The 70939-nt window shown below is 45.7% G+C and overlaps 3 protein-coding genes and 1 pseudogene across 6 annotated transcripts; 2 read left to right on the top strand and 2 right to left on the bottom strand.

Annotated features, from left to right (window-relative positions):
- Positions 1-10682: 10682 nt before the first annotated feature.
- On the top strand, positions 10683-21917 carry LOC125510454 (uncharacterized). Of its 3 annotated transcripts, XM_048675632.2 has the most exons (26): positions 10683-11011; positions 11838-12117; positions 12190-12442; positions 12600-12825; positions 12909-13032; positions 13842-14015; positions 15202-15636; positions 15879-15899; positions 16074-16138; positions 16517-16571; positions 16983-17019; positions 17123-17451; positions 17547-17678; positions 17762-17910; positions 17996-18124; positions 18555-18669; positions 18838-19281; positions 19427-19509; positions 19609-19663; positions 19864-19912; positions 20003-20352; positions 20462-20593; positions 20677-20828; positions 20924-20989; positions 21244-21457; positions 21657-21917. In XM_048675632.2, exons 2-26 carry the CDS (start codon positions 11956-11958, stop codon positions 21672-21674), a joined length of 3969 nt encoding a protein of 1322 aa, XP_048531589.2. In that variant the 5' UTR covers positions 10683-11011; positions 11838-11955; the 3' UTR covers positions 21675-21917. The 3 variants fall into 3 exon arrangements, with proteins under 3 accessions (XP_048531589.2, XP_048531590.2, XP_048531591.2); XM_048675633.2 differs by lacking the exon at positions 15879-15899; XM_048675634.2 differs by lacking the exons at positions 16983-17019; positions 17123-17451.
- A 1513-nt stretch (positions 21918-23430) lies between these two features.
- On the bottom strand, positions 23431-26511 carry LOC125510455 (putative UDP-3-O-acylglucosamine N-acyltransferase 2, mitochondrial). 2 transcript variants are annotated; one of them, XM_048675636.2, is made up of 10 exons: positions 26175-26511; positions 25863-26061; positions 25699-25775; positions 25264-25313; positions 24884-24948; positions 24605-24656; positions 24459-24529; positions 24288-24354; positions 23790-23861; positions 23431-23696 (listed from the first exon to the last, which is right to left on the bottom strand). In XM_048675636.2, exons 1-10 carry the CDS (start codon positions 26494-26496, stop codon positions 23622-23624), a joined length of 1050 nt encoding a protein of 349 aa, XP_048531593.2. In that variant the 5' UTR covers positions 26497-26511; the 3' UTR covers positions 23431-23621. The 2 variants fall into 2 exon arrangements, with proteins under 2 accessions (XP_048531593.2, XP_048531592.2); XM_048675635.2 differs by having other exon boundaries at positions 24459-24656.
- A 4629-nt stretch (positions 26512-31140) lies between these two features.
- LOC125556623 (putative UPF0481 protein At3g02645 pseudogene) lies at positions 31141-33222 on the bottom strand (annotated as a pseudogene).
- Positions 33223-45582: 12360 nt separating this feature from the next.
- Positions 45583-52478, top strand: LOC147972754 (uncharacterized). The gene is made up of 8 exons (XM_087524445.1): positions 45583-47907; positions 48141-48271; positions 48522-48613; positions 48788-48877; positions 49721-49853; positions 51767-51883; positions 52099-52168; positions 52250-52478. The coding sequence occupies exons 1-8, from the start codon at positions 46067-46069 to the stop codon at positions 52476-52478; spliced, it is 2703 nt and encodes a 900-aa protein (XP_087380571.1). The 5' UTR covers positions 45583-46066.
- Positions 52479-70939: the final 18461 nt, after the last annotated feature.

Below are 70939 nucleotides of genomic sequence, written 5' to 3'. Positions count from 1 at the left end.
AGCCATGCAGAGACCGGCGTGACAATGACAACTACTCCCTCCGTTCTTAAATATTTGTCTTTCTAGACATTTCAAATGACTACTACATATGTATGTATATAGACATATTTTAAAGTGTAGATTCATTTATTTTGCTTCGTATGTAGTCATTTGTTGAAATGACTAGAAAGACAAGTATTTAGGAACGAAGGGAGTAGTAACCTGCATCACTTTAGTGTATCTATTTCGGACCAGTGTTGAGTGATATTTTTATGCTCATCACACTGTTGTTTAAACAGGATAATCTTAGAAATTCTTAGAAAATCACTCTGAAATCGTCACTAATGACTAATGAATGTGAGAGATCATGAAATATTTTTTACTTTGCAAACATTTTCTTCAAGCGATAAGACATTGGTACCAATGCATGTTTCCTCTAACGTCGAGAAGAAGGCAAGTCCAATCGCATCAATTGCTTTGAGCACTTTCTTGGGGATCCAAAAACAGTAATAAAATAAACTAGGCAAGAATATAAGACGGATGAGACTAGTGTGTTCCTACTGCCCTTGTTTAGAATTTTTGCACACCAAGTGGATCGCATGGTTGAGGAATCTGAAGTCTCGATGACCCTCAAGTCGGATATCCTACAACAAATAGGTCAACGCAGCCAGCTCCAACGAAGCAACATGGTTTAGGCGATTTCACCGGTTAGCTAGTAAACCATTTTGCAAGACACTAGCAAACCTAAAACTGACTGGTTTGTGGAGTGAGAGAAAAGGTTAGCAAATTGTATGTCCAGGCGAGGTGGGTGAGTTAGGTGTCGGAGCAGAAGAATGTGTTGTGGCCATCTTCAATTAGGATGAATGAATTTTTATTTTTTTTGTAACATGGATCGGAGGGTGTTTGTGTTGTGAGGAAAACTAGTGGACCCAAGGTGTATATGGAGACCCTCGCAAAGAAAAGGTGTATATGGCGAAGAGGGCAATTTAAAGACAAATTTCCTAAGCTGGACTGCTGGAGCAAGAGGCTTGAAGCGTTTTCTCTCCTGAGGGGCGACTCCCAGGGCGACTTAGGGTTCCGCTGGTCCGCCGCCAGCCGCCTCCCCGGCGGCGGCGCGGGGGCCGGTGTTCTCTGTCCCAGGGCGGCGCCGGAAGGTGTCGTGGCTGGTTTCTTGTCCCAGGATGCTGCCGTGAGGTGCCGTCGTTGGTTTTGTCTCTCTACTACGAGTTTTGCCGCCTTGCTGCTGGAATCCGTGATAGATCAATCCGTCTGTTCAATCGACTGGATCGGATGAACATCTCAAGCATGAGATTTTGAAGGTCTCGTGAAGAAAGTTGTGCTCCAATCTATTCAGATTGGTTGCGTTTCTAGTGGTGGTGTTTTGGTACCTGGCCGCTGGGCGTGATTGTTTCAATTACCGAGGACGGAGCTCCGTGCTGGGGCTCGACCGGTTGCAATCAAAATATTATGTTGGAACTGCCGTGGGATGAGGAAGCCCGCGGCAGTTCGTGCACTCTTGGGGGTCCAAGGGCGGGTGAGGCCGGATGTGCTTTTTTTGTCTGAAGCTCATCTGTGTAAAGCTAAGGCAGAAAGGTTGAGGAGGAGACTCGGTTTTGATAGCTTGGCGGTAGCGGAAAGTGATGGAAGAAGCGGTGGTCTAGTGATGTTCTGGTACACAGGATTGGGAATCACATCTTTCGAAGTTCAGGCTAATTACATTGACATCCGAATTAATGAAGCAAGTGTTAATGGGTGGCGCTTCACAGGTTTCTACGGAGAGCCGAGTGGAGAAAGGAAGCACTTGTCCTGGGATTACTTGCGGGAGTTACATGCAATGATAAATTTGTCGTGGCTAGTGGCAGGCGATTTCAACGAAATACTACATGCACACGAGAAGGACGGTGGAGTCGCAAGACCACAAAGAAGTATGCAAATGTTCAGTGATGCTTTGTCTGATTGTGGACTAGATGACCTTGGTTATACAGGCGACATGTTCTCATGGCGTCGAGGCCACCTACGTGAGCGCTTGGATCGAGCAGTGGGGAATATGCAATGGGCAGACTTGTTCCCTGGTTTCGCTGTTTCAAATGAGGAGTTTGATAAATCTGATCACCGGCCGGTTCTTATTGATACCGATTTTAATCCGGGGGTGCAGCCTAGGGGGCCGTCAGGAACCCGCAAATTCGAGGCGCGGTGGCTAGTGGAGGAAGATATTGAAACAATCGTTCAAACTGCGTGGGACAGGCGCAAGGAGTTGGGCTCTGTGCCACTAGCGATCAGCACTGCAGATGTTCATGTGGCTCTTCATCGCTGGGATAGAGAGGTTCTTAAGGGACCTCGTAACAAACTCCTGGAGTTGCAGAAAGAATTGAACGTAGTACTCTCGGGACCACTATCAGATGAAGCAGTGGTTAAGCAACATATACACTTGCAGATTGAAAAACTTCTAGAACAAGAAGAAATCTACTGGCTCCAACGGGGCCGGGCGGACTGGCTTACTAGGGGAGACAGGAATTCAGAGTTCTTCCATAGGGCAGCTAATGGCCGGCGGAAAAGAAATTTTATCAAGCGTCTCCAACGAGAAAATGGTGACTGGATACAGGACCAGGATGATATTCGTACTCATGGTGCAGATTACTTCTCCTCTTTATTTACTACAGGTCAGCAAGCCCCGGACATGAATGTAATTGACAAAGTCAAACCAAGAGTAACAGATGCAATGAATGATGAACTAAACAAAGCATACACCCGAGAGGAGGTGAAGAAGGCCATGTTCAACATAGGCGACCTAAAAGCCCCAGGTCCGGACGGTCTCCGTGCATATCATTGGTGAGGATTTGATTGATGAAGTGCTCATTGTTGTTAACTCGAAGAAGATCCCTGAAGGATGGAATAACACCACTATTGTTCTTATCCCAAAGGTTGAAAATCCTACGGTTATAACCCAATTTCGGCCTATAAGTTTATGTAACGTCGTATACAAGGTGATTTCCAAACTTCTGGCTAACCGACTGAAATATATTTTGTCTGAGATCATCTCACCAAACCAAAGTGCATTTGTTTCTGGACGCCTCATTACGGATAATTTTCTGGTGGCCTTTGAATCTTACCATGCGATAAAGAAGAAAACTACGGCCAAATATGGCACATGTGCAGTGAAGCTTGACATGCATAAGGCGTATGATAGGGTGGAATGGAGTTTCTTGCAAATGATTCTTCTACGCTTGGGCTTCACAGCAAATTGGGTGGACCTGATCATGGAGTGTGTCAGGTCGGTGACATACCAGGTACGGGTGAATAACGTGCTTACTGATTATGTTATTCCTTCCAGGGGCATTGTTTTGGAGTTTGCTCCAGCTGAACGGACCAGTGACGCCGGCGCACGTCTGGTGGAGCAACTGCGGATGAAAATCGCGCCGACTACGGTCATGGCGGACGATGGCAACGTCTTAGATGTCGTTCCCTTGTCGAGGCATCGTCGTTGCAGTCTGCGTCATCAGGCTCGGGATGCTCCGGGGGAAACCCTAGATCTGGGTCTTCCGGATCGGACGATGATGGTGTTTTATCGCTTTCCCTCCTGGGGGCATCGTTTTGGAGTAAGTGCTGGCTGGGGGGATGGTGGAGCGGTGCTTCATCTCACACATCGATGGCGGCGGATATCGGCGGCATTGGCGCTGTGGAGGCTCGGCGTCCGATGCACGGAGATGGACTCACGCAGGAGGAGGTTGTTGTCTGGTGTCATGGTGACGTCGATGGCAGAGTGGCCAGACAAGGTAGAAGCCTCAATACGATCTGAAGACGGACCTGTGGAAGATGGCGGCGACGACACACGAGTGCGTCTGACCGGATTGTGCCCCAAACCCGGTATGTGGCTCGGTTGGGGCTTCCGAATATGTTTCGGCTTCCGGCTTTTGATGTTAGGCTTAGGTGAGTGGTTTGGGTAGTGGCCCAGCTAGCACCCCTTCATCATTTTGGATAGGAGTAGCGGCATGCGTTGCCAAGATGGTGAATTCAGACACATTGTTGTAATACTTTGTAAGGTCCTCGAGAATAATCAATAAAGTGGCCGTATGCATCTCCCAGATGCAGAGGCCGGGGGTCATCCTCCTTTTCTAAAAAAACTGATTATGTTATTCCTTCCAGGGGGCTCAGACAAGGGGACCCCCTCTCCCCTTACTTGTTTTTGCTCTGTGCGGAGGGCCTTTCAAGTCCGTTCTCGCATGAGGAGGAGTCCGGGAATTTATTGGGAGTTAAGGTGTGCAGAGACGCCCCCTCGGTGTCACACCTTCTTTTTGCTGATGATTCATTAATCTTGATGCGAGCAGATGCTACAAATGCAACTAGTCTTCGAAGAGCTCTAGATGATTATTGTACAGCTTCAGGTCAGATGGTGAGTGAGGCCAAGTCTACCATCTTTTTCAGTCCATGTACACCCGTTGAGACTAGGGTGGAGGTTTGTACCACCCTAAACATAATGGCAGAGGCGATTACAGACAAATACTTGGGGCTACCCCTGATTGTGGTTGTGGACCATTCTGATTGCTTCCAACATCTCATTGATAGAGTACTTAGCAGAATTAGAGGGTGGAAAGAGAAGTTACTATCTTATGGAGGAAGAGAGGTTTTATTAAAGTCAATCATCCAGGCAATTCCATCTTACGCTATGTCAGTGTTTATAAATTACCTAAACAGATATGCAGTGCTATAACTTCTGCCATGTCTAAATGCTGGTGGGATAATGATGACTTGAAAAATCATATGCATTGGTTTGCCTGGTGAAAGATGTGTGTACCGAAGGAGAGAGGTGGTATGGGATTCAGAGATTTACACTGCTTTAATTTGGCTCTCCTTGCAAAACAGTGTTGGAGGCTTCTGTGTGAACCAGACTCTTTATGTGCTACAGTCTTGGGAGCAAAATATTTTCCTGAGGGTGATCTACTTAAATGCAGTCTTAAGAAGGGTAGCTCTTACACTTGGCAAAGTCTTTGGTATGACATTCAAACTTTCAAGAGAGTGAATATATGGCGAGTAGGAGATGGGTCACAGATAAATATATGGGAGGACACATGGATACCAAGCAGCCCCAATCGAAAGGTTATGACACCTAGAGCTAACATTGTGATCACCAAGGTGTCTGAATTAATTGATGCGGATAACAGAGTGTGGGATGCACAGTTGATTCATGAGTTGTTTTGGTCAATTGATGCGCAACGTATTCTGAATATCCCATTGGCTGTAGGGATGATGGAGGACTTTGTTTCTTGGCATTTACATAGGAGTGGATCATTTACGGTGAACTCGGCCTATCATGAAGAATGGGAGCACCAACATGGACGAAAGTTGAGGATGACTAACTCAATATAAGCCTCAAGTACTAGCCCAGTTTGGAGGACCGTTTGGAAATTGAATGTGCCATCAAAAGTAAAAATCCACGTGTGGAAAACTTTACTCGGAGCGATCCCATGTTAAGGAGTTCTTGCAAATAGACACATAATAACTAGTTCTCAATGCCCTTTGTGTAACTCAGATTGTGAGAGCATTCGACATGCTCTCTTCCTATGCCCGTGTGTTCAACAAGTTTGGCGCCTCCTTGGTTTGGCACCAGTGGTTAACGAGGTTTGCATGATGGAAAGGGAGGGCAGCTCAGTTATGGTTGATCTGCTTATGTCAAAGAACCCAACGAAGGCGTTGGTCAGTGATGTCCAGCGCAATGACCTTGTTGCCACAGCGGTGTGGTATTTATGGTGGGAGCGACGTAGCTATACCCATGGTGAGCAACTATATGAACCCACTAGATCGGCGCAAGAAATTTCAGCACTTGCGAAAAATTTCTCAAGAGCAAATTCAAAGAAGGGCAGAATAAAGAGACATGGCTGGGAGAAGCCATTGGAGGGCATGCTTAAACTGAATTTTGATGCTGGTTTTGATAGTGACAGCGACACCGGGGCGACAGGTGCGATTCTGCGGGACCATATGGGCTTCTTTGTGGCAGCATCATGCAGCAACATCCCATTCGTACAAGATGCGGCAACGGCAGAAGCACGGGGATTACAAGATGGACTCCTCCTTGCCAATGAAATGGGATGTAACAAAATTTGCGTAGAAGGTGATTGCATGGAAGTTATTGAGATCATGCAAAACAGAGGAAACTCACTTGGTCCGGCAGCGGCAATTTATGAAGAATGCTCGTTTTTAGCTCGTAATTTTATTTCAATAGAATTTTCTCATTGTCCTAGGAAGGCCAATATGGCGGCGGATTTGTTGGCTAGAAATTCGGAGGTCTCTAGAACCATTGTCTGGAAATCGGAGCCTTCGGATTTTCTAGTAGATGTATTGACAAATGATGTATCGATGTTTGCACATGAAATATAAATCGCCATAATGGCATTTTCCTCAAAAAAAGACAAATTTCCTAAGGAGGAAATTATTCTACACATGCAAGTTTTTGATGTCTAAACCAACTGCTACCTCCGTATTGCAAAAGAAGGCGTGCATGTTGTTGCACACATATCAAGGCCCTTTCAGGCCCACCAGTCCATGTAAGTGCTACCCACTCAACTCGGCTTCTTTTTTTTGAATGTTGGCAGAAGAATTGCCAAATTCATTGATCAAAAGAATGTGTTACAAAAGTTCTTAGAGAAGGAAAGCACCGCAAAGGCAGCGCAAAAAGAAAAAAAAGAAAAGGACTCGTGGCATCATCACAAACTCAATCTCTACCATCAAACGCGAACACCATCAAAACCCCTCGGCGGGATCACCAAGGTGACGCCTCCAAGGAGGAAAACGAAGCTAAGGACTCCATCGTCACCCGATCTGGCACTGCCCAGTCTTAGGTTTTCACCCAGAGATCTCACGCTATTGGGAAGGAAGGGAACGGCTCCACAACGATACCTCCAAGGAGGAAGACGACATCCGTGAATGCCGTTACCGCCGGCAACGACAGAGTCGTTGCATGATTTTCATCCGGAGCCGAGTCTTCTACCAACAATCCAAGGATCCGAGGCCACCAGCGCCACAGTGCAACATGAGCCCAAAGCAAACACTACTAGAGACGAATTAGTCAAGCCGCACGCAGGAACTCGGCGAGCACACGCCAACCCGACCGGTCCGCACCGCCGCTCGCCGGCCCTCGGCGATCCAAGCCAGATCTGGCCATCCTCTACATCCACGCGCAGACCTGGGCGATCCTCCGCACCGCAGCGTACAGGAAAGGTCGAGGGAGAAACCAAACATAGCCGATCTGCACCACTGTGCGCAGGACTTGGCAGGATCCAGGCCAAACTGTGCGGCTCGCACCGCCGCGCGCAAGAACAGGACTATCCATGCTAGATCTGGCCTGCCCGAACCTTCTGTAGCACATGACAAACTGAACGGCGCCACAGCTCCAGGAGCCGGGCGTGGACGCGCTTGAAGGAGAGACAACCACCAGCCATCCTCGACACCACCGCTGCAGCCACTACACGTCGCCGGACTAGGCGTGAAACGCAGCCACTCTCCAACAACGCCTAGTGCCTCCTCGAGCCAGCCCTCCAGCCACGGTTGCCAGAGGCCAGATCTGGCCAAAGCCGACCGCAGCGCCCCCGCACCCCCACGGTGCCCGAGCGGGCAGTACTGGCCTGCCGCGCCCGCCGCGCCTGCCTGGCGCCCCGACGCCCGCTCGCCGCGCCCGCCGCGCGGCGCCGCCGCCTGCACTCCACGCCCGCCGCGCGCATCGCCAGCCCGCTCGCCGCGCCTACCTGGCATCCCGACGCCCGCGCGCCGCGTCGACCACGCCTGCTCCTCACGTGCGCCGCGCCCCCGCGCCTCTCCTTGGCCGAGCGGCCCCGCACCGCCATGGCCTCGCGAGAGGGAAGAAAAGGAAGGCCCCGCCGCCGCCGACGTCGCGGGGGCTTTGCCCGGCGGCGCTTGCCGACGGCGGAGAGGGGAGGTGGGCGGATCTGGAGGAGGCTGGTGCGGCGGCTAGGTTTCGCCCGGGTCGCCCGCGGGGTGGGGCAACACGAGCGACTAGACAGGATGGGGCACGGCAAGGTCCGCAGGAACAGTGCGCCTGCACGCGCGAATGACCATATACCTTGCTTTTGGAGAAAAGAGAGAACAAGTTATAGGGAAATGCATTGGAGCATCCGGTGTCACACACCCCTATATGAAAATAGCATTAAAAATATCAGGAAATTAAAAAAAATCTAAAATTTTAGGATATGAAACCTGAGTGCCCATTGTACACCTGTGTTCATTTTCGTAGGCAATGGATGCCCGTAGTATCCACGGCGCAGGAATTACGGTCCGACATACTTCCTCCACCTCACAATATAAGAGTCTTTTGCAAGCTATGTTAACTTGCAAAACGCTCTTATATTATGAGACGAAGGGAGTACATTACATTTTTTTGTTCTACACATACGAATTCTTTGTCCTTTTTACTGACATTACCTTGAACACGGTGTACAACGGGTATCCAGATTTCATATCCTAAAATTTCAGAATTTTTTGAAATTTTCCAATATGTCTTTTAATGCTATATTCATATAGGGATATTTAGCACCCGAGAGCCACAAATACTCTTCCACAAGTTATGCCTCTTGTTTGTTCAAACGGAGGGAGTCGTTGGTTATCTTTCTTGTTGGAAGTCTTGTACTACTCTTGTTAGTGTTCATCGCCCTTCGCCCCTTCCTGTGCAGTGTCGATTGTTGAATTTCTGTGCACAAGGACCTCCAAGGGGTTGTTTATCATTTTTCTTATCACGGGTGGTGTCTCTGTATTGTTAGGGTATCTCCAGCCGTGCCCTCAGGAAAGCCTTCTCAGACGTTTTTTTTGCGCCGGCGCCGAAAAATCGGCTCAGTCGCGCCCCCAGGAGCCTGATTTTCGCCGGCTTGGGCCGAAAACAGCGCCGACGGACCCAGGCCGAACCCGGCGCGCTGCGGGGCGCCCGGGGGCTCCGGGGCGAACTGTTTTGGCGCGAAACAGCCGCGGGCCCGCCGCGTCAGCGACTCTACCCTCTTCTTGGCCCTTGGTCGTCCTCATCGCCTCGTTTCCCACGGCGAATTAATGCCAAAGCTGCCGCGCCGGTCAGCCTGCGCCATTGATGCCTCACGGGCGGCGCAATGAAGACCGGATGATGCGCGTCCCTCGCCCTCCCTCGCCCGCCACGCGTACTCACGGCGGCTCGCGCACGGGCGGCGCCTCGGCCTATATAAGACACGCCCCAGAGCACTCGGCGACTCGTACTCTCTCGCCGTCGTCGTTCCTCCCTCGCCTCTCTCTCGCCGTCGTCGTTCCTCCTTCTCCTCTCTCTCGCCGTCTCCAGCACCCATGGCCGAGCACTTCCCAGGCGACGGCGCGGCGGCGAACGGCTTCGGCCGCCGCCATCTTCACGAGAGCGAGGCTCGCCTCCTTTTCGAGGCCGAGTACCCGGTCCCGCCGGACATGCGGGTACCCGGGGCATGGAGGATCAGCGCCGGCGGCGTGCCGGTGCCCTTGATACCCACCGGCGCGGCGCGGCGTGCGGAGATCGCACGCATCCGCTCGTCCCTGCCGCGTGCGGCGAGGGAGGGGCCACGGTACGTCCCCGACAGCCCGCTCTGGGAGCCCTACTTCCTCCGCCGTCACGCCGAGCAGCTCGAGGCCACCAATGGCGTCGAGCCCTCCGGCAGGCTCAACGCCGTCGGCCGGCGTCGGTGGTGGGGCGTGCCCGGGCGCATGTTGGAGGCCGTCCTCGAGTACATCGAGGGCGGCAACATGCCGCGCCTCGAGTACCCCGCTCCCCCGTCCTTCACGCGCCGCCGAGGAAGCTCCTGGACCCCGAGGCGCATGGAGACCGGGGGTCCTCCTCCTCGTCCGACGGCTCCCCCTGCCTCCACCTCCGCCCCGTCAAGCTGGAGCCCCAGGGCGCGCCTGTCAGCGCGCGCACCCGCAGCTCCGGCGTCCGCATCGGCGACAACGCCTCCCCCACCGGCCGCTTCATCCTCGTCGAGCCCAAGCCGGAGCCCGGCCTCCCCGTGGAGTACGAGGAGATAGCCCGGTGTGGCTTCTCCGACGAGGACGCCCTGCGGTGGGCGCGGGACGACTACCTCCGCGACGAGATGGTCCGGCAGCGCCGGGCCCTGGAGGAGATCGCCGCCCGCAAGCGTGGGCGCGAGGACGAGCACGGCGTCGTGGTCCTCAGCGACGACGACGACGCCCCCGGACCGTCCAACTCGCCGCGCCAACCGGGGGAGGGATGCAGCAGGGACGGCGGAGGCGTCGGCGGGGGCGACGACGACGACGACGACAACGGCGGTGACTACACGCGGTTCTACCGCCTCCTCGGCATGTAGAACCGCGTGGGCGGGCGGCGAGGGAGACGGCGGGGGTAGCCCGCGGTAGTTTTTCCTTTTTTTATAAAGTATGTTTAAATTTGAACGAACTCGCCGAAGTTTGCGTTAAATTTGAGTCGTGTTTGCGCCGTATTTGACTTTTTTAAAATCCCGTGGGGGGCCGCGACTGGGGGGCATCACGCCGCCAGTGCGTGGTTTAGCACCGGTGTGCCCTCAGGGGATGATTTTTTGCCCCTCCTAAGGCCAACGGCAGGAGATGCTCCTGGATTCCTTTCAAGAGAAAAAGAAAAAGGAAAGAAAATACAAAGTAGAAAACAAGTAGTAGTAAAAGAAAAAGGAAAGAAAATACAAAGTAGAAAACAAGTAGTAGTGCGTTCCACGTGCTGCCAATCATTCAGAGGAAGAATAGTCTTTTCCTTTCTTGAGCTACACTGGAAGAAGCGTTGATTAGCACTCTAGAGCTCAATCAATCCCCAGCCGCCACCTTCCATCCCCATCTCCGGCGAGGTCTCCCGCTCATCCATCCATCCCCGCCTCCGGCCGGCCGGCCAGCGATTCTCATCCGTCCCCATCTCAATCGCCATATGTGGTGCCCGATTTGCGGACAAGCAGTGGCGAGAGGGCAGAGGCAAGGGGAACTGTTCTGTTCGCCGTTGCAAGAGGGACGGGGAGCCGGCCGGGCGGCGCAGCGACACCACGTCCACGCTCGTCTCCACGAGGTACTGAATCCATTTTCTCTTCTGCAAACTGAACCCGTTTCTTCCATTGCTGCTGCTCTGCTCTGCATAGTTCGATGCCACGTGCTTAGGAGCAGCAATGAGATGTTGTTCTGTAGACTAAAATGAAGCAGGTGATGGAACATTCATGTGCATATCTTGAACATTCACGCCAAGCTAACGCATGAAAGCTGGGAAGAGTAGATTTGTGAACGCAGCAATGCAAAAGAGATGAATAGCAAGAAACAGAGGAAGTTGGCCATGAATCAAGTTTGGTGTCCTGTCATTGTCTTATCCACTTTTTTTTCTTTGAAGAGGACTTATCGACTTAGTATTTTATACACTGACATAGCTATTGGTTTGGTCCATCAAATTAATCAAGTAAACCATTTTGGTTGTGCCATAATCAGCACACATTAGTTTTGGAAAGCTTGAAGGCTGGGAAGAGTAGATTTGTCAGATCAGTTTGATGTTGCCCTTTGGATGTCTAATTGTATTACTGATACTACTGTTGTTTAACACAGCTTTTTTTCAAGGAAGATCATGAATAGATGTATACTCGCAGGGCAGGTAGCGTGGTCAAGCTGCCTGCAGTGAATGTATTGAATGAACTACAAAATCTGTAAATCATGCATTTCTAATCCCTACCTAGTTGAAGGTGACGCAATAAAATGTACAAGCACAAGTTGTAGGAATTGCACCTAATGGATCATATCGTGGATGACTGTCCAGCAGCTGACTGTCCAGTAGTTTTCTCTTGTGCTTAGTTCTGCACTCAGCTTTATAAGTATATTTATTTACCATAATGTTGGCCTATTATGAAATGTAGGAGACTAGTTACTGAAGTCCCTCTGTTGGATCAAAGTCTCCCTCTGCAGTTAGTCTATCCTGTGGTTACTGAGTAATTGGAAAGCTGGATCTAGTGGTGCTCTGCTATAAAATCGCTAATGGGTTGCCGAGATACTGCAGCACTAAATGACCTTGAGCTCATGCTACTAGATGAAACGGCTGACCCAAAGGCCTTACCACTATCACTTCTGAAAGACATCACAAACGATTTCTCTAACGATCGACAAATCGGTAGGGGTGGCTTTGCATTGGTATATCAGGTAACACAACTTTGAAATGCCTAGTTGATTTGTGAACTCACATGGTGCTGAAAAGGCATGCTTCTATCGCAGGGAGTACTTGAGAGTGGTACAGTCGCTGTGAAGAGATTGAGCGATATGTGTATGGATGAGAAGAAATTCCATGGAGAGGTTCAATGTTTGATGAAGGCAAGGCACAAAAACATAGTACGGTTTTTGGGATATTGTGCTGACACACAAGGGAATATGTTGAGCTACAACGGAAAATTAGTCATGGCAGATGTACGGCAAAGATTGCTTTGCTTCGAATACATGTCCAAAGGGAGTCTACGTGATTATATTAGTGGTAGGGACATGATTTTCTACACTATATTATTATTTTGGTCAAGTATCCCCAACATATGTTATAAATCATGTACCATGCCATGTACTACCTACCATTGAAATATTAAAAAACCCAAGTGTCTTGAATTCTAAACTCACTTTCTCATGACCCCATATAGATGAGTCTTGCGGACTTGAATGGAGAAAGCGCTACCAAATTATCAACGGAATTTGCCAAGGTTTAAATTATCTCCATGAGAATCGTATTGTTCACTTAGATCTGAAACCAGAAAATGTACTCCTAGATGACAATATGGTACCAAAGATTACTGACTTTGGTCTCTCAAGGTATTTTGAGGAAAGGCAAACTAGCCAATCTATTACTTCAAATATTTCTGGTACACTGTAAGTTGTCTAAGTCTCTTCTAGTCTCATTTTTCTTTTGTCCTGAATGAATATATTTCATCCACCTTTTCTTTATGATGCAGGGGATATATTGCACCAGAACTCTACGATGGGGAAAAAATCACAATCCAGTCAGATATATATAGTCTTGGTATTATAATCATAGAGATACTAACAGGAAGAAAAGGGTGTCCCGACGTTGAAGTTGTAAGAATAGCTATTCCCGATATTTAATTAGAAAAGATTACTGTTAGTCACTTAGCTATTCTCATATGTAGACACGGAATTCACAGTAAACCAATAACTAAGCCAAAAAAATACGGTTACTCTCCACTTTCAATGTAGAACAAGACAACCTTAACCACTAAAGTGTAGCCCCTCACATGTACATATTAATTCGCAACGAAATGTGCACCCAAGGATTCATTTTATCTCTAGGCTAGTTTTGTGAATATAGTTTAAGGGTTGAAAACTGTCATTCTTCTTTGGACATTATCTACTAGTATTAGTGATAACACAGTTAGTAATCAGGTAAAAAAAACACAGTTAGTAATGTAAGAAATTATAGAAAAAAATTAGAACAACACTTCTTGGAGCACATATCAAACCAGGTATAAATGTGTTTTACCGAAAAAGGCTTTCGCCCCGCTTTATATATAAAGCAAAGGTATAAATGTGTTTTAAGGTAAAAATAACAATGAGCTTAGCCATATAAATGATTAATGGAGACAAACGTACACAATAACCAAGTATTTTTTACTGTACAAAATCAGATCTGTCTTTGGAGAAACCATTCACTTAAAGAACTATATGGAAAAACTGGACTAAAATAAAGGCAAAGAAGTACATATGCATCTTGATTATTACTTACATGAAGTACTTCACCTTATATTACCATTTTTTGTTATTGACCATGAAAGTGCAATTTAAATGCTGATAGATGTGACTAGAAACCATTGGTCCAAACTTCACTTTTTGAAGGACTTTTGTCATTAGTTGATGGTTGAATATTGCAGGTACTTGAGAGATGGTGTGAAAGGTTGGGAAAATCACTAGAAGACACACATGTGGAACAAGTACGAGTTTGCACTGAAATAGGGATAGAGTGCAGTGACTTCAATCCAGCAAAGAGGCCTGTTAGTACACACAAGATAATCGAAAGGCTCAAGGAAACAGAAACTACAGATGAGGTGAGGTATTTTAATACAAAAAGGTCTAACAGCTCCCGGGTGCCTAGGCACCCTCTTTGAACAGTAAATTCAAAAAAAATCTGAAACTTTGTGACATCAAAGATGGTCAAACTTTGTAGGTTCTTGCAAGTTTTCATGCCAAAATATCATGTACAGAAAGGTGTACAAACGAGTTTTCAGATTTCAGTGCTAAAAGTGCTCAAAACTTCAAACACTGAAATCTTTTTCGCATGTAGAGCTCCTCTAAAGGTTTTCTGGCATGAAATTTTCCAAGCACCTACAAAATTTAATCATCTTTGATGTTGCAAAGTTTCAGTTCATGTAGAGCTCCTCTAAAGGTTTTCTGTTCATATAGGGTGCCTAGGCACCCGGGAGCTGAAAAGGCACTCTCATTTTAAAATAGAATCGGCTGCCTGAATATGGTGTGTGAGGTGAAGTGGACATGGTTGTTGGTACATGTTATTATGCGTCCAAATTTTGGTGGAGCTGTGATACTATGCAACATCTAAACACAATGACAGCTTAGGATTTATTTATATCATTGACAGGAGATGCATCCATGCATCTTACCACAAAATCAGAAATTAAATTGTTAAGAACAAAGGGAAATGGGGAAATGTACAGTGATTAGTTTATAGAGTTACTAATTATAATATAGTTTGTCAATTTAGATATTGTTCACATCGAGCAAAATGAAACATTACTGACTTTTTGTTTCATCATAGTTTTAGTTCCCCTTTTGTCCTATTTTAGCCAAAAAGAATTGTCTTTGAAATTCAGCAACAATTCTGATGATGTAAAGTTTTAGTTAAATTCTTTGCTAATCTTGTTGCATGTTTCAACATCTAACACAAATGTGTAGTGGACAAAATTCTAGTGATAGTATATTAAATTATTGATTTGCTTGATGGGATATTTCAACAATTATATCCTTGTAAATATGCTTATATGATGAACCTGAGAACAATAGCTAGGGTAAGAATAGCTTAGGGCTCTAGGTCAAATTAAATATCGCCTCCATTGTTCTGAGGGACAAGTGCAATATCGTTGTTCTAGGAAACTCACTGAACTGCATGTATATTTAAAACTGATCAGGTAAGTTAGATGTCCCGCAATTAATTCAATAAAAAAGGACTTCAGTTAGAAATTCACCATGACATTAACAGCACAGGCTCTTCTTTTGCAGGTATCCAGTGTCTTATCCAGCACTGTACCCACCAAGCTATTTGTCCATCCGCATCTCCTCTGCTTTCCCTGCGTACCGAACAAGCTGATCCCAAGTTCGCTGAACCTTAGAAACTTCACAGATGAACATTTTGCATTTAGGCTTGTGGAATCCTATGCAGAAGAAACTGAGCGACGCTTTGCCAAATTGCCACTGTACGGAGTCGTGTCGCCGAGGTCAACACACACTCTTAGTTTGACACTCCAGGAACGGGACGAAAAATCCATTCATTTGGTCCTAGAGAGCAGTACATTTAAGGATGCACATATGCCAATGTACTGTAGCGAATTTAGAGGGGACAAATTTTTAGAAGAAACCAAAGAGAAAGGTAATATGGTGCAGCAAGTGATAGTGAAAGCTGTTGCTACTACTGCACAGCGAGAGATAACGTCTGAGGTGAGTTCGTCTTTGACAGAAAAGTCCCAGTACGTACATTGGCCAGCATACACCCCTTGCTAAATCAATACAATGGCATATGCCTTAGTTTACCAGCATTTATTAAACATATCCTTTAATCTTTTTGGGGGCAAATATTGGCCAGTATAACTTTCTTGCTAAGTTTTGTCATTTTTGTCTTTTCTATTCACTTGCATGATCGATATGGTCATGATCGCATTCCACTGGCCATCATTTGGCAGCTAATCCCAAATAAAACGAAGGTATGCATCTGTTTTGCACATCTCTCTGATTTGTATATTTATATTGTCCTAGACATTGCCATAACCTCATATTTAACAAACTTACTACTTTGCTTGCATGCTTTCTAGACATATATTTTATAAACACAACTTTGAGGTTGTCCCTGAATATTAATCACGGAATTGTTCAATCAGATATTATTCAAGAAGAGCCCATTCACGTCTCTGGACTGCCAAGATGTTAACCTAACCAAGCAATGGTGGGTCTATTATTTATTGAAAAACTATGTTACGCGAGTGGTCTTTTTACTACATCTTCGTTTTTGGATATTATTAAATGAAAATCTGTGTCACGCAACACGGATTATATATTATATTTTTCGTTGCCAAATATTCTTGAATACCAAATTAACAAATACATATAATTGGGATGAAAAAACTATACATAATTTAGGTAATCGACAAAAAATGTTTCTTTTTGAGAAGGATAAATAATAAAAAGGATTGAGAGTTGAACTCAAGACCTCCCGCTTACTAAACGGGTGCTCTAACCAACTGAGCTATGAAAGCTTCTCGTGCTATGCATATATAAGGGATGTTACTTGTGGGTGTCTTCTGATTTCATTCGAGTGTTGCAGGATAATAACAGGCCATACACGGGGATATGTTTGCATTTGGGACGGTCAAACACAGGCAAGTGATACGTACTTACAGTGCAAAAATATAAGGACTAAAAGCACTATATTTCTTATCAACAGACTTATGCTACATCTATACTAAAGTACCATATGTAGGGCTAATGACAATACATACCATGTAAGGCTATTACCCAATTTGGGGGCTCAAATTGTCTACATCAGCAGTGTCGTCGGAGTAGTGAATTCACTTTGGCTTTAGGATTCCCCGAAACAAATAAATCTAATAATACAGAAACATACTACGTAAGATCGTGATTACCGAATCAATAACAACTGCTGCGTTACATAGGGAACTCGCATCAAGGTCATCGGGATTCAACTGCACCATCCCCATCCCAAATCTCATAATACCCACATAGGTTTTTCTTCTGCATTGACTAACAAAGTACTTTGCCTTTGCTCGCAGAGGAAAGTAGATTCGTTTAAAGTCTCCACCGACAAAGGCATGCAATTTGAGTTCTATTTTTTTAATTCTTTCTTGTTAAGTTCTTCAGCCGCGCCATATATACTGTATTACAAATAAAAAGATGATGACTCTGTCTGCAGTTGTTTTGGTTAAATTTATCGTACGAAAACAATGGTTTGTGGCTGGAGCCGAAGATGGCTTTATTCACATCTACAATTACGAAACTAAACGGCAGCAAGTCCCAAGTTTCACAGCTCATGCTGGAAAAATGACATCACTGGCCGTTCATCCAAGCAAACCGTACTTGATGTCATGGAGTTCTGATGAAATGAAGCTTTGGGATTGGGACAAAGCCTGGGAGTGCACACAAACATTCAAGTGCAAACACTTGGGTTATATTTGCCAAGTCATGTTTGACCCAAAAAACACCAACAGTTTTGTCACTGCCTCAGCCAATCACATGATAGATGTATGAGTTTCCTATTTTATTTCAACTAAAGTTTGACATTACATAAATATGTGTTTTTACTAGACCTTCATTGCGAAATCCAATGTTTGGTCCAGGTTTGGGATTTTGATTCTCCTCAATGTAAATACACACTCTCTGGGCACTGGGACAGAGTTAACTGCCTTGATTTCTTCACACATGACAATCAGCAGTATTTGATTACTGGCTCTAGTGATTGTAGCGCGAAGGTTTGCCATTTCTATTGATTTTTTTGCTAATACAGTATGCGTATAACATTTCTTATGATCCACCCTTTGTTTTGGCAAATCAGATATGGGACATGCACAGCAATATGTGTACTCATACACTACACGCTTCCATGTCTCCGGTTATGTCTGTCATGTTTCATCCCAATCTTCAGGTTCTAATTACAGGTTTAGAAGATGGCACTGTTTATTTGTGGAGTTCAACTAATTTCAGGTAATTGGTTCTTGTGCAACATGTGCACATGTTTTTAATTGCTGTTATTTTCATGGATTGCAGTACTAAATTTCTACAATCCCAGGCTTGAGAGGATCATTAACCCTCCTGTAATTGAACCCCCTGCTTGGGGTTTTGGATGGATATACAATATTTTTAGCAGCCCCGTAAGTGAACATGTTTGGGGTCTCGCATGTTCGATGAAGTCAAAAGGGTAATGAATACTTTTCCGGCTATTATTCTTATTATTACCGTCATGGAGAAATGCTTAGAAAGATTATTTGTTTTGGAGCGTTTACTGTGTATATTTTTAAAAGAGTGTAAAATGGACATACAAATGTTATCCTCCACAAATGTGAGTGTTAATTCCGATAAATACTAGGAAAATTCGGGTGCACAACAGCACGACTCGGTGAGGGAACAAGCTGTCTTTAATTCATTTGCTTATACTCAGCTTGCCATGTTGATCTTTGGTATTGTATATCTACATGGTTCCAAAAAAAAATTAGAACCATCCTCACTCTCAGCATTAAACCATGAGCCTATCCCTTGACCTTTTTTATATTTTTCCTGCTTCTTATATTATTTTCACTTCCTAATTCCATTATGATAAACTTGGGAAACATGGCAACTTTATCTGTTAGGTTTGTGTTTGGAAGAGGAGAGACGGTAGCAATGGTGGATGTCGGCAATGTAAATAATCAGGAAGAATCAAGTCATCACAGTGTACCACAGATAAGAGCTGACAAATCTACTCAGGTGAGCACATTAATGAAACAGACAATGTCATCTCTATATGCTTCATTTTAATCTGGAAACACTTAATAGCACATAGTTTTTATCCAACTTGTTTTGTCAATAAATTCTTTAAAAAATGCTGATCTGTCATTGATTCGTTAACCACATAAATAAATTATTCTTGTCCAGTTGATCGACAACAGTGGGCTACTTGAAGTGCACCCGTCTGACCTCCGCTTCCCCTTGCAACCACACAAGTCAACCACGTGCTCACTGGACCTAACAAACCACACATATGAGCGCGTGGCATTTAGGCTTGTACAGAAGAATAAGAGCCACTCGTTCGGGGAAGAAGAAGATTCACTTTTATCAAATGTGCCGATTTATGGATTTATAGCTTCCAGGTCCACGTACACTCTAGTCGTGACAACAAAAGAGTGGCCAGATCAAGGAGATGACACAAGCTTGGATCTGCTTCTGCAGAGCAGTATATCGGGGGACAAGTTCATCGTCCCATTCGAAAACGAGACTGAGTGTGTTGATCTATTTGAGGAATTAAAAGAGATGGGGAATGTGGTGCATGAATTGACACTGAAAGCTGTTTTTTATGCACAAGAAGAGGTGACACGCGAGGTTAGTTCCCAGATGTTCTTTTCCTAACATGTACGTTTCGAAACAAAGTGGTTGGGCCAAAAGAATAAAGTAAGACAGTCTTGCCTATCCAATGCAATCAGTTTGTCATTGGTTTTACATGGAACTACATACGATGTATGATCAGATCATATCAGCCACGAAGAAAGTTGATGCACTTGGATTCGGCAATAGGCTGGTGTGCCTAGATGCACATCCAACAGAGACATGGTGAGTGCATATATACCACATAACACAATCTGGGCATTGAAATAATCTTTTGATCAGGTGAATTTGTTACCGTACGATAAATTTCTTATGGCCTTGCAGGATCTTAACATGCAAGTTTTTTGGAGATGTTCACATGTGGGATCTTGTCTCTCAGGCAAGTTCTGTTGGTATAGTTACTAGCATGTGCTTCTATTTATATTTGACCATGGCCGTCATTTATGACCGTCTTTTTCTCCTTGTATATGTGTATCTTTTCTTTCCTCCTGAAAGTGAACATGAAAATGTGTGTAGGCCTGTTTTGGATTGCGTCGGACTAACACAATCGTTTGTATTGTATTGTACATGTATCGACAGGAAAAGAAGGCCCTCTATTCTTTTCATGTCTACCAGAATGGAACAAGAGGCATGTTTCCAGCTTACTTACTCCTCTGTTAACCATATTTTTTTCTTCATGCACTGCCATGGTAATAGTGGCACATTAATCAAATTTCAGGGCTATCAGCGACAGTTAGATTCCTTAAATTTATCGCACGGAAGCAATGGTTTCTGGCTGGTGCAGACGATGGCTTCATCCATGTGTGCACCTACGGAACAGAGATAGTACAACAGATCACGAGTTTCAGAGCTGGTTCTTCCAGTGTCACAGCAATGACCATCCATCCAACCCAGCCATATGTGCTGTCCTCAGCTTATGAAAGCCCGATTAGGCTTTGGAACTGGGAAGAGGGCTGGCAGTGCACACGAACTTTCGACGATGAACACTCTGGAACTGTCCGACAGATCACCTTCAACCCAAAGGATGCCAACTGTTTTGCTAGCGCGTCCGAAGATCAGACAGTAAAGGCATGCTTCCTTTTCCTTTGCACTAACCAAAACATAATACGCAATGAAACACTAGTTTTAATATTAGGCCTTGATTGCGAACTTGATATTATGCACGCTTGGTGTCCAGGTTTGGAACCTTGACTCCCCAAAATCTAGCTACACTCTGTTTGGGCATTTGGCTCAAGTGAACTGCCTTGATTTCTTCGCACATGCTGATCAACAGTATCTGATTTCTGGCTCAGATGACTTGACCGCCAGGGTATGATACTTGCATTCTAAAAGATGTATTCTGTTTTATATATCTGATATGCATAACATTGCTGCTTGATTTTGTCAATTCAGATATGGGACCTAGAGAACAGGGTGTGTGTCTATACAATAAGAGCTCTCATGGCTCCGGTTCTTTCAGTTCTATGTCTTCTTCCTGATCATCCATATCTAACTATAGGCTTAAAAGATGGCACTCTTCATTTGTTCAGCTCCGCTAATTTTAGGTAACTTAGCACCAAAGTTCATGCCATCGTTGTTGCTCTAGTAGTTACCGTTTGCTTCTCCTTTCTCTTTTAAGTGACCGCTTCATATTCTCCAGGCTTGTGAGGATCATTGACTTAGGCTGTAGCAAAGTTCGCAGTGTCAATCTGATGGGATCAGTAAGGTAACAATTCACCTGCCATTCTCTTCATCTTCTTCAATCTTGTTGTCTGCCTTGGACTTGGAGTATTGCTATCATGCTTTACTTTTCTGAAAATTAACATATGTGTATGCCTTTGCTTGAATGTAAATATATAGAGTTTGTTCAGCATGCTCCAAACTTTATATCTGTTCGGCCGTGCATATCACATTTATAGCATTAGTTATCATTACCTATGATGCGAAAACATGCGAGTAAGACCCTAATTTTAATGATAGGGTTGTGATTGAACAAGAGGGGGCAGTGTCAATCATGGATATAGACCCTGAACAACAAGGTGGGATTATCAGTGAAGTGGGGGCTAACATGTTTGATGCAGTGGGATTGGATGTTGCTTCGGAAGCACAACTAGACATCTTCCAAGAACACAAAGAGGATTTGTCAGGTGCAGTGTCAGGGACAGGAAATACGAATTCCACACAGGCGTCCGAGGTGAGCACCTATCTTAGTTTTCTAAAGAAAGGCCATTTCGCCAAATGTTACTGTATTCCAGTATATCAGACTTCTTTCTTGGTTGCACGAATTCTTGCCTTTACTGTCATTGTTTATCTGTTTTCCACTCTGCTTGTTCATTACAGTGCCAAACTTAATTACGTTGTAACGCACAACTGATATGTCTATTTTTCTGTAGGAACGTGATGGGATATAACAATAGATTAGTGCTTACAGAATTTCGCCCACAGAGAAAAGCAATTAGAAAGTGATTACACCAGCATGAGTAACAGAATGAAAGCTAAATCTATTTGTGCGAAAACAGATGGACGAAGAGCAGAAAATAAAAACTGTGGGTGGATGTTGGAGAATCCTCTCCACTGATTTTTTGTTGTTGTGAAACTGAGTCTCTGCACTGATATATACATTGCATATATTGCTTGGTAAAATTTTGGACAGATGGAGAACTTGTGTGCTTTTCATCAATTTCTTACAAGAATAAGAAATTACAGGCAAGACACTGAAACCGCAGTTTTGTCTAGTGGACACGTGCTTATGCCAACTCAAGCTCTATCTATGTTGTGAAATTTGGTTGGCAAGGTCGTTTGCTTACTACTACTTCTGTAAACAAATACTTAGTGACCTAAAATGTCTTATATTTGTTTACAGAGGGAGTACTAATGTTTGCATTGCTTTATGATAGACACAAACATTACATGCATCACTACATGGAACAACTCACCATTCTAGCAAATGACGAGTAGCTAAACTGTGGTCACCGCTGAAAATAGATACCGGCAAGAACTCAGCTTAGCTGGCCCAGCAGGGCTGATGGCATTCAAGCAAAGGCATACACAAGTGGGAATTTCCATTATAGAACTTGGCTTGTATATTCCGATGATGGGCTTCCTCAAATGCCTGAGGTCTTCATGAGCAAGCAAGTTGGATGCACACCCACTTAGTTTCAGTTTGAGCTTTCATACACTTATAGCTCTAGTGCATCCGTTGCATGGCAATCCCTACTCATATGTTAATTTTCATCATTTATCGTAGTCACACGGCAAGGGCATGTTTAGTTTCCCTGCACACTTGTGACAAAAGTTAACTAGCAACTAAGACTATGACAAGTGGGGTATGTGATTAATGAAATGTGGCAAGCTACAACTGTGGCTACAACCAAACGCTTGCCACAATTATGGCAGAAAAGTGTGGCCAACTATGGATGCCAACCAGACATGCCCTAAATAATTCAACGATAGTTTGTTGCACTATATATTGAAGTTCATTGTTGCAGCTTCACAAAATCAAATAGCCTCCATAGTAGAATGCTGAAAACTGTAACAAAAAAAAATCCATCTCTCATACCACTCTTATGGCTGGTTGGATGCAGAAGCTTGGTTTTAGTTAGCTTCATGTACAGGAGGATAGTGAGTGGCATTGATTTTGTAGAAATGTGATGCATTGGAAACATGAGTTCAAGTCAAAACAGACTAACTTGAGTTCAACTTAAAAACATGATGAGAATTTCCAGCCATTTATCTCGGGAACTCAAAGATGGATAAGCTAAAGCAGTGTGAATATCTACAAGATGATCATGTCCGGGAAGAATGTCATCCCGAGTAAAATATTGTGATTGTCATGCAAGAACAAATTTTGGTTTGTACAAGAATTGCACCGTGTGTCCCAAATTTGTCTTACTGAAGGAATGTATTCCAAAACGGTTTCTTACATAAGACTTTTTTCAGTGCAAGGATTGAGACTTTTTCTTTTATTGATTCTTACACTTTTTACACTAAAAACTAATCTTGTGCGACTGATAAGATTGTCCAAAATCAAATAACTTCTCCACACTGAATAATTAGCTACATGGTGTAATATAATCGACTCATATGACAGCTAAAAATATGTGTGTACGTGAAGTAGCCTGACAATTTCACAAACGTCCTCTTAGCAGGAATGCATGTGTAAATGTGTACTGCAGCACTATGACAGTCTTTAATAGTAAGTAGATACATTCAAGTTTAAACAATAAAGAATCCAACTTCCATGGTGAAGATTGTTTCGGATACCAATTTCAATGCTAGTTCTCTAGTGAGATATTGCAAATTCACTTCAAGAGAATCAAATTACAAACATATTTGATGTCACTGGGATTGTAGAGTTACTATCTTCTGTCATGGTGTTTCTTTGAAAATAAGCGCAAGTTCACAGTTTGTCGACGCCATTCGTTTATTGGGACCTAATTCAAGATGAATATTGAGTACTTAGTAAGCCGAGGGGTAAAAACGAGGAACACAAGCTGAAGTAATATGGTCAATACTGAAATGCTTACAGCTGGAAATCCGCCATAGTCACCGGGCTCCTGAATGTCCTTTGTCGCTAAACTATTTGCAGCGAGTCTAACCTGCAATTAGACCAAGGAAAATAAATTAACGAGGGTGGTGGAAAAAATTGTGGGCAATCAAATATAATGTTGTCATCTAGGTCTTGGTCAAATGTTTGGACCAGTGTTATCTGGATGCTTGCCATGACTACCAACAGGAAAGAAATGCATGTTTTGCCTGAACATTTGTTTGCTATCACCACTGGATATGAACATGAAGTCGTACATGGATTTGCTATATCACGGTCAGTTGCTCAACAAGAAGAGAAAAGGTAGACATGTTCTCCCTGCAACCTGCATTACTTGTGAAGCGCTATCGGGCACTAGAGTACGCTGAGCAATGCAGATAGGTTGTAGCACACGACAACACAGAGTTGCATGGAAATTACAAACATTGTGGAGTAAAAATAAAGCAAGGTCAAAAGATCAGAGCTGAGAAAACAGCACCTTTGAAGCAATGGAGACATGATCCCGGATGGCCACCCTACCACCTAATACTACGTAGTCACCCAACCTGTGTGTACAGAATAGGACAAATCTCAAAAGACACACATGACGAATTATATGACACAACTAAAAGGAATGAACACTTCATCCATGAGATGAAGGTATACGCACGTTGCAGAACCTGCGATCCCTACTTGTCCACAAATCATGCAGCACTTTCCTATCACCACATTGTGACCTATCTGCAAGAGGAATGTCAATTCACAAAAAAGGAGAGAAGAGCCTGAATCTGATAAATAAAGCAAGGGAGAGAATACCTGAACCAGATTATCAATCTTGGTGTCATCTCCAATCATTGTGTCTCTCCAACTGCAGTTAACAAATATTGATCGAAGTTGTCAGCAAGAATCAGCTGCAGTCAAATGTATAATGATGGGTACATAGTTCGTTAGATATATTCAGATCAATTATGGACTAGCCAACAGAGGCCTTTAAGCCAAGCTAAGCATTCTCTGGACATTACCACGCTGACTCTGCGAGCTTTGAACTACCGAACATTGACAAATTTAGAAAGGAATAGAAAGGTGACAAGTTACCTGCCTCTGTCAATGCATGTATTTGCACCAATTTCCACATTGTCTCCAATTCTTGCATAAAGCTCCTAACAAATACAAAGTTTTTTTTTTCTATGAGGGCTTCTATTTTGATTTGATATGCATAAAAAATGTCAAATTACGAAATACAGTCAGTCGGTCAGTAGGTGCTACTTAGCGAAAGATAGTATTTCTTCCATGTCACATTGTAACAGTATTGAACATTTGTTTTAACATATGTTAACAGAGAATTTCTTCACCACTCAACCCAATAATTATGTCACAACCGTTCAACCTTAGTAATACTGAGTAGTTATTTATAATCTTCACCAACAGTTCACCATGAATTTAATCTCCAGCGAGTGATAGTGGTGAGGACTAACCTGTGGTTTCTTCTTGACCTGTCCATCCTGGTCCACAAAGAAACCAAAACCTGAAAGAAATACATCAGTAATTGGCACCCACATATCATCAGAAACCCAGTCCTATTGTTTGACAGCTATTTATAAACCAATATTTGCCATTCAGCTACCATAGCAGAAAAAGAAAGGAAATTCAAAAATTTGATAATAAACAGCTCAGAATAAGCTTTGATACCCAAGAGGCTTAATACAACTGGAATGCTGCAATCAGCTCACAAGCTTCCACAGTTAGTATTCCTAGTACACCATATCATGTGCAAGTAATACAACCGGCATGGTGCGATCACGTGCAAGTATCTGAAATAATGTAACATGTTCTTCCCAGTGTTGGAGAACATACAACATATCATGTCCACTGCATGACGTATTTGCGATACTCGGTGAATAAATGCTCACCATCTTGACCGATGCAGGCGCCATTGTGGATAGTGCAGAACTCGCCCACCGAGCAGTTGCTCAAGACAACATTGTACCTGGAACATAATGATACCAAAATCATTTCCATAACCAAACAGAGTTTGCTCTGTTTCAACACTGATGACGCCGGAGAAACACCGTACCCGATCCTGGTGGACTGCCCCACGGACACCGAAGGCCCGACCACGGTCCCAGACCCGACGACGACCTCCTTGCCAATCACAGCGCCGGAGTGCACGACGGCGCCGGCCTCCACCACCGCGGAGGGGTCAACGGACGCCGCCCGGTGCAGAACGCCCCCGCCGTTACGCCACGGCATGAACTCCGCCGCCGTCTCAGCATCTGGTTCAGGCCATTCAGTAAGCCAACAGGGTCATACATACACACCACACATCTCTAGAAGCATTTCTGGGAGAAACTGAACCAAGCGTCTGGATCCGGTGGTCGGTTATTACCGGATGATGAAGCTGCGGGCACGCCGGCCCCGAGGAACCGCGCGAGCCGGCCGGCGCCGCGCGGCGTCCGCAGCAGCAGCGCGGTTCTTGGCAGGATGGCTGCCATCAGTAATCCCCTCTTGCTGTTGAACCTTGCAGAGGTTCTGTGCAAGACCAGGATGGTGAACTTGCAGTGTGGCAGAACGCGAAACCGAGCTCCTACGACCTCGGCGGCAGAGGAGAGGAGGCGGCGGCGGCGGTGGCGGAAAATGCAGCGACGACCGGACGGAGGAGGAGGAGGTGGCGACTGGGCCCGGGCCTTCTCATTCTGACGCGCTCGCATACCTAAGGTCTCTAGAGCCCATGAGCGACCAAGCGGGCCCGCCCATTCCGCTCTCGCAGTGTAACGACTCGGTTCAAAGATAGAGAGCGGTTCCATTTTCTTTTCAATATTCTGTTTTAACTTATTTTTTTCAGGAGTTTTTACATTTGGTCTTTTAAAAAGAAAAACAAAATTCTACCTTGGTCAGCATATTTAATTTCCTGACAACATTTTACGAAAAAAGATGAAGATTTTTTAAAACGTTCTGTGTACATTCCCTTGGAAAAGGCTAACTTTTTTTACAACTTTTGTGAATATTTTATAAAAAGAATCAGAATATTATTTATACCTTTTGATCACTTTCTAAAAACCCAGAAATTAATTGATGATGTGAATTGTTTTAAAAAAAATTGAACATTTTAAAACTGCATCTCATGTCGAGCTCTTCAAAATTAGATCCCATGTTAATAAGTTTTGATGAACTGTTTTTCTCTCAAAAAAAAAGGAAAACAAGAAATACAAAAACCAAAAGAGAAAAAGAGAAAACCAACAACCGAAAAAAAATACCCGAAAAAACCAGCACCCCGAAGCATGGTTGCGGTCACTTATTTTTGAAAGCACAAGCTGTGCTTTTTGAGAAAATTCTTTATTTGACACTGTCTTAAAATCCGATTCCTTATTTGACACTGGAAAAGTTTTTCTTCCCTATTTCACACTAGTCTAAATTTTATTCCCCGTACGACACTTCCGTCCATTTTAAGCCTAAATGGCACCTGAAAAGACGATTTTGCTCCTCATGCGGTATATGTGTGCGCGTTTTGTGTGCTGTTGCGTGTGTGGGTGCACGCACACATGTGTGTTGCCGCTGCATGTGGGTGTGCATGCGTGCCACTGCGTGTGTACGTGCGCGCGTGTGTGTGCTGTTGCGTGCCTATGTGTTGCCTGCGTGTGTGCTGCTGCGTGTGTGTGTTGCGTGTGTGCGCGTGTGCGTGTTGTTGCGTGTGTGTGCGCGCGCGTGTGTGTGTGTGCTGTTGCGTACCTATGTGCTGCCTACGTGTGTGCTGCTGTTGTGTGCGTGTGTGTTGCTGCGTGTGTGTGCACGTGCGCATGTATGTTGTTGTGTGTGTGTGCGTGTGCGTGTGTGTTGGAGCATGTGTATGTGTTGCTGCGTGTGTGCTCCTGCCCTCGCACCGGTGTTGCGTGTGTGCGCTATTGCCCCCCACACACATACCACATGAGGGACAAAAGAGTCTTTTCAGGTGTTATTTAGGCTCAAAATGAACGAAAATGTTATATAGGGAATAAAATTAAGAACTTGTGTCAAATAGAAAAGAATTTTTTTTTCATTGTCAAATAAGAAAGCAGATTTTAAAACAGTATCAAATAAGGAATTTTCTCGTGCTTTTTTCCTTTTTTCGCGCTCACGAAAGCACGGATTGTGCTTCTCGCGAAAGCACATAATATGCTTTTCTTTTTTTCAAAAAAGCACAACTGTGCCTCTTTTCCCTTATAGATGTGCTTCTCTCTGACGAAAGCATAGGGTATGCTTTTCGCACAAGCAAATATGTGATTTCTGTGAAAACACGGCTATGTTTTTAATAGAAGCATAGGCTATGCTTCTTAAGAAGCAAATATGTGCTTCCACGAGAAACACATGGACTGTTTTTTTTTTTCTTGGAACATAGCTGTGCTTCGCCAAACAAAACTATTTTTTTCAAAGAACACAGAGAAAGCTAGGCAAAAGACAAACCCCCAAAAAACCAAAAACACATGCAGAAACGAAAAAAACGTGCTCCCACGGATGCACCAAAGCATGCAACAGGTGGCAGCAACTGGAGCGCCCTGCGCAAGGGGATACCCATCAACTAGTTTTTCTCATCAAGTAGGAATAGCCAACAACCATTCAAAAGAAGGAGATATATCACTAGAGGCTGAATCAAGAACACCCTATTTCACACTGCATGGCGTCCGCGGCCACCATGGGGAGGTGTTCTTCGCAGGATGGCTGCATCCCTACAGTGGTTTTGGGCAAGACCGGCATGGTGAAGTTGCGGCACAGCAGAACGCGAAGGCGAGGTCCTACGATTTCGGTGGCAGAGGAGAGGAGGTGGCTATGGCAGAGAATGTAGCGGCGACAAGGTCGGAGGCAGAGGTACCGATTGGGCCTGGGCCTTCCCATCCTGGCGCCAAGCATAGACTACTTCCCGTTGAGACTGAGAGAGGTCGGAATGGGGCCTCTACAGCCCATGACCACATGTACAAACCACACCATTTTGGTTTATCTCTCGGCCCAACCCTATCTTAAACTGAAAGCATATAAGTTGTTGCCTTCATAATGTCAAACCACGTGGTCTGTGCCTTGCCCTAAAACCAGAACGTGGATTACCAAAGCTTGTTCCTAACTCTCATATATCATGTACAAGTTCTCAAACTTCTCACCCATCAATCAAGCAACCCAGGAGCTTCATTAAGACAAAACAAGGACCATTCATTTTTTGTACTATTTTGAATGAATATAATAGGAACCCATGGCTGCTGCAATATATTCCCCTCCGCTCCATGCCCACGACCCACGGCGTCTTCCAATAGTAATGCGGAATGTGGCTTTACAGGGATTCTAAGAGACTTGGGGTTCTTCTTGTCCAAATTGGCTTGAATCGGAAGGGGTTCCAGCCGACAAATAAGCCTTCCATAGAACCAAGATAGCAGTATTTCTCGGCTTCTCTCTTTAGCAGAAGCAAAGAAAACAGATTTAACAATTCATTTCAGATTCCACTTACTTTCTACTAGGTAACCGGAATTTGCTACTCCAATAAGTAACCACAAACTCCATCTAAATTTTGCATAGCCACACTTGAGTTACACAGATTCCAAATTGTATTCGGGCTGGCTACACTCATGTTTAGATGTATCTCTCCTCCAAAAAATCCGGATTTTGGAATAATGAGATATTCAAATAAATGGTTATTGTGATTTGCCCTATTCTTCCACTACAGTCACCTGTGCTTCTCGTTGGCTATGACTTGGACTCATTACCATCGTTTCTGATCAAATCACCTAGCAAAAGCATAACGAGCTGTTAAGATGATAGAAAAAATATGGACAAAGTCTTGGCTAAAATAGAAATTGAATACAGTTCGATCAGTACGTGCTTCCTCACTTAACATAACTTGAACCAAAAAGAGACATGTGAAAATAATTCAAGTGCATGATGGATGCTAACTTTTTTGTATTAATTAATTTGGGTGCTGAGATCATTGGACTAATTACTACTTAAACTTGCAAAACAAATGCCCTGCTGATCGTACTGGCCCTCCCGGGCCAAGATGGGAAGAGCTTGGCATGCCGCTTGGCCCTCCCGGGTCTCGCACGCGTGCGAGTCGGCCATGCGGGTGGTTCGTTTTTCCCACCCGGGTACGTCCCTATTTCTTTTTGCCCAATAAACAACAATACATAGTGCTAAACCGGCATGGTCGAGCAGGACGTGGCTGGGTAGAAAGGATGGTTATGTCTTAGTCTGAACAGAAAGGCCAGATATTTGGGAGACAACCGGGCGAAACGGCTATCGGGTTCTTCTAGCGAGCCAAAGAAGGACATGAAAAATGATCACGTTAACTGTCGTTGGTAATACATGGCATATACAAATGCATTATGAAACATAATCACTTGGAGACCATTTGCAGGAAACATCCTTGAAATAGTTCACATAACTTCCTTTTCATGTTTCAAATAGTTCGATTAGCTTCTGCATTGTTGGTTGTCTCTGTGCCAATTGGCGTAATGAGCCATCTAGTATCATAAATGCAAGCGAGTCTTGATGGACACAGACAACCTCGTCGAAGCTGTTATCAAGAGATGCTTGCAAATTAAGTTACGTCACAATGCAGAAAGTGAACCATCCACGGTTCATCTTGATTGCAGCTTGAACTGCAAGTCAAGCCAAACTCCCATTCCTAATGCATCCCACTCTCAACCCAAACAAGTTAAAATTGTCTATGCATTCGCCAGAACTGTTGCACCCACACGAGAGATAGCAAGCTATAATTTTACTCAAACTACAACTTTTCATGTTGATCGGCTATGAAGGCCCAATGTGGTTATATAGGTTGGAGTGTAGTTGCAAATAGCCACAGGTCAACATCGTGGCATCAACGACCTTATTTATAGTGTTAATATGACAAATCTTGTAGAAAGATGGTATGTAATGAATGCACAGATGCGTAACTGATACACATATACGCAATGGATGCACAGTTATTTCCTTCGATCTTTGAAGTTAGAAAAAAATGAACATGGCTTCTAGTAAGAATGAATTGCGCACGCTCATTTTCATTTCACGAATTGCTCTTTTTTAGTGGTAGCGTACATAAAATTTAGAGTCAATTCCATTTTATCACCCCTTCTTTTTGTCATTTTTGATGGAGATTACCACATTTAAGAAAGTTTCATCCACTTTAGCCCATTTAACCAAACTTATGCCACACTTTATGTTTTTATTTATTTTTGAACACGTTCTATCCACTTGATTTTAGATTGATCTCAAGCAAGCCTTTTGTTTTCAAATATTAGTTGGAGCCATGTCGATTTTCTAGAGCTGAAGGATCAAGTTGCACAAGCACGCCGTTTGCTCCATATAACGGCACCCCTGAGACATGCCTACACAAGTGAAAACCAGAACCGAAGAACTAGATCGGGAGACACACCATCCTCTACATGCCTCTAGACGACACACATCCGAAACTAGGACAAGGCGAGGATGACTTATTCGACGCCGGCATAAGGCAACATCATCGTCTCGCCATCGACGACCGGACACCAAACCTTAAACTTTATTCCTACTCCTACAACCGAGATTGAAGCATTAGGTCTCGCCGGCAAGGAACTGAAAACCTTAGGTGCAAATAAACAAGCCATAAGCATGATCACGCTATGTCGTCGCATACACCGGGTGGCTGAGGAACGCAGGCGTATACCGATCTACTCTCTTGATGTCGGCGTGACCGCGACAACAACGTCACCGAACCACCGAGAGCACGTGTAGACGGAGCAGAAGGCCTGCATGGTGGTGAGCAGCAGCATGCTGATGGTGGCGAGGAAGGTGAGCATCTTCCATGAGCTGAGCACGTACTTGCGCATGAACCGCTTCGCCTTGACGCTCCACCGCCGGCCGTAGTAGCGGTTCACGTCGTCGATGACCGCGTCCAGGTCCGGCACCTTGGAGTGCTGCACCGAGCGGCTCATGCCGTTCCACAGCTTGGCGGCCTCGCCGTCGCTCTTCTTCATGCGGTTGATCACCACGCCGCGCTTGCGGAGCAGAGTGACGTCGTCGTCGGTGTCGATGATGCCGTTCATCAGCTCCGTGTACCGGGTGAACACCAGCGGGCCCGATGCGGCGGACGACTCGTAGGCGACCAGGTTCCGGAGCACCACCTCGGTGTTGCAGTCGAGGGTCACCGCGGGGAGGTGGAGCGTCGCCGTCTTGCGGTTGAAGGCGATGGTGGACAGGTTGCCGTTGGTCGGCGCAAACCGGACGCCGCTGCTGGCCAGTTCGGTGACCGATGGGATCTCGATCTCCTCGTCCTGGCTCATGGTGGACGCCTGCTCGCCGGTGTCCGCGGGCATGGACAAGGCCGAGATGCCAGGTATGCCAGTGAGCATCTTCCACGGCGCCTTGGCAGCAAACTCGATCGGCTTCATCACGTGGCTGAGGCGGCCGCCCTTGAGCCTCGACGCGACTCTCCGCATGGTGGCGAGCACTTGCATCACGTGCTCGCTGCCGCTGCCGGAGGAAGGTCCTTGGCCTTCTTCGCCGCCGTCCGTTCTCTGCTCCTCGATATCCTCGTCGACGTGGCCAGACCACGCCGGTGCAGAATTTTCACAGGGCTTGGGCACGAGCAGGTAGTAAAGCAGCTCGAGCAGGTGCGCATGCTTGCCGATGTCCCTCTCAATTTCCTTGTCCGGGAAGTTGCCCTCCATCTTAAACGGGCAGAGCTCCTTCATGAGGCCCGTCACCATGCACGTGAGCCGCGTGGTGGACTCGTCGACGGACTGAGACTGGGAGTGACATGTCGCCTGGAGGATCTGACGGAGGAGGAAGAGCGGAATCTGGTTCTCGAGCATGAGCATGTCGCGGAGGATGAGGCCGTGAGCGGACTTCCGCCCGCTCCCGCCCAGGTCGATGAGGTGCGCCATCCTCGACGTCCAGCTAGAGACGGAGACCCTCTCTGGCTTGGCCTTGGCGGCGGCGTGGTGGTGGTGGATGGCGAGGAACTCGAGCAGGAATGCGCCGTCCACGAGCATCATGAGGGATAGCGTCCCGTCTTGGAAGTCGAGGTGGCGGTGGTAGTGTGCGCGGACCCGGCGCTCGTGGCACGCGAGCTTGGAGACGATGTCCTCCAGGCTGCTGCCGGCCGCGCGGAGCGCGCGGCGGGCGGCGTCGATCTTGTAGCGCTCCATGTCGTACAGGTGAGGGTGCCAGTGGTGGTAGGGGCCCAGGGCTATGAACTGCGGCCTGTAGGCATCGGGCCTGTGCACCTGCAGCTGCTTCGGCACGTCGAACACGGACACGTGGATGCCGTCGTCCTCCTCCTCCCCGGGAACCTCCCGGAGGGACTGCCGGATCAGCTCCACCCACCGGGACTCGTCCACAAAGCCTTGCCGGTTGCTGCGGGCCTGCTGTTGTTGATCGGAGGCGGCCATTTCTCGCTCAGTCGCTCAACCTCTACCGTGTGTGTGTGCGCGCGCGCGCGGTGCACTAGGTATGGTTGCCGTGGCTACCTGGTCAATATGGCAGTGGTATTACTATATATAAGAAGGAATGGAGAATAGATGCGACTGTAACTCAAGTACAGTATCAACTAAGGCTCTGTTTGGTTCATAAGTCCTAAGACTTTTCATAAGTTTTAGGACTTTTTTTAATCCCAATTTATAAGTCTCAAGTCCCTAAAAAGTTCCTACATGTTTGGTTCCTGAGACTTATAAGTCTTTATAAGATCATATTATAACTATAAGTCCCTATAAGTCCCTCCTTGAGAGTCTTATTTCATAAATCCCAAATGCCCACTTTAAGTCCGTCCCTCCTGTTTGGTTTAAATGGGACTTATAGGGACTTATTTAAGTCCCTAGACCAATGAGTCCCTGAAAACAAATACTCTCTAAGAGCATCTCCAACAGGCGCCTAAAAAGAGCACCGCGCACTAAAATTTTGTTTTTTTAGGCGCCGCACAGTTCCAGCAGATGCTGCAGCGCTAAAATTTTTTGGGCGCGCGCTGAAAAACACTATCGTGCGCAGCATATTTTGGGCTCCGAATTGCGCGCGCTTCACAATTTGCACTGTGCGCTTTTTGTGCGCGCGTTTTCGGGCGTCTGCAAAAGCGATGTTGGTCCCTGCACACTAAAAGTGCTAAAGTGATGCACTATAACTTTTATTGGACGCTAAATTTTTGTGCGGCCGTTGGAGATGCTCTAATCCTACCAAATATCTAGCAGTTAAGATGTATCCTAAAACCCTAATTGTGCGCACGCCCTATCTCATCTAATCGGGCACTCACCTAAACAACAACAAGCCTTAATCGCGCGCCCTAGCTCGCCAAATCGAGCGCTCACACTAAACGACAAGCAACTAGCAAGAGGAGGGATGGGGGCGCATGTGAAACGACAAAGGATCGAAGTTGCATGTAACCTGGAACCGGATTCTCTAACATTGTGAAGGAAAGTTAGAGAAGTTATAATACCATAACTTTCCTTCTTTCTATCCATATGGTTATGACTAAAATAACTTAAATTAATTTGCAAAATGATGATCTACTGTGTTCATTTATAGTAATTACATACAAATAAATTGATGATGAAATAAAATTAATTTTAAATTATTTATATCTACATTAAATACTAACAGTAAATAACCGACTAATTACCTACTAAGAGTTTCCTTATTCATTTTACACTAGGCAAATACTGTAGCACCGTGACTTTCCTTCATAATGTTAGAGGATCCGGTTCCATGCAACCTGGGTCTACGTATATGATGGAGGACACCGAAGCACGACATGTCATGCATTTAACTGGATTTTTAAATTTTCAAAAAGGCATAACTCCACAATCGAATGTCAGAATCCGGATCCGTTTTCATGGTTGGAATTCGCTCTTTGAAACTAGATCTTATTTATATATGTTTTGACAAAAAAAACAATGCCAACTCTAGTGCTATATGGTGCAACTCTGTTACTACATGGTGTAACTTTAGTATTGTATTGTTCAACTTTTTTCGAAACCAATTTTTTTTACCCCATGATCCAATTTTCTATGAGGATTAGCCATGACAAAGCAACTTTTTGTCATGTGTGACTAGTCTGTTGTCTAGTCAACTACCTAGTAGTCGATGTGCACTCCGCCCTACTAATGGTTTTCACCGGCACACCCTGCCCCACCTATTCCTACCGAAGATATGTGCAACTTAGTTTGGTGTTCCAGCCAGCTGCCTAGTAGTTGATGTGCTACTCCTCCTCCTTCCTACTTATGGACGTTAAGTTTTAGTTGGCAGGGGCGACAGACGAAGTTCTACATGGTCAGTTAGGCAGTTGGCCGGGGCAATAGACGAAGTTGCACATCACATTGGTAAGAATTGTTGGTGAAAATCTGCATATCCATGAGGGTAGAGAAAAGTTGTTGATACGTCTCCGTCGTATCTATATTTTCTTATTGTTTCATGCAAATATTCTACAACTTATATATATATATATATTTGGTAATATTTTATATTATTTTTGGTATTAACATAATGATCCAGTGTTCGTTCCTGTTTTTTGCATTTTTTTCACAAAAAATCCATATCAAACGAAGTCCAAATGCGATAAAATTTTATAGAGATTTATTTTGGAATATATGTGATTTTTGGGAGGAAGAATCAACGCAAACGGAGTCCCACATCCTTCACAAGGTATCAGGACGCCACCACCCCCAGGTCGTGCGGGGTTGCCTTGTGGCCACCTCGTAAATTGGTTGGAGTCCTTCTTCGGCCGCAAGGAAGCTTATATCGAGAAATAAAAATCGTGTTAAAATTTCAGCCTGATTGAAGTTACGGATCTCCGGATATCTAAGGAACGGTTTTTGGACAGAAATAGAGACACGAAACAGAAGAGAAACAGAAAGAGATCCAATCTCGGAGGGGCTCCTGCCCTCCGGGAGCCATGGCAGCCATGGACCAGAGGGGAAACTCTCCTCCCATCTATGGGGGGAGGCCAACCAAGAAGGAGGAGGCGAGCCTTCTTCGCCTCTCTTCCGGTGGCGCCGAAGTGCCGCCGGAGGAACCATCGTGACGGCGATCTACACCAACAATTTTGCCGCCGTCATCACCAACCCTCCCCCCCTCTATGCAGTGGTGTAACCTCTATATTCCCACTATAGGCCTCCTTTGGTTTGGAGGAATTTCATAGGAATTTTAGAGGATAGGATTCTTATAGGATTTTTTTCCTTTAGAGCCCTTTGGTTCATAGGAATAGATTCCTATTCCTACATAGGATTGGTTCCTATCCTCCACATTTCATAGGAAAATAAAAATGAGCCTAGACTCAATGAAAAAATTCCTTTGATGTCAACCAAATGACATCTCATTTCCTATTCCTACTCGTAGGATTTGAGATACATGTCATCTCATTTCCTACAAAATTCCTATTCCTATGATAATCCTATCCTATGAACCAAAAGAGGCCTATAATTCTCTACTTGAACATGGTGCTTAATGCTATATATTATTATCCAATGATGTATAGCCATCCTATGATGTTTAAGTAGATTCTTTTTGGTCCTACGCGTTAATTGTCGCATGGTGTGATTGATATGGGTTTTATGTTGATATGGTGATGTCCCATGGTGCCCTTTGTGTTGCCCAAGCATGTGGGGTTTCCGCTGTAAGGTGTTGCAATATGTTTATGATTTTCTTATAATGGGTTGCGAGAGTGATAGAAGATTAAACCTGAGTAAGGGGGTTGTTGCGTATGAGAGTAAAGAGGACTTGTTGCTTAATGCTATGGTTAGTTTTACCTTAGTGATCTTTAATACTAGTTGTGGATGCTTACTAGAGTTCCAATTATAAGTGCATATATATGATCCAAGTACGGAAAGTGTGTTAGCGTATGCATCTCCCTCATTGCATATGATAAGTATTTATCGTGTTATATTCAATTGCCTATGGACAATCTTTCTCTTATGGTACAAAAAGCTCTCTATTAAAACAAACTAACTTTTATTATCTAGCAAAGTACTCCTAGTTTTATTTTTGTAAAGTAGTTCTAGTTTTATCCCTACAAAATATTTTTATTCTTGTTCTAGGTAAAGCAAACATTAAGTGTGCGTAGAGTTATATCGGTGGTCGATAGAATTTGAAGGGAATATTAATTCTACCTTTAGCTTCTCGTTGGGTTCGACACTCTTACTTATTAAAAGAGACTACAATTGATCCCCTATATTTGTGGGTTATCAGTTGTCTATAGGCCCCCTTTAAGTTGGGATGGGGTGCTAGCAGTGAAAACTACATATCCATGGGGTACGGGACGAAGTTGCACACCGACAGTGAAGTAGTTGGCCGGTGTAGCATCTAAAGTTGCACGTCCACTGCTAAGAACTTGGCGGAGGAAGGAAATAGTGAAAACTGACATCTAAGGACATGAGAAAAGTTGCACATTGACTACTAGGCATGACAGAGCCAGCAAATGAAGTTGCACATCTCACTGATAGGGGTTAGTTTGGGTTGGAGGTGCCATAAGTAAAAACTGCACATTCACGCGTAAGGAAAAAGTCACACATCGACTATCATGTAGTTGCACATCGACAGCTAGCCAGTTGCACCAAACGGGACTAAATTGCACACAAAAAAGTTCATCGAAACATACCCTTGAGGAATCTAGTTTTGAAGAGCACGCCGCGAGAATTTCAATAGTGAAAGTGTATCTTAATTTTGACGCGCAGTTTGAAAGATATAGGTTTCAAAAAAATCCAAAAATGAATTAAATGCGTTAATGTTCATGTCGATGTTTTTTCTGTTTATATGATACCGTTCCTAATGTATGGAATATATTTTTTCTTATTTGAATTAAGGTATCAATTAGGGGGACACATTGTTTCCCTTTATAGATTAGGGGACAAAAAAATCCTTGTTGGGACGGCTGTTCCGGATGGCTAGGGAGAAACCGGCCGTTCCCTAGACATGTCCAAGATATATTACATGGCTAGAGATAAGAGAGAGATCGGCTGGGAGATTTATACGTGCATGGGTTGCATGCAATGTACATGTCACACTCAAGACCCCAACAGTCTAAGCAGCAGCATCGATGATGCATATATTGGAATGATGACTTCGACGAATAGTTGCGTGGTCGGTACATGAAGTACCTTCAGCTCACCCAACTGTACCTACTCGCGCATGAAATGAACATCCAACTCAATTTACTTGGTGCGCTTGTGCTGGACCATGTTGGCAATGAGATAAGTGGCCAAAACATTGTCAGGGAACACCACCGTGGCCTTGAGAATGGGAACCAAAAGCTCGCCAAAAAGTTGGTGCAGCCAACATGTCTCGGTGGCTACATTGTGCACAACACGATACTCAGCCTTAACTCTCAAGCGAGAGACGGTGGACTCGCGCTTAGAGGTCCATGAAGTGAGTGAGTTGCCGAAAATGACGCAGTAGCTTGGAGGTGCTTTTTCTAGCATAGTTTTGGGTCTCTTTGCTGGCTGCTTTTTTCTAGTGCTCAGGATGGGCGACCCGTTCATCGGTTCTGGAGCATTTATGTTAGTGGACTTGAGCAGATCTTGGATCCAATCCTTTTGCTCCTTTCTGCTAGCCAGGCGTCCCCCATAATGCAGCATCCTGATATTATATCCGATAGCTCAGGAAACGTTTTAACTCGTCTCCTTGCAAAGACACTAGAGATGCCTTCATCGTTACAATTAAGGCGGAAAGCCGAAATAGCTTCCACATCGCAGCAATCTGGGATTTTATTATTTACAAACAAGAATCCCATCCAAAATTGCTGATACCTCCTTTTACTGGTCTGGTATTAGAACAGAAAAAAATATCCCGCACCTATTTACCTAGAGGTGACACGGGGTTATCGAACCCATGAGAGGAAGATTCCCTTGAAGTGATGGTCTTCAGCAAGCTTTTGTCGAAGTATCAAATCCAGCTTTTGACCGAATTAGCAAGCAAATAGTGATTCAAACACTTATAATAAAAAGAGGTACGGGTATGAGGTCTTATGTTTACAACCTTCTATTTACGCTGGGATCAAATAGGATATTAATTTGTGCGCTGAAACGCACCCATCGAGATGTGGTTGTTACAGATCGAAGTGGGGCATGTGTTCAAATAACATCTTGACCGACACGACTCCTGCATCAAGAATCAGTTGTCTTACCATAGGCCCTATCTGTCGCGCGGGGTTGCCTCGATAATTATGATAATGAAATCAGACAAGAGCTTTGGGTATTTAATGGCTACACCTCATTTATCCCCAAAGATATGATCCATGTTACCCTACTGAACCTTACTGTCACTGGTGTTTGGTATAACACTTCACGGTCTCCTTGCTCCTAGCCTCACCGGTTCTCGATCTCCATGATTCTGGGTACCTGCAGGGATGAAGATCGCAGACAAGACAAGAGACATCTTCACGGAACAATTTTATTTCACACATACGGGACGTTATGTCAAAGTCTTTACAGATCGCGGGAAGAAAACATTGAAGAACACATCTTGAGATTGATTGATTGCAATATGTCATACAATGGAAGCCTTGTGCGATGCACGCTTACAAGTATGAACTAGATGAGAGAGCACTATGATGGTGGTAGAGATGGCTATGGATGGAGATGACAGCGGCTAGGGTTTGTGGATGATGATGATGATGATGATGAAGAGGTTCTAGCTTCTGTGCTCGTCGTCGTGTTGACACTTCGACGGGGTCCCTTTAATAAAAGTTGTTCAGGTGGACGATCTGCCTCGAAATCCCAAATGGGCGCTCATACAAGCGCCTGCGTCCGTATATGGAACGCCTTCTTTTGCTCTGTCTTCGCGTAGGCGCCTCCTATTGATTCTTTCTTCCTCCCTTCTCCTTCCATTCCATTTCCATACGTGATTTCTTTCCTTTTTAGACCATTCCCCATGGAAACACATCGAAGAGAGGATTTGTGGAATCCTTTGCATTCTTAGTCATTAGTAGCAATACCGGAGCGAATATCTCTTTTTAAATGAAATATCTCGGTTTAAACAAAGGTGAAATTGGTGTAAAATATCACTCATCAATTGCAGAACTGTCTCTTCAGGATTTTGTTTAACAAAAGCCAAATCACATATGTCGGTTGGTCCTGAGCCGTCGGGACAGTATGCGACGTGAGGGTGGGTGGCAGAGCGAATCTGAATTCAGATCGGTGTCTACCGAGGAAACTCCTGTGATAGTGGCTCGAAGGTGCCCTTGGGGAGATCAGATTATATCCATTTTGAAGATGTTTTGATGTGTGTTCAGATCCGAGCTCCATGTTTGGTCCGACCGGTCACAACCATGGTTCTCTATGAGGAGAGGGACCGGCTTGACGACAACGACCGTTTTCAAGTCCTCGGACAAATCCGAGGAGGTGGCAAGGATTCCGACCTCCACATTCGACTCATGGGATTTTAGATCTGGATGGTGGGTGAACATTTCAACACGCTGGGGTGCTTCGGTTAATGTGAAGTCTTGAGTCTCTAGAGTAGGCAATACATCGAGAAGGGTTGGATCGCCAGATGAGGCTTCCGTCGAGCCTTTTTGACCACACAACGGGGCCTGCATGGGCCACCAATGTCGGTGCTAAAACCGGCAGATCTCTCGTAGGGGGCCCCGAGCTGGTGGTCTTGGATCGATGGTAACACGATGAATGGGGACATGGTGCTTTACGCAGGTTCGGGCCCTCTGGAGGAGGTAAAACCCTACGTCCTGCTCTTGTTTATATTGATCATGATGGGGTACAGAGTATAGTATGATCTACCTCGAGATGGTATGAAGGAGTTCTAAGCTCTAAACCTTGCAATCGTGTCTCTACGGACTAAACCCCAATTCTTATATAGGCACGGGGGTATCTAGGGTTTAGACATGGTCGGTTACAGTCTAGAGATAAGTATGCCGATCTTTCAAGTATGCCTTGAAGTGCACGCCAACTCTTCGGAGATGTTCATCTTGATTACGCTGAGGGCAAGCCTATACACGGCCCATTCATTTATCATCGACAGGGCCCGGCCCATGGATGATGGACCGACGTGGTGTGCACCCCCTAGTTCAGGACTCCGTCAATAAGGCCCACCACTAAGGCCTCATTTGGTTTATAGGATATAAAAATTATAGGAATAGAAAAATTGTAGAAACTAAGATGACATGTATCTCAATTCTTATAGGGAATGGGATCTCACTTGATGCATAGGGTATGAATTTTTTTATTGAGTCTAGGCTAATATATATATTCCTTTAAAATGTGAAGGATTGGTTCCTATAGGAATCTAATACCCTATGAATTAAAGGGCTCTAAAGAAAATTTTCCTTTGAAAATCCTATCTTAGAGAATTTCTATAAAATTCCGGCAAACTAAAGGAGGCCTAAACGGGGTTTAGGGGCAACCGGGTGTCCTACAGTAGCGGAGGCAAAAACTCGGTCCGAAGCACTTGGACGAGACATTTCCTACCCATCTATACCAGGAAGCACGCCGGAGAGAGAGGAAAACACAATATGCAGCAAGCGCCTTGACCAGACATTTCCTGCCAAGTGCCAACTGGCAAGCAGTAGGAGGAAACACTTTTTTCCTTTCGCTTTGGGCTCCGGCCAACTGCCGAGGTTTGAAAGGAGAATAACTGTCCGGATTCAGGTGATAGGTGCGGCGATGTACGCAGTAGAGCATGGTTAATAGCATAATCAACTGCTGGCTATATGATATTGTTATGTCATATAAAGCCATCATTTATAGTCACGCATACTAGATATAAGGCTGGCTATAAAAGTATTATATTTTTCTTGTCTTCTCTTTATCTATTTCTTATATTTATTGTATCGGTCTAGCTTGGCTCTTGCATGGGAGCTTACTTCCTTCATTTTTGTATGTCTCTCTTCTTTACATAGACAAAATTGCTATTTAAACAGGCCATAAGCCGGAAATCCAACTCGGTGCCAAGGTTCATCTGCTCTCGCTCAGAACAAAAATCAAAACAAATACTAAAAAAATTAAAAAAAATCCAATTTTTTGTGTGTGGTAGATAATTTGATGCATGGGGTTCGTTCCAAATTTCAACTCATTTGGACATCTGAGCAACTCTCGGCAAAAAAGACAATTCGGGTCAGAACATTGCATGAACAACAACAAAAATTACAGACCCTGATTTTGTCTTTTTTGCCGAGAGATGCTCAAATGTCAAAATGAGTTGAAATTTGAAGCTGACCTCACGCATCAAATTATCTACCACACAAAATTTTCTTGTATTTGTTTTTTTAGCATCGGTGGAGATGAGCCCGGTAGTAGAAACTCCACATCCGCTATAAGCCTGCTATTATACCTGATCGTAGTAGTGCACACCGGAGCATCCACCATGAAGTGACATTTTGTTTGCGCGCGACGGGCGTGCTCTGCCGCACCATGGGGCACACATTAATGGAGAATCTTCGGCTTTCTTGACGCCCTAGAAATCATCAGCTTCGCCTCAAAAAGAAAATATTCAGCTTTCTCAGGAGTCGGACCGCGCGCACATGCAAGAGATCGCGAGGTTTAGGTTCCATTTAGGCCCTGTTTGGTTCCAATAAGGGCCTGTTTGGTTTCAATAAGTCACCTGACTTATAAGTCAGGTGAATTAAAACCAGTGACTTATAAGTCACGTTCGTTTGGTTGTCACCTGACTTATAAGCCACCTGACCACACATTTACACCTTGTTTTTTTATGTAAAGATGGTGTGACCCATGCAAAAGAGGGTGACTTATAAGTTTTAAGTTGGGGTGGAGCAACTTATGACTTATAACTTGGGGTGACTTATAAGTTGGGTCTGTTTGGCAAAATAAGTCACTTTTTTTCACTTTTTGACTTATAAGTTGGTGACTTATTTGGAACCAAACATGCCTAAGTTGGTGACTTATAAGTCAAAAAGTGAAAAAAGTGACTTATTTTGCCAAACAGACCTAACTTATAAGTCACCCCAACTTATAAGTCATAAGTTGCTCCACCCCAACTTAAAACTTATAAGTCACCCCCTTTTGCGTGGGTCCCACCACCTTTTTGGCTTCAGGTTCGCCTTTTCGGAAAAAAACAGGGTGAGAAGGTGTGGTCAGATGACTTATAAGTCAGGTGACAACCAAACAGGCGTGACTTATAAGTCACTGGTTTTAAGTCACCTGACTTATAAGTCGGGTGATTTATTGGAACCAAACAGGCCCTAAGTCACCTGACTTATAAGTCAGGTGACTTAAAACCAATGACTTATAAGTCACGTCCGTTTGGTTGTCACCTGACTTATAAGTCACCTAATCACACCTTCCCACCTTGTTTTTTTATGTAAAGGTGGTGGGAGTGAGACCCACGCAAAAGGGGTGACTTATAAGTTTTAAGTTGGGGTGGAGCAACTTATGACTTGGCCTCCTTTGGTTCATAGGATAGGGAAATCATAGGAATAGAAAAGTCATAGGAAATGAGATGACATGCATCTTAAATCCTATGAGTAGGATAGGAAAGAAGATGTCCTTTGATTCACTTCGTAGGATTTTTTCCATTGAGTCTAGGCTAATGTTTATTTTCCTATGAAATGTGGAGGATAGGAAGAATTCCTCCATAGGAATAGGATTCCATTCCTACAAACCAAAAGACTCTAAAGGAATTTTTCCTGCAAAAATCCTATCCTATGAAATTCCTACAAAAATCCTCCAAACCAAAGGAGGCTGATGACTTATAAGTTGGGTCTGTTTGGTAAAATAAGTCACTTTTTTTACTTTTCGACTTATAAGTTGGTGACTTAATTAAAACCAAACAGGGCCTTACCTTCCAAATCTCTTACTTGTTTAATTGCATATAGACAAAGTGCGCTCTCTAGACATGCACTTTCTTGGCGTGTTACAAGTACATGCATGCAGTGGGGACTCACGCGCATATTCTTACATGCATGCATTAAAATGTCTGCACGTATTCTTCCATGCATGAAAATGCCTGCAACGCAAGTGTGACCATGCATATTGCACTGAGTAATGTTGCAAAGAATTAAGGGGAAACAAGAAAGATAGTGCAACCAGCCTTTGTAGAAGCGAAACCAAAGGAGCTATGGACCGACCATATAGCGCGCGCGCGCGTGCTCTGACTAGCTTTTGTGTCGCTCCTGCCTAGACTAGACTTATGAGGACTGCCTTTGAGAAAATGGACGACGGACTAGACCTTGAGTAGATGGCTGCCCATGAAGACTGCCTGGCCTGACTTTGAAGGTTAGCAGGAAAGCTGCTAAGATTCCATTTAAGGGGACTGCTTGACCTGACTCACCACTCACTGAAAACAGCGCTTGTCAGGAACCTCTGCCCCTTTTCCACAGATGAATGTGGCATTCAAGTGATGTGTACTTGGCTGTACTTTTGCGTGAACTAGTAAATGTGCACGTGCAATGCAATGCACGTCTCTACCAAACTTGCACATGCAATGCATGATCTCTATTCTAATAACCACGACCCCTTCACTAAAGGGATTTACAAGGGCCAATGGTATGAACATACCGGCACCCAGCAATGTCACAAACCCTGGCGTGGCCTTATAGCACTACCAGCATGAATTGCTATCTCTCTACTCCCATCGCCACATAAGTCCATGGCGGAGTTGCGACTTTCTCCTTGCCATGCAGCCGATTTTGCCATGTAATAGTAATGGGATGTGCTTCTTCTCAAACCTGAGGGGCATAGACAGTTAAATCGCCACATACAACTTATTAAAATGAAGTAAATTCAGAAGGCTTGAACAACTTATTAAAATGTTCAAGCGCAAAAAAAAAAATCTACCATCAAAAGATGAAATGCATAGTAAGGCATTAAAATCATAATAAAATAGCATGAATTCAACTACCTTCGGGATTCCATATAAAGGTTGTGGAATGGACATGATGCAACAGAAAAACGACAAGCAAACAATAGTAGTTCGTATGGAAATGGTCACCATAAGGAAATAACAATTTTCACAAAAAGGAGCTTCTTTGCACTTTACTGAAAGATAAAAAAGGACAACACTGCAATAAACACCTGAGTAGAGAATAACCAAAGATGGAGTGCTTCATTTTCCTACATGACCTTACTTTCTAGAAATATCATAGGGTGCTTTATAAAGTACAAAATAATATCTACTATCTTTAGGGTGTTTAGAGAGCAGAGCTCACAAGCATATGCATTTGAATGTACAGCTAGCATTGATGATAGAAACTCCTCCTTTGGGTTCTAAATCAATTCCAAGAGGAAAGGCTTGTGCTTCAGCTCAAATCTCTAGTAGCTAGACTATTTTCCTGCAAGCACGAACAGAAAACAAGACAAGCATATAAATAAATGTGTTCTTGTTCTCAAAAGGATGTGTGTGATAGCTACCTGATGCTCCAGTTTAGCTGGATAGAAAGTTCCAGGAAATAACTAATGATAAGTATGTTCATAGGGTCATTTTGCTTAAAAAGACTACTGTCACAAAATTGTGCTGTGCATATAAAGGTCCTTGTCTGAGCTGCAAAGTACATTGGCCAACACAATTTGTGACACCGTATGATCCAAGTTATCTGCTTCCCCGTGTATTTCCTTGTCATCTTAATTACCGTCGAGGTAGTAGAAAACTCACGGGTCTTGCATTCTTATCTATAATAATGATGAGAATAGTAACTGTTAGAGTTATAATATAAGTCATGTACCCCTTTATATTTATCCCGTTGTATAAGGGGTTTCCTGCATATGTTCCACACCTGTACATGTATATATATCGGCCTATGGCCTCATGGGAATACTTGTTGCATATTTCCTAACATGGTATTAGAGCCCTAGGGTTTTTTTTTCACACGCCGCAACTCATGCTTGATCCCGTCGTGCACGGCCGTTTCCGTTTCCTTCTCTCCGGACGGCCGCTGCTGCTTCCTCTCCTATTCTGCTCCGGTGGAATCTTACCCATCCATCCACGCCAGGTCCTGATCCGCCGCCCCGGCCTGAAGCATCCACGCCCGCCGGCCTCCTCAGCACGCGCTGGGGCGCTGCTTCTTCTTCTGGACGCCACAGCCGCCACGTGGTCTGCAAGGTCGGGCAGACTAATCCGGCCGCTCGCTGTTGGCCTGTGACGGCCCGCCTGAACCTGACGTGTGCATGTACAAGTCTCATCCCAATGTGTGCTTGTTCACATGCGGCTGCTGCACCATCTTCCTCCCGTGAAGGCCCGTGACGTGGTGCACTAGCCTCCCCCACTTGATTCTGCTCCGCCGCCGCCTACTGATTCCGATCTGATTTGCTCGGCCGCTGTGTTGGCTGTTTGACTGGTTGCCTTCCGATAAAAATAAAAAAAAGAAAAAAAAGAAAAAAGAAGAAAAAAAGAGGAAGCATCATGTCGTCGGGTACAATTTCCTCTCCACACTGTCCGCTGATTTTGGAAAGCGTACCCTACACTGATCCTGTCTCGCATATGCGCTTTTCCTCGGTGCTTGGTGCTCGTCAGCCTGTGACGTCGTCCGCTACGGCATCTTCCGCCTGTTGTGTTGGTCACTCCTCCGCGACTCTTCTCCCGACCTCTGCACATGGTGACCGTCGCTCTACGTCGACTCCTCTCGCGACTTTCACTGGTAGTGCTGGTGCATATGGTTCCGTCGACTCCGCCTCGCACAGGCGTCTTCCATTGACGATTGGCGCTTGTCTACATACGGCCTCGTCTCCTCCACCGGCCTGTGTGGATACTACTGGTCATGCTACACCGCCACATCTAGCGGCTTCCACAGGTGGTGGTGGCCGCTTCTCTCCCGGTGCTCCCGGTGCTACTGCGTCGACTACTTCAGCTGTGTACTTCACTGAGGAGGAGATTGCGCGACTTCGCGCCCTGCTGGTTGCCTCAGACTCTCTATTGTCGGGCGCATCTACGTCGACCTCTTCAGTTGCGCCCCTGACCGAGCAGGAGATTGTGCGAGTTCGATGCCTGCTAGCTCCATCCTCCGGTTCTCCATCGACAGGTTCTGCTGGTTCTGCTGCTGACTCTTCTGGCATTGTGAGACCACCTTCTACACAAGCAGGTACATCTCCGTGGATTCTTGATACTGGAGCATCTTTTCATATGACTCATGATTCATCCACTCTGTCCTCTACTCGACCTCTCGATTCTCCTGTTCATGTTCTTACTGCTGATGGTACCTCTCTCCCGGTTATTGGCCGAGGCATTCTTAGCACTTCTTCTTTTCATGTTCCTGATGTTGTTCATGTTCCCCGACTTACCATGCAGCTCATTTCTGGTGGACAAATTGTTGACTCTGGTTGTCGTGTCATTCTCGACTTTGACTCTTGTTCCGTTCTGGACCGCCATACTGGTACTCTCCTTGGTGCCGGTCCTCGACGTCGTGACTCTCAGGGTCTCTGGGAGCTTGACTGGCTTCATCTTCCGTCCACTGCTGCTGCCGCCAGTCTCTCCTCCTCTGTTGCCTTGTCTACCAGCTCTTTTCAGCAGTGGCATCATCGCCTTGGTCACCTATGTGGCTCTCGTCTCTCATCCTTAGTTCGACGTGGTCTTCTTGGATCCGTCTCCGGCGGTGTGTCTTTAGACTGTCAGGGCTGTCGGCTTGGTAAACAGGTCCAGTTACCTTATCCTCACAGCGACACTGTGTCTCAGCGTCCTTTTGACCTTGTTCACTCTGATGTCTGGGGTCCAGCTCCCTTTTCCTCGAAGGGAGGTCATCGCTACTATATTATCTTCATAGATGATTTCTCTCGGCACACATGGATATATTTTATGTCTTCTCGTAGTGAGGTCTTATCTATCTATAAGCATTTTGCTGCCATGGTCCACACTCAGTTCTCTACGCCTATTCGTGTGTTCCGTGCTGACTCTGCTGGAGAGTATATCTCCAAGATGTTGCGTGGAGTTCTTGCCGAGCAAGGTACTCTTGCTCAGTTCTCTTGTCCTGGTGCTCATGCTCAGAATGGCGTGGCTGAGCGCAAGCATCATCACCTTCTTGAGACGGCTCGTGCGTTGATGATCGCCGCCTCTCTTCCACCTCATTTTTGGGCCGAGGCTGTTTCCACTTCCACCTATCTCATCAACCTTCAGCCTTCCACTGCTTTGCAGGGTGGCGTTCCTTTCGAGCGTCTCTTTGATCGTTCTCCTAATTACTCGGTGCTTCGTTTGTTTGGTTGTGTTTGCTATGTTCTTCTAGCCCCTCGTGAACGCACCAAACTGTCCGCTCAGTCTGTTGAGTGTGTCTTCTTAGGCTATAATGATGAGCATAAGGGCTATCGTTGTTGGGATCCTATCGGTCGTCGGATGCGTATTTCTCGGGATGTAACTTTTGATGAGTCTCGTCCTTTCTACCCGCGTCCATCTTCCTCAACCTTTTCAGTGGAGGATATCTCTTTCCTCACTTTTCCTGACACACCTCCCTCTGTGCCCAGTATTCCTATTCCTCGTCCTGCTGTTGCAGATCCGACGCCATCCTCTCCTACAGATTCTTCTCCACCTTCATCACCGCCACATTTCCCATCTCCACCTTCATCACCGATACCTTCCCCTTCTCCACCTTCGTCCTCGCTACATTCCCCGTCTCCACCTCCAGTGATTCCACCTCTTCCCTCCTTTCCTTTTCATTATACTCGTCGTCCACGTGTTCTAGATAAATCCACTGACGTGCCATCTACTTCTGGTGCGTCGTCCTCCTCATCCCAGCCGCCTTATGGTCTTCGGGCTCGGCCTCGCCCTCCCCCTGACCGCTATTCTCCTAGTCGATATGCTCTTTCGGCTATACTCGAGCCTACGTCTTATCGCGATGCTCTTGTTCATCCTGAATGGAAGTTTGCGATGGCAGAGGAGCTTGCTGCTCTTGAGCGTACCGGCACGTGGGATCTTGTTTCTCTTCCTCCCGGTGTTTGTCCCATCACTTGTAAGTGGGTCTACAAGGTTAAGACTCGCTCTGATGGTTCTCTTGAGCGTTACAAAGCTCGTCTTGTGGCTCGTGGTTTTCAGCAGGAGCATGGTCGTGACTACGATGAGACATTTGCTCCTGTGGCCCATATGACCACTATCCGCACACTTCTCGCTGTGGCCTCTATTCGTCATTGGTCTGTTTCTCAGCTTGATGTTAAGAATGCCTTTCTTAATGGTGAGCTGCGTGAGGAGGTGTACATGCAGCCCCCACCTGGGTATTCTGTTCCTGATGGCATGGTCTGTCGTCTTCGTCGCTCTCTCTATGGCCTTAAGCAAGCCCCTCGTGCCTGGTTTGAGCGTTTTGCCTCTGTGGTGACTGCCGCTAGTTTTTCAGCGAGTGATCATGATCCAGCGTTGTTTGTCCACATTTCCACTCGTGGTCGGACTCTTCTTCTTCTCTATGTTGATGACATGATCATCACTGGCGACGACCCTGAGTATATTGCCTTTGTAAAGGCTCGTCTTAGTGAGCAGTTTCTTATGTCTGATCTTGGACCTCTTCGCTACTTTCTTGGGATTGAAGTCTCTTCTACCTCTGATGGCTTTTTTATATCCCAGGAAAAGTATATCCAGGATCTTCTTGCTCGTGCTGCTCTTACTGACGAGCGCATTGTTGAGACTCCTATGGAGCTCAATCTTCACCTCCGTGCTACTGATGGTGATCCTCTCCCTGACCCGACGCGTTATCATCATCTTGTTGGCAGTCTTGTCTATCTAGCTGTCACTCGTCCAGACATCTCTTATCCGGTTCATATTCTGAGTCAGTTCGTCTCTGCTCCCACATCGGTTCACTATAGCCATCTCCTTCGTGTTCTTCGATATCTTCGGGGCACGATCTCTCACCGTCTATTCTTTCCTCGCTCCAGTTCTTTACAGCTTCAGGCCTATTCGGATGCTACGTGGGCTAGTGATCCCTCAGATCGCCGTTCACTTTCTGCTTACTGTGTTTTTCTTGGTGGTTCTCTCATTGCCTGGAAGACGAAGAAACAGATTGCAGTCTCCCTTTCGAGTGCCGAGGCTGAGTTGCGAGCAATGGCTCTTTTGACGACAGAGGTGACTTGGTTACGGTGGTTACTTCAGGATTTTGGTGTTTCTGTCACTACACCGACTCTGCTCTTATCTGACAGTACAGGTGCTATTAGCATTGCGCGCGATCCTGTGAAGCATGAGCTCACCAAGCATATTGGTGTTGATGCTTTCTATGTGCGCGCTGGTGTGTAGGATCAGGTTATTGCTCTTCAGTATGTGCCTTCTGAGTTACAGTTGGCGGATTTCCTGACGAAGGCCCAGACTAGAGCACAACATGGCTTTTATCTCTCCAAACTCAGTGTTGTTCATCCACCATGAGTTTGAGGGGGGGGGGTGTTAGAGTTATAATATAAGTCATGTACCCCTTTGTATTTATCCCGTTGTATAAGGGGTTTCCTGCATATGTTCCACACCTGTACATGTATATATATCGGCCTATGGTCCCATGGGAATACTTGTTGCATATTTCCTAACAGTAACGAGCGATCATCAAATTGTTAGAACTTAAGAAATCAGAGGCGCCTGCAATATAAACCTTTGTTCGCCACCATGTTTTTGAAATCTGCCATCTTCACCAACATGAGGTACAGTACCTTTGAATGGTTTGGTGTGAACTAATTGTACCAATGGTTCAGAAATATTAATGTTTCTCATTCTGAATCAAAGCAACAATGACTACTTGTCTAGTATAATCAATATTCTCAGTCTAGTGGGATATAAACATAGAATCATAGAAAAATAAATCTATGCTTTGCACTATTAATACAAAAAGTTTTAAATAAATATGACGTAAAATATTTATTTCAGTTCTCAATATAATATTAAATTATTAATGCATACAAAGAAAATACCCAAAGCTATTTGTGGTTCCTAAAATATGCAGTTGAATTATTGGCCAATGGAGAAATCACAGATCTATCTGTGGTTCTTTCATCGTTAATAATTCCTTGTGTTTCTAAATCTCTGTAGTAATACTGAGAGGCAAGAGAAACTTAGCAAAACTATTGTTGGCAAAGAATAATTCTGTACAACACAGAGTCTGGAACTCTCGATCCTCTTTTATTTGACCACTATTAGCAAAAGTAGATCCTCTGTTAGGTTGCATGTGTTAACAAAAGTACTTTTAAGACACAAATGGAAAAGGGTTAATTGGTTAACAAGTGTGGACACATGCCACAAGCTGAATTAACTACTCTTTCTCCTCAAACTGAATCAAGATGCACTCATACTGGGCATATCTTTCCCCGTCTGACAGGTTCAAATTATCATCAGTGCTAACCAAAAAGCAGAAAAAACAAAACTTTTCTGATTGTGCTAAAAACCTGAAATACAGCTGCAAATAAGGGTGCGAGCATGGTATCATACATGATTTATCCAGTAACGATTGTTGTAAGAACTTACTCTGAACTCTCTAAGACCCAAAGAGCTATTAAGAACAAATTATTCTGATCTAGAAACCACGAACAGTCTGAAAGGAGATAATCAGAAGAAAATAGCACATGTATGCTTTCCAATCCATGTATGATATACAAGCTTTCTAACACACATTTTCAAAAATTCATGCTAAAATATGAAAGATTGTAGAAGATACGGTACAATAGATGATTGGAGATAAATTCGACGTCTATAACTAAATTTTCAAAGTGAGCATAAATTGCACAGAACACTACTCAAATGGTTAGGAGGGAAAACACGCATATTATCTTCTTTTGAATCGGCTCCAGCGTCACTGGAGCAACAACCTCTACATCTTCGGCATCCTACCCCAGTCCGCAACAATAAATAAAAATATCAGGCAAGAAATAATGCAACTGGCCCGATATCCGTATAGTGACTGCCACCGTCGCGGTGCCTTCGACGCGCCCTGAATTAGTGAGAGCGAACCGCTGAATCTTCACGGCGATTACAGCCCTGTGGGTGCTCCCATGAATTAGAGAGAATCACTCCCACCATTTTCTATTATCTATGTGAGAATGCTTGCACTTCCATTATTAATTACAAACAGCTACATGCCTTGGTGATCGGCTGGTCTAGATAAACAGGAGAAAAAGGAAAAAAAGGTATCTCATGTTCATCCATCTACCTACCTATATGTAGTTCTGAACTCAGCCTCGGTGGTGAGCTTCTCCTGCTCACTGGCCAGCGGCTGCGCGTGCTCGGTCACCTTGCTGGGGGCCGCCGAGCTTGTGCTTGAAGGCATCTGTAACTCCGAGAGTTAGTGTACAGAAACTACTCAGAAATTGCAGCTCGGTGAGGTCGGCAGGACTGTGAAGGAAGCTGCTAGCTGAGCTGTAATTTCAGGTGTAGTAACACACTAACAGTACCATCTGGGCATCTAACAGTTGATCCGGTGACTGAACCACACAAGTTTATCTTCTTACTCATCACATGAATACACTCCCCCGCTTCTCTTCTGAAATCGTGAGCAGACAATGGTTTGTTTGGGGATTACCTGGATCATCGTGTTGCTTCAAGTGAAGTTGGCGGCAACAGTCAGGGGTGAGTCGAAGGTGCTCGAAGGGAGAGATGGTCGCGTGCGGACGCCTCATTCTCGGCTCTGATCCTGGCCTGCTACTGAAGGTGCCGAGGCGGCGGGGAGACGCCGGTGCGGGAGAAGCACGAGGATGATGAGGGCCGGAGGGGCAGCAAGGCAGGGCGAGGGAGGTCCGCCCGCGTCCTACGCTCGTCGTTGGCTCGGCCGCCTCCAGCGGCATCCTCCATCCAGCGACGGGATGGGGAGTCTGTGCCAACGGCGTGGGGCGGTGACATCCAGGGACGGAATCTGATGGCCGCATATTCGCCTGAATAATCGGCGGAGTTAGTGGGGAAGATGCGGCGTGCATGGGCGTGAGACGAAGGATTGCCGCGCGGGATTAGCGGTTTGTTGGGGTGATCCATCCGGCCCGGTCAGATTGATGGTCGTCTGCCCTGGCAGAACATCGAATCTGAATCGTTTGATTCTCTGGCACACCATCAAATTACTATGGAATCTTAGATTTGAGTTATTGGATTGGATCTAAGGGTTCTAATTGTCCTGTGTACATTTGTTTGGGTGGTTTTAGGAGAGTTCATGTTTGCTCTTTTAATAGTAGTATAGAAAAACACAAAACTAACCCTTTGTGCAAAGTTTAACACAAAATGAACCTGATTTAAAATAATGTCGTAAAATGTTCCTTTTGCATGACGCCCGGCCATGCTAGACAGCATGACGTCCTGGTCAAGGGCACCATGAGGTCAGAGTTGAATGCCACATCGGACCGGCCTGAGCCGCATGGTGCCCTAGGTCAGGGCGCCATGATCAACCGCACTAGAGTATCTACATCCTCGGTAACCAAATTTGACACCCCCCTCCATATGCTCGCGGACGCATCCGGACACGTCCACTGAAGGTGACCGGGCGGATCTCATTTCTTTCGTTCCACAGCCGCATCCTTCATATGTCTTACCCCAAATTTATACAAAACCATGCAAACGGTGTTTCTACGTACTTGAGCATAGAACATAGCAATCCGACATAGATAACATAGTCCGATACTCCGATGCAAAAGATGTCGGCCGAGTTCATCACTTACAGTACTAAAAATCAACTAAAACCGCCAGGAGAGGGGATTTCACCACTTCCTCCATGCCGGACGCTTCCTCTTGGGGTCTCGGCGGCTGCTCCAGGCGCGTCGCCATCGTCGTCGCTGTCTGAAGCTGAGGAGGAGGAGGACGAGATGATGATGGCCGCCATGCGACGGGCTTTGCGGTACTGCTCCTCCTAGAGCCATGTGGCTCTCTCCGCCGCTATCGCCCACTGCCTCATCAACCTCTCCGACTCCTGCAGCACCACGCGGAGCGCCTTCGCATCTTTGCGGCGACAATGGCGGGCGTCCGTCTCCGCAGACGTGTAGGAGCGGTGGATGGCGATGCGAAGGTCCTCGTCGTCGTCGCTGGCTGGGGAAAGTGGTTGTGGCACAGATATGCTCGATCCTCCCTTGGATCCGCGCCTGTTAGCCACCTCTGCCGCCCACTTCTTTGCGAGCTGATACGCGCGGCCCACAGACTCCGACTATGGTTCTGCCGGCAACAGCACCCAGCGGCACCCCGGAGGGGCAGGTGCGGGCGGTGCTGGGTGCCGCCTGGCAGGGGTCGGAAGGGAGCGCGTCGGACGAGCGCAGGTCACCGCAGAGCTATTGCTCCTCATCCGGCCAGTCGTCGACGCCCCGGAAGAGGAGCTACGGCCCCGATCCAGCAGCAACCGGCAGAGGGCAATGCAGATCACTAACTCCTGCTCGTTGGGCGTCGACGAGCCATCCGAATCCCCGACGACCTTGAGCCTACTCCGGTAGGTCGGATTCACTGTCAGACATGGTAGGCGGGGGGAGACGAAGTGGATTTGAGGGAGAAATGAAGAGGTCTAGTGAGTACGAACTGAGTTTGACTAGGATTTGCTCGTCGGCTGCCATATATTTATGGTGCTGGAGTCGGGTCGTTACGGGCCAGGCCGACGTGGCGGGCATGCCTGGGCGCGTATGGATGCCCCCATATCTGTTTCATATTTGAGCCAGATATAAGAGGTATCGGTCAGCCCAAATGTTTAAGGCTCAATTAAGACGTTCATCTGAAATAATTTTTTATAACCGGTCAGTGATTTGAGCCGCCGGGCTGTAGATGCTGTGACGCCCAACCCGGACGCCATGCACGCACTATGATTCGCTGTGACGGAAGACAAAGCAGGCATACCTTAATTGATTGCTTCTCAATCGATGGCACATGCACATATTGCCGTACGCGCAGCTTGCCCTGAACCTCCTGACTTGGACTAATTTTGCTGGATTTATTCACGTATGCGAGAAGAGATACCGAACGGTTCGATCTGTCTACTTCGACGCTCGGCGGAAAGTAGCTACTCGTAACTTCCCGATGGAAGAAACGAAAATGCATATATGCATGTGCTAGTAAAAGCATTTATAGTCAGACTTGACAAATCTGACCTCTCAAATGTTTATGGACGCCTGGCGCGTCCGCGGACAGTGATCGGCCACCTCTCAATAAATGCATTTGACATCCAGATACCTCAAATTAGAAAACACAAATCCATATTATTACATGCAACATGAAAATTAATCTACACGGAGCTCGTCCGGTTCCGCTCCCTGCTCGCCCGGCTCCGCCCTGGCCATGGTCGGCGGCCGGCTGCACTCCTCAGAGTGTTGGGTCGGTCGCTGACAAGGTAGGATAGGGCATGGGACACGAGCTGGCTCACACTAGTAGAAAAATGATCATCTGTCCCGGTTGGTAAGGGTCTTTTGTCCCGATTTGTGAACCGGAACTAAAGGGTCGTTACTAATGCCCTAGCCCTTTAGTCCCGGTTTTTACACGAACTGGGATAGATGGGCCTCCACGTGGCCGGTGCGCCGAGCCCAGGCAGGAGGGCCTTTGGTCCCGGTTGGTGGCACCAATCGGGACCAATAGGCATCCACGCGTCAGCATTTCAGGGGCTGGAGTTTTTGTTTATTTTTTGAAGGGGGGGGGGGGGGTTGGGGGTTTAATTTAGGTGTTTCATATATTGTGTTAGCTAGCTAATTAATAGAGAGAAGTGTCCTCTCTTATGTCCGTGCTTGGTCGACGCTATATATACGTATATATAGAGAGGACTAGACACGCTAGCTAGTAAGCAAATGAAGGAAACAGAAAATCGTCATGAACATATGCATACAGAGAGAAGTGATATCGACCACCTCTCCTTCTCCGAGAGATTGGTCGAACAACAAGTTCTCGTATATCTATCCAACACTACCGGCTACATATATATACAATAATTATCTCTTATAATATAATCTCCTAATTATATATGAACACATGGTCCACATAGTATTCTTCGTCTTCAGCGATCACGTGGTCAAGGAAGAATGCCGCCAATTCCTCTTGAATTGCTCGCATACGATCTGGTGCTAGGAGTTCATCCCGCATCCGAAACATCTAATTTGAACAAGGGGGTCAATACATACATACACATATATATATATATATATATATATATATATGAATAAATGAAACTCAACACAAATGATGGTAATAAAATAAAATTGTGAATATTATTGCTTACGCACTTCATATTGTTCATCAGAGTATCCCCGTTCACAGGTCATGTGGCGGATGGACTCGCAAACGTAGTATCCACAGAAATCATTCCCTTGTTCCTGCCACAACCACTTTACAAGAAATAGAGGTCAATCAAACTGATAAGCAGACATGCCAAATGGTATTGATGAAACTAGCGCTTGAATCACTAGGAGATGCGCGGAACATGTTACTATAGTACTTACTTTCGGGTGTCTAAATTGCAGCTTCTTCGGCAGTCCCAGAGCTTTTTTGGTGAATTTTCTCCAAACCCTGCCAGGCAAAGAAAACAATTACTTGATATCAGGAAATGAACAAAGTTACTGATATGGTGGATAATGATCGATTTAACTTACTTCTGGAGCATTTGAGTCATGTCCACATAGTCCTGGTGATCTTTTCATCTCGAGTCCAAGACGGTTACTAGTCCCTGCTCAAGCTTAATCTCTAGGAGAATATAGTGGAAGCTGCGCACGCATGCATAACTCATCAATTACATTACTATAACCTGGACTAATAAGGGAAATCGAATATGCACAAGACAGTAACACTCACTTGAAGTTGTAAGGAAAGAGTATTATATCTTTGTTTTCATTTATTACCAACAATCGTAGCAAGTTGGCCTCGGTATCTTCGGCATGATATTTAACCTCAGTTGCATCTATGAGATTTGTGTTAATGAACTCAATATCATCGATTTGTCTTTTATTCAATTCGGCGATCTTCAATCTGCATAATATAGTAAGGATAATTATAAATACATGCAATGAAAGAGCTGACCTATATAGAGAGACTTAATGACAGAAGTAGTACTACTTACAGACAGTAGCAAGTGACCGTTGCTTTATCGAGGGCCTTTTGATTGAAAAACTGGAAGAACTCCTCAAATGGAACATTCAACAGTTCAATTCCAACGAGGTCATGCTCCTCTCTAACTCTCAGCGTCAAAGTATTCCTCCCCACAGACTCTCTGCAGGTTTTCATGTACCAATCATGGAATCTTTGCATCATCGTTGTTAGAGATCTTTCATATTTGATGAGAGGCTTCCCGTACTCGTATTTGTGTTCCTCCACCTCCAAGAAATCATAATGTACATCGTCGGGAAGATAATCTCCAAGATTGCTATAACCGGGCACCATTCTCGGATCATTAGCGACGATGTCGCTAGACACCTTGAGCGGGGGGCACGATTGGTTCGCTTGTTCGCCGAGCTGGGCAATTTTTTTCCCAGCTTGTCGTTCTTTTATCCTTTGATCACGGACAGTACTTCCCAACGCTCCGCTTCGACAAATGTATTTGCAATAATGCCCTCATTGTTGCCTTTCAGCGGAGACTTTGCTGGTTTTTCCAGGGCAGCCAGAGTGCGCTTCGCTTTCACCGGATCTACCTTCTCCTCCGGAGGTGGATGTTTCTTTGCTTTCACCCCTTCAAAGAAGTTCGTCACTTCGGCTCGCGCGATCTTCGCATTCTCCTCCGGGGTCCTCTCGTATGGTAACTTCTCTGGAGTCTTCAGAGAAGGACCGAATCTGCATTGCCTCTCGCCTCTGGCTGTATTGCTAGACGCCTGCAGAGCAGACGGAGTGGCTGCAGCTGTCTTCTTTCCTTGCTTACGAGGCGGAGGAAAAGGACTACGACGCGCCGGAGCAGCCGGAGCGGCGGTGGGTCTCTTCCGCCCTTGCTGACGAGGTGGAGAAGGAGGAGGATGGCTGCTCGGGTGCGCCGGCGCAGGCAGAGAAGGAGGCAGAGTGCCGCCACGCGCCGGAGAAGGAGGTTGAGTGCCCTGATCACTTGCCGGAGGAGGAGACGGAGTGCCCTGACTCGCCGGAGGAGGAGGAGGAGGCGGAGGCGTCCAGTTCAGAAGGTTGATGAGTTCCTTCTGCCATAGGCATGGAGTCAATAGACAAGAACCCAGCCGAGTCTCCCCTTCACCGGTAGGGTAGTCAAGCTGGAGGTCCTCAAATCCCTCTGTTATTTCGTCCACCGTCACCCTGGCATATCCTTCTGGAATCGGACGACAGTGAAAAGTTGCGCCGAGTTCAGGAGGTCGAACAGAGCCGACATCCACCTTGACTTTGAAGTTCTGCCATTGCGTCATAATGTGGCAATGTAGAGACTTCGTGATAGCATCCACGGGTAGCTAGCAGGAGTTGTCACATGCTCCGGCTGAAGCAGCTCGGTGGAAGCCACGCTGCTTCTCCGCTGAGATGGCGGGGTAGCTTCGAGGGTAGTTTCGGCAGGTCGCTTGCTGCGAGCTACTTCTCGCTCCTCTAGCGCTTGAACCCTTTCGTGCAGCGTCTGAATTTGGGCATGCTCCACTTTTTTCCTCCTCTCATGGCATTTGTAACTTCCTGCGTCCGGAAAACTAGCCTTCCATGCGGAGGCTGGCGTGCCTCGTGTCCGTCCAGGGTGCTCAGGATTCCCGAGGGACATTGTGAGATCGTCGTTCTCTCTGTCTGGAACGAATGTCCCCTGCTGCGCTGCATCGATATAGTGCTTAAGCCTCTTGACTGGTATGCTCATTTGCTCGTCCGTCCGAACATACTTCCCTGATACAGGGTCCAAGGTTCCGCCAGCCCCGAAGAACCAAGTCCGGCAATGGTCTGGCCAGTTCATTGTATCTGGTTCGACCCCTTTATCAAGCAGATCATTCTCAGCCTTGGCCCACTTAGGCCGGGCTTTGAGGTAGCCACCTGACCCCGTGCGATGGTGAAGCTTCTTCTTCGCAGCATTTTTCTTGTTTGTCACCGACATCTTCTTACTCTTTTCCGATGTCTTGTGGGCCACAAATGCGGGCCAGTGATCTCCGATCTTCTCATATTTGCCGATGAATTTTGGTGTCTCTTCTTTGTCTACAAACGTTTTCAGCTCATTCTTCCACCTCCTGAATAGGTGCATCTTCTTAAGAGCATGAGACTTGATTAATTGCTTTTTAACTGGCTTCTCCGGATCCTCCTCTAGCGGTAGGGTGAAATTTGCCTTCAGCTCAGTCCAACGATCATCTTTCTGCATATCATTGACATAAGACACCTCAGGGTCTTCGTTCTTAGGCTTATACCATTGGTGGATGTTGATCGGGATCTTGTCCCTAACAAGAACCCCGCACTGAGCAGCAAATGCTTCCTTTGTCCGGATGGGTTCAATCGGCATGCCATCGCGCGCGATTGCTGTGATCTCAAACCTTTCATCCGAGCGCAACTTTTTCTTCGGGCCTCATCTCTTTACCGAAGTTGTGCTCGATCCGAAGGGCTAGAAAAAAGAAGAAAGATGAGAGTTAATTAATATGTGTACATACCAAAACAATGAATGCATCAATTAGCTAGTCATCATAGGCTTAACTAATATATTTACCTGGCCGAACTCTATTCGGTCACCGGAGCCGTCACCACGGGCTCCTTCTTGCACCAGCATTGGGTCACCGGAGCCATCATAATCATGTCTTTCCTCCTCCATTCTTCGATCACCGTAGCCTGCTTCTTCTTCACCCTGTTCTTCCAGACCATCATTGTCATTTAGATACGACAAGACATCACCTCCGGCTAAGATTATGTCCCCCAACACCTCTTCTGCTTCCTCGTCTCGCCCGTGCTCCATTGTTTCTGGAAATATTACAACATGGCAATTATTACTCAAACATGACAGCAGGTGGATATATTAGTGGCAAACGTAGACCTAGCTTATTCCGGGTTCGGGGTGGCCTCGGCAACGCTTCAAGGGTAGGGGCGCAGTGGGAGGGGGTAGGAGACCGACATCGTTTTTTTCTAGGGTTTGGGTGTCCTCGAGAGTTTTGATCGAGCGAGAGGGCCGGGGGGTGCTCCCGTGGTATAAGTTATCACGGTCGAAGTTATCCGGAAGGGGGTTATATCAACAACAACGACATACATACATGGGAAAGTAATGTTATCGGGGAGGGGGTAGGTCGACCCCCCCCTTCGTGTTGAAGTTATCGGGACACGGGGTATATCGACAACGACATATCCGATAAAAAAAATAAGAAGACGAATAAGAAATAAAAAGAGGAGAAGAAGATATTAATAGAGGAGAAGATTGAAGAAAAAAGAAAAAAAAGGAGAATAATATTCTATTTTCTCTTCTTCTCCTCTATTCCTTTCTTCTTCTCCTCTTTTTTTCTTTTTATTTATTTCTCCTCTTCTTCCTCTCCTCTTCTTCTCCTTTCTTCCTCTTCTTATTTTCCTTTTTCCTCTCATTCTTTTTCTTCTTCTTCCTTTCCTAGCTAGATATATAAAACTTTTCTAAAAATGTAACTTTTGCATACATACATGGGAAAATAATGTTATCGGGGAGGGGGTAGGTCGAACCCGCCCCCCCCCCCCTTTGTGTTGAAGTTATCGGGACACGGGGTATATCGACAACGACATATCCGATAACAAATAAGAAGACGAAGAAGAAATAAAAAGAGGAGAAGAAGATATTAATAGAGGAGAAGATTGAAGAAAAAAAAGAAGAAAAAAAGAGGAGAAGAAGAAAGGCATAGAGGAGAAGAAGAGAAAATAGAATATTCTATTTTGTCTTCTTCTCCTCTATTCCTTTCTTCTTCTTCTCCTCTTCTTTTTTCTTCTTCTTATTTATTTCTCCTCTTCTTCCTCTCCTCTTCTTCTCCTTTCTTCCTCTTCTTATTTTCCTTTTTCCTCTCATTCTTTTTCTTCTTCTTCCTTTCCTAGCTAGATATATAACACTTTCCTAAAAATGTAACTTTTGCATATATATATATATGGAAAAAAATGTTATCGGTGAGGGGGTATATCGACCCCCCCCCTCGACCCTCTTTTCCTTCTTCTTCCTTCTTCCTCTTTCCTTCTCCAACACAAAACACATCTCATCTCATCTCATTTCATCCAAAAATAATTCTTTGCATATGAACATACATATATTTACTTTTTTTTCTTAAATGTTACATATGAACATTTTCTTAAATGAGCATATGAACATTTTCTTAAAATTTTAACGAGCATATGAACATCCATATATCACCAAAAAATAGACATTTTTCTTGGTAACAAAAAAAATGCAAAAACGAGCATTATACAGCATATACAGAGCATTATACAGTGAACATACATACATACATACAGTGAGCATATACAGAGAGCATTATACGGCGACGGTGACGATGGTTGGCCGTGGCGCACGCTTACGGATGGTGTGCGGGGACGGCAATGAGAAGGAAAGGGGAGGAGGCAAGGGCTCACAGCGCGGGGAGGGGTCAAGGACGCCGGCCGGAATCGGTGCGGTGGCAGACGAACGGCCTCGGGGATGAACGGGTCGCGGGAGCCGGCATGGTGCTTCCCCGTAGCGACGGCGACGACGGGTGCGGGCGACGACGACGGCGTCGGCGGGCGGCGTCGGGGCAGCCTGGCGGCGACGGGGCAGGGGCGACGACGGGGGCGCGCGGACGGCGTCGGGGCGGCGCGCGGACAGCGTCTGGGCGGCGCGCGGTGTCGTGGCGGGGCAACTGATGCAGAGATGAGTGTGAAAAACGCAAAGTGTTTTTTTATATACCAAGGGCATTGGTACCGGTTTGTGGCACCAACCGGGACCAATGCCCCCCTTTAGCCCCGGTTGGTGCCACCAACCGGGACCAAAGGTCTCTTTTCAGCAGTGCACCCCTTTAGTCCCGATTGGTGGCACCAACCGGGACCAAAGGCCTTGTGCTGCCCCACGTGAAAAGTTTAGTACCATCTCGCTAGCTAAGACAGCTTGAGAGTGGTTTATAAGCGCTGCTGCGCCCACCCTCTCGAGCTCCTCTCAATTGTAGGCTTTCGGGCCTAACCGTACGCTGTGTGCCTGTGGGCCTATTGGGCCTCCTGTGGGCCTGAATCCTGGCCCATGGTAGGGTTTCTAGTCGTATTCACGCCGTGGAGGCCCAGTAGGTGGCACTTTTTTTGTTTTCTTTGTTGCTTTATTTATTTTATTTTGTTTATACTTACAACAAAATACTTATTGTTGCTATTTTTATTTATTTTATTAAAGTTTATTTTTAATTATTTTTCTTTTAGGTCAAAAAATTATAAACTTTCTCTTAATGCCATTAGTTTTCAAATTTGTTTTTTTGTTTTCTTTGTTGCTTTATTTATTTTGTTTTGTTTCTACTTACAAAAAAATACTTATTGTTGCTATTTTTATTTATTTTATTAAAGTTTATTTTAATTATTTTCTTTTAGGTCACAAAAATTATAAACTTCTGTTAGTGCCATTAGTTTTCAAATTTGAATAGTTAAAATTTGAATTCTTTGATATTTGTGTGAATCACAAGTTTGTGACTAACTTTACTATAAAAATAGTTTTTTCCAGTTTTTTTGTTTTGTTTTTTGCATTATTTATTTTCTTTTATTTTTGCTTTATTTTTTAATTCTTTTTGCTTTTAGGTCAAAAAAATTATAAACTTTCTGTTAGTGCCATTAGTTTTAGAAAAATTATAAACTTTCTGTTAGTGCCATTAGTTTTCAAATTTGAGTAATTAAAATTTGAATTCTTTGAAATTTGTGTGAATCATAAGTTTGTGATTAACTTTACTATAAAAATAGTTTTTTTTTCAATTTTTTGTTTTGTTTTTTGCATTATTTATTTTCTTTTGTTTTTTGCTTTATTTTTTAATTCTTTTTGTTTTTAGGTCAGAAAAATTATAAACTTTCTGTTAGTGTCATTAGTTTTAAAAAAATTATAAACTTTCTGTTAGTGTCATTAGTTTTCAAATTTGAATAGTTAAAATTTAAATAATGGTATTACGAGGGCATGGTATCATATTTTCATCACATAGCATGTGCATGTACAAAACAGACAATGGTATCATACTCGTCTGTTACAAAGTTGGCATTGTATCATCATAATAGTTGTGGGAGAAAGTCTTCACTTTTTTTTCGCTTGTGTCATTTGCTTATTGCGCCGTAACCATGGATAATCTTCATCGTTTATCAGGATGCTTGGGTCAGCCTTGACTTTGTAGGGAGTAATTTCATGAAACTTTTCATAATCTTCAGACATGTTTGTCTAGCCCTCCACTCCCACGATGTCCCTTTTTCCTGAAAGAACTATATGGCGCTTTGGCTCATCGTATAATGTATTCGCTTCCTTATCTTTTATTTTTCTCGATTTGGTAGACATGTCCTTCACATAGATAACCTGTGCCACATCATTGGCTAGGACGAACGGTTCGTCAGTGTACCCAAGATTTTTCAGATCCACTGTTGTCATTCCGTACTGTGGGTCTACCTGTACCCTGCCTCCTGGCAGATTGACCCATTGGCACTTAAACAAAGGGACCTTAAAATCATGCCCGTAGTCAAGTTCCCATATGTCCACTATGTAACCATAATATGTGTCATTTCCCCTCTCAGTTGCTGCATCAAAGCGGACACCGCTGTTTTGGTTGGTACTCTTTTGATTTTGGGCGATCGTGTAAAATGTATTCCCATTTATCTCGTATCCTTTGTAAGTCAATATAGTCAAAGATGGTCCCCTGGACAACAAGTACAGCTCATCACAAACAGTGTTGTCACCTATGAGACGTGTTTCCAACCAACTGCCGAAAGTCCTGATGTGTTCACATGTAATCCAGTCGTCGCACTGCTCCGGGTGTTTGGAGCGCAGACTGTTCTTGTGTTCATCGACATACGGGGTTAGCAAGGTAGAGTTTTGTAGAACTGCGTAGTGTGCTTGAGACCAAGAATATCTGTCCCTGCATATTATTGAGTCCCCTCCAAGCATGCCTTTTCCAGTCAGTCTCCCCTCATACCGCGATTTAGGGAGACCTATCTTCTTAAGGCCAGGAATGAAGTCAACACAAAACCCAATGACATCCTCTGTTTGATGGCCCATGGAGATGCTTCCTTCTGGCCTAGCGCGGTTACAGACATATTTCTTTAGAACTCCCATGAACCTCTCAAAGGGGAACATATTGTGTAGAAATACGGGCCCCAGAATGACAATCTCGTCGACTAGATGAACTAGGACGTGCGTCATGATATTGAAGAAGGATGGTGGGAACACCAGCTCGAAACTGACAAGACATTGCGCCACATCACTCCTTAGCCTTGGTACGATTTCTGGATCAATCACCTTCTGAGAGATTGCATTGAGAAATGCACATAGCTTCACAATGGCTAATCAGACGTTTACCGGTAGAAGCCCCCTCAATGCAACCGGAAGCAGTTGCGTCATAATCACGTGGTAGTCATGAGACTTTAGGTTCTGGAACTTTTTCTCTGGCATATTTATTATTCCCTTTATATTCGACGAGAAGCCAGTCGGGACCTTCATACTGAGCAGGCATTCAAAGAAGATTTCTTTCTCTTCTTCCGTAAGAGCGTAGCTGGCAGGACCTTCATACTGCTTCGGAGGCATGCCGTCTTTTTCGTGCAAACATTGCAGGTCCTCCCGTGCCTCAGGTGTATCTTTTGTCTTCCCATACACGCCCAAGAAGCCTAGCAGGTTCACGCAAAGGTTCTTCGTCACGTGCATCACGTCGATTGAAGAGCGGACCTCTAGGTCTTTCCAGTAGGGTAGGTCCCAAAATATAGATTTCTTCTTCCGCATGGGTGCGTGTCCCTCAGCGTCATTTGGAACAGCTAGTCCGCCGGGACCCTTTCCAAAGATTACGTGTAAATCATTGACCATAGCAAGTACATGATAACCGGTACACACGGCGGGCTTCATCCGGTGATCTGCCTCGCCTTTGAAATGATTGGCTTTCTTTTGACATTGATGGTTGGTCGGAAGAAATCGATGATGGCCCAGGTACACATTCTTCCTACATTTGTCCAGGTATATACTTTCAGTTTCATCTGAACAGTGCGTGCATGCGTGGTATCCCTTATTTGTCTGTCCTGAAAGGTTACTGAGAGCGGGCCAATCATTGATGGTTACAAACAGCAACGCGTCCAGGTTAAATTCCTCCTGTTTGTGCTCATCCCACGTACGTACACCGTTTCCATTTCACAGCTATAAAAGTTCTTCAACTAATGGCCCTAGGAACACATCAATGTCGTTGTCGGGTTGCTTAGGGCCTTGGATGAGAACTGGCATCATAATGAACTTCCGCTTCATGCACATCCAAGGAGGAAGGTTATACATACATAGAGTCATGGGCCAGGTGTTGTGATTGTTGATGTGCTCCTCGAAAGGATTAATGCCATCCGCGCTTAAACGAAACCATATGTTCCTTGGGTCACTTGCAAACTCAGGCCAATACTTTATCTCGATTTTTCTACATTGTGACCCGTCAGCGGGTGCCCTCAACTTCCCGTCTTTCTTACGGTCCTCACTATGCCATCGCATCAACTTGGCATGCTCTTCGTTTCTGAACAGACGTTTCAACCGTGGTATTATAAGATCATACCACATCACCTTCGCAGGAACCCTCTTCCTGGGGGGCTTGTCGTCAACATCACCAGGGTCATCTCGTCTGATCTTATACCGCAATGCACTGCATACCGGGCATGCGTTCAGATCCTTGTACGCACCGCGGTAGAGGATGCAGTCATTAGGGCATGCATGTATCTTCAGCACCTCCAATCCTAGAGGGCATACGACCTTCTTTGCTGCGTATGTACTGTCGGGCAATTCGTTATCCTTTGGAAGCTTCTTCTTCAATATTTTCAGTAGCTTCTCAAATCCTTTGTCAGGCACATCATTCTTTGCCTTCCGCTGCAGCAATTCTAGTACGGTACCGAGATTTGTGTTGCCATCTTCGCAATTGGGGTACAACCCTTTTTTGTGATCATCTAACATGCGATCGAACTTCAGCTTCTCCTTTTGATTTTCGCATTGCGTCCTTGCATCGACAATGACCCGGCGGAGATCATCATCATCGGACACATCGTCTGGTTCCTCTTGATCTTCAGCAGCTTCCCCCGTTGCAGCATCATTGGGCACATCGTCTGGTTTCTCTTGATCTTCAGCAGCTTCCCCCATTGCAGCATCACCGTATTCAGGGGGCACATAGTTGTCATCGTCCTCTTCTTCTTCGCCGTCTTCCATCATAACCCCTATTTCTCCGTGCCTCGTCCAAACATTATAGTGTGGCATGAAACCATTGTAAAGCAGGTGGGTGTGAAGGATTTTCCGGTCAGAGTAAGACTTCGTATTCCCACATTTAGGGCATGGACAACACATAAAACCATTCTGCTTGTTTGCCTCAGCCACTTCGAGAAAATCAAGCACGCCCTTAATGTACTCGGAGGTGCGTCTGTCACCGTACATCCATTGCCGGTTCATTTGCGTGCATTATATATAATTAAGTGTGTCAAAAACCATTACAGAACATCATGAATAGATAATTAAGTGACCAAATTAATAGAAGTTCATCATCACATTAAAACCAAAGTACATACATAGTTCTCATCTAACAACATATAGCTCTTCAGAGCATCTAATTAATTAAACCATACATTGAAACTATGTAAAACATTTCAATGCGAAAACAAATGCGATCATAATCGCAACCAAGGTAACAGTTGATCCAACGGCATAGTGATACCAAGCCTCGGTATGAATGGCATATTTTCTAATCTTTCTAATCTTCAAGCGCATTGCATCCATCTTGATCTTGTGATCATCTACGACATCCGCAACATGCAACTCCAATATCATCTTCTCCTCCTCAAATTTTTTATTTTTTCCTTCAAGTAATTGTTTTCTTCTTCAACTAAATATAACCTCTCGACAATAAGGTCGGTTGGAATTTCCGGTTCAACTACCTCCTGCATAAATAAAATCTATGTCACGTTGGTTGGCATAATTGTCATAAACAATAAATGAACCAAATAGTTATAAAAAGACAATATATACCACATCCGAATCATAGACAGGACAAGGGCCGATGGGGGCGGATACCAAAACCATCGCACTATATAATAGTAAGAAAATTAGACAAGTATCTATCTAAAGTAAGAATCTTTTTCTTTCAAAAAGAAGATAAGAACAAGAGGCTCACCACGGTGGTGCCCGCGACGAGATCGGCACGGGCGATCAACGGCGGTGAAGACAGGAATGGGACATGACGGGCCGCTAAACCTAGACAAATCTCGAGGAAAATGGAGCTTTGAGGTCGAGCTTCGACAGGAGAAAGCTTAACTAGTGTGGCTCCGACATTTCATCGAACACCTCATGTGCATAGGAGGTGAGCTAGAGCACCACAAAGCCCTCCCCTCGTCGGCCAGAGAAAAACAGAGCACTGGAGCGCTCTGCTCGCGGGCGAGGGGTATATATAGGCACCTCATTGGTCCCGGTTCGTGGCATGAACCGGGACTAAAGGGAAGCCTGTGGTCCTGGTTCAAGCCACCAACCGGGACCAATGGTGGTGGGCCAGGAGCGAGATCCATTGGTCCCGGTTCGTCCCACCAACCGGGACCAAAGGGGCCAGACGAACCGGGACCAATGCCCCCACGAGGCCCGGCAGGCCCGTGGCCTCACGAACCGGGACCAATGCCCCCATGGGTCCTGGTTCTGGACTGAACCGGGACTAATGGGCTGGCCCGGCCTGAACCAAAGCCCTCTTTTCTATTAGTGTCACGGGACTCAAGGCTCCACCATTTCCTATGCCCTACTCTTTCTCGTCGGAGACCAGAACCCGAACGGTGCCGGTGGACGTCAGATCGATGATGGATCTGTCACGGAACGAGCCACCGGCGTCCACCACCATGAGGTTGCGGCACCCGGACTGATGCGCCATACGGGGCGCTGGAGAATGCGACTCCGCCTCGCCGACGTCCGCCGCCGTGAGGGCTGCCGCCGCCTCCCGCGCCCGCTGCCTTGCATGGCGTGCACGCCGTGCCATGGCCTTGTCCCCAATATCGGCGCGCCAACGGAGGGGTTGCGCGTCCGCCAGCGCGTCCGGATGCCAGACGGACTGCACGACCTCCATTTGGGCGGACGCAATGGATTCCCGACGGATGGAGTCCGAGCGCAGCCATCCACGGGCCTCATCCCGGGCGTGGCGGAGCGCAAGCCGGACGGCCATCTCCTTCTCGGGGCCACGCGGTATGTGCTCGGGGTCGACGAATTTGTAGGTGAAGGACTCGGATCCACTGCCTGACATGCCGGAGAGGACCGGATGATGGAGGAGATGAGTTTGGGTGGCAGAGGGGAGGAGAGTGAAGTGGCTAGAGTTTGGTCCGGCGAGTGGCTAGGGAGGATTTTATGTGGGTCGGGTGGGCCTGCTTGGGCCGGGTCCGACATGGCGTGCGTGCTCGGGCACCCGCATATCCGCCTTATATTTAGGCTGGATATGAGAGGGGTATTGGTCAGTCCGGGCGTTTGAGGACCGTTTGAAGGGCCCGTCTGGGTCAAAAAATCATGACCGAGCGACCCGTTCAAGCGTATGAGACGGGTTTGAGAGATCTGGTTGTAGATGCTCTAAGGCCTAATAATCCACGCTGAAGCAAGGTCAAATAATGCATGAATGTGCTAGTACATCGTGGAAGTTAGCTTGCTACCCTTTCAAACAGAAAAGCCAACTCACTGTTCAACTAGTGTACGAATAATATGAGCCTGCGTATTTCTCTTTTTTTATGAAACGGGCCTTTGTATTTCTAAAACACGTGCGTCTATAATCTGCATTTAAAATCATTGAAGATCCAAAATAATCTATGTGAACGGAATCAATACAACAAAAACTCATCGAACAGTATAATTCCAGGGATACAACAATTTTGACAGCCGCCCCTCCTCCTCTCAACCCTAGCCGCCCCTCCTCCTCACCCCCTCCCTCTTCCCTTCCTCGCCGCCGCCTGAGGCAGCCGTCAGGCAAGCCCGGGGCGCCAAGGATAGTGGCGGCGGGGCCTCGGTTGCCCTGCCTCTGCGTGGGGAACCCCAGATCTGAAGCGGTGGCTCCATTGGCAAGGCATGACCGGCTAGGAGCCGTGCGGGCGGTGGATCTGGCGTCCCGGCCGCGCGGGTGGCGGGATCCGGTGGTCATTGGCGGCCGGCGGTGGCTTCTGCGGCGGTCGGTACGCGCGATATCTGGCGCCTCCCCTCCTCCCCTGTTCGGCGTGCGGGCCAGCCTGGTCGGGCTGCGCTTCCTCTTGGTGGCCGGTTCTATACAGGAGGCGCTACTGGTGGCGGGGATCTAGTTCAGGCGAAATCCCTGGCCGTCCATGACCGGCCGCGCCGAAGGCGACGCCTGAGGGCATCTTTCCCCTCCTTGGATGCATCGGTATGGACTGATCTCCTCACTTCCCCTTCCCCTAGATCTCCCGAGCGAAATCCCTAACTTTGTTGGGTAGCGGCAGCGCTCACGGCGCCGTTTCTTTCTTGAAGGCGCCGCTTTGGGAACCTTGGGATTGGGTGGCACTTGTGGGTGATGGGCGATGGCGGTGGTGCGGCCCTATCCTAGCATGAATTTACGTCTGTTGCTTGGAGATGGACTCAAGTAGGTGGAGGTCTTCATCTGGCCTCATGGTGGCGTCAATGGCGGAGGACCTGCCAAGGCTTGCGTAGGTGGAGGTCGTCTTTTGGCGGCGTGGTGGCGTTAATGACGGAGGACCTGCCAAGGTTGTCACCTCAATCTGCTCTGAAAATGGACCAGTGAAAGGACAACGACGACACATGTGAGTGCGTCGGACCGGTTTAAGCCCCGGACCCGGCAGACAGCTTGGTCGGGGCCTCCGGCTTTAGATGTTAGGCTTAGGCGGAGGGGCAGAGCTAGGTTAATGCAAGGGTATGCAATGCATACCCAATGATTTTTGCAAAAGTTTTTCAGTATATAAGCTCCTATATGCATGTATATAAGCGTATGGCAGCCTAATTTTTTTTATGGCACGTATGGTAGCCTAATTATACGTAGAGGACGTGGGAAACGAGGAAAATAACGTTTCAGCGCCACACTGATGCTCAAAAAAACGATTCAGCGCCACACGGACCTGTATTGGGCTGCTACGTTGCTAGCACATTACTACTGGGCCTTATTTTGAGGCTTATCGCTGGCCAAAAAGAAAGGCGCATCCATAGCCTGCGATTCCGCTGATTCAACACATCGTGGCGGCGCATTCGCCCATCGGCCATGGCAAGCAACCACTGCATCATCTGATATGTCGGCCGTTGCGGATCGCCACCTCTCGCCGCTCGGTCTCCTTCGCCTGCCCGCTTATTTTGCAGTACACACTCGGCAGTGTTGTAGCCTGCACCGGCGGATGTCGCATCTAGGATCTAGAAGAAAGGTCGCCAACAACAGCGTGCGCAATTAGCCCATTCTCTGGTTGTACTCTGTGAGCATTTAATCTTGATTTCTCCGACCTGTTTGTGAAGAATAGAGGATTATCTTCGTTCCCTAATTTTTTCCATTCATCTATTGCAGCATCCAGTCAATTTTGATGGCGGTTTGCATTGGCTCGGTACTATAAAACTTGTGAAGAACTGCAAGAAAAACAAGGCGAAGTTTATACACCTAAATTTCTGAAATATGAACATTCGAATTTGTAGGACGGTCCACCATGCCATCATCACTATCCAACATGTACTTTTTTATGTGTATAGGCGTGAATAAAATCCATTCTTCGAAAAATAGGTGTGAATAATGAAGAACAAGTACGATGATTTGAAGCGTTTGTGGGAGAGAGCTTCAAAAGCGCCGAACATAAGTTTAACATCAACTCCAATACTGGTATCCATCGACGTTGAAAACCAAATCCAGGATCAAAATAAGAGCAACCACCTTCCAACAGCTACAGTTGGCACTAGTATAGCCAGGTAAACAACCATGTAATAATTTATAGTTTTGTTGTTATTATTATGAACATTTTTATGTATTACATTGTTGTGCAAAAAAACTTTTTTTACTCCACATACTCATGTTGGAAATCCTGGCTCCGCCACTGCTTAGGTGAGAGGTCTGGGTATGTGGCCTGGCTTGCACCCCTTCATCATTTGGATAGGAGTAGTGGCAGATGTTGCCCAAATAGCAGATTCAGACATACTGTTGTTCTACTTAAGAACCTCGAGAACAATCAATAAAATGGCTGCATGCATCTTCCAGATGAAGAGGTCGCGGATCATCCTTCTTTAAAAAGACATTCATCGAACACTCATGAAACATTTCTGACAAAAAAGAAAAAAAACCATTAATTGAGAATCGCCGCCACAACAACAGTAGAAGGGACCGACTCCGCGGCGACCCATCGTTGATAAGTAGTGGACAATCCTACGTTCGAAAT

This window comes from Triticum urartu, chromosome 5A (genome assembly GCF_056163025.1).
Source record: "Triticum urartu cultivar PI428250 chromosome 5A, HENAU_Tu73, whole genome shotgun sequence".
Taxonomy (NCBI): Eukaryota; Viridiplantae; Streptophyta; class Magnoliopsida; order Poales; family Poaceae; genus Triticum; species Triticum urartu.
Note: the sequence above shows the minus strand (reverse complement) of the source record. Positions and strands in the feature narration are given on the sequence as shown.

What these genes read in the sequence shown, in the direction of transcription:
- LOC125510454 (XM_048675632.2), top strand. Translation starts at nt 11,956, where the DNA reads ATGGGTTGCCGAGATACTGCAGCACTAAATGACCTTGAGCTCATGCTA. An exon ending in AAACAGAAACTACAGATGAG is followed by an intron (nt 14,016 to 15,201) that starts GTGAGGTATTTT and finishes CTTCTTTTGCAG; the next exon opens with GTATCCAGTGTCTTATCCAG. An exon ending in GCACATCCAACAGAGACATG is followed by an intron (nt 19,510 to 19,608) that starts GTGAGTGCATAT and finishes ATGGCCTTGCAG; the next exon opens with GATCTTAACATGCAAGTTTT.
- LOC125510455 (XM_048675635.2), bottom strand. Translation starts at nt 26,496, where the DNA reads ATGCGAGCGCGTCAGAATGAGAAGGCCCGGGCCCAGTCGCCACCTCCT. An exon ending in CGCCTGCATCGGTCAAGATG is followed by an intron (nt 25,314 to 25,698) that starts GTGAGCATTTAT and finishes TATTTCTTTCAG; the next exon opens with GTTTTGGTTTCTTTGTGGAC. An exon ending in ACATGCATTGACAGAGGCAG is followed by an intron (nt 24,657 to 24,883) that starts GTAACTTGTCAC and finishes TGTTAACTGCAG; the next exon opens with TTGGAGAGACACAATGATTG.
- LOC147972754 (XM_087524445.1), top strand. Translation starts at nt 46,067, where the DNA reads ATGTCGTCGGGTACAATTTCCTCTCCACACTGTCCGCTGATTTTGGAA. An exon ending in CGCACCAAACTGTCCGCTCA is followed by an intron (nt 47,908 to 48,140) that starts GTCTGTTGAGTG and finishes CTGCTGTTGCAG; the next exon opens with ATCCGACGCCATCCTCTCCT. An exon ending in GTTGGCGGCAACAGTCAGGG is followed by an intron (nt 52,169 to 52,249) that starts GTGAGTCGAAGG and finishes CTGCTACTGAAG; the next exon opens with GTGCCGAGGCGGCGGGGAGA.